A 72,089-nucleotide genomic window follows, 5' to 3' on the forward strand; every position below is an offset into this window, starting at 1 on the left:
TTATTTTATGTGCTTTGCACTCTCCTCATCAGAACAGCCTGTGATTCAAATCTCAGAATATGACAGCCTCACCCAGTTCAGACTTGATTAGGGGTTGAACACTGCTGAGTATAGAACTGTATATAATCTCAAAACTTTGCACTTCAGGACTAGTAAGACAAATCAATTTTTGTTATTACAGAAATAGCTTAAATGCCCAGAGCTCTATCATCTAGCTTTTAATGTTAGTCAAAATGAAACCACAACAAAACAAAACCAAAAATACTCCAGAAAAATCTATTATTATTATTATTGCTATCACGGCTGGACTGAGAAGACAATACATATCACTCTAATTTTTTTAAGCTGCAAAATTTCTTTATGCTTTAGAGTATGTACATGGTAAAGCCACTGCTTTTTTTCGGTGTCAACACCGAAATCAGATTGATTATATTCTTTGCAGCCAAAGATGGAGAGGCTCTATAGTCAACAAAAAAAAGACCAGGAGCTGACTGTGGCTCAGATCATGAACTCCTTATTACCAAATTCAGACTCAAATCGAAGAAAGTAGGGAAAACTGCTAGACCATTCAGGTATGACCTCAACCAAATTCCTTATGATTATACAGTGGAAGTGAGAAATAGATTTAAGGGCCTAGATCTGATAGATAAGAGTGCCTGATGAACTATGGAATGAGGTTCGTGACAGAAGACAGGGATCAAGACCATCCCCATGGAAAAGAAATGCAAAACAGCAAAATGGCTGTCTGGGGAAGCCTTACACATAGCTGTGAAAAGAAGAGAAGCGAAAAGCAACGGAGAAAAGGAAAGATATAAGCATCTGAATGCAGAATTCCAAATAATACAAGAAGAGATAAGAAAGCCTTCTTCAGTGATCAGTGCAAAGAAATAGGGGAAAAGAACAGAATGGGAAAGACTAGAGATCTCTTCAAGAAAATTAGAGATACCAAGGGAACATTTCATGCAAAGATGGGCTCGATAAAGGACAGAAATGGTATGGACCTAACAGAAGCAGAAGATATTAAGAAGAGGTGGCAAGATTACATGGAAGAACTGTACAAAAAAGATCTTCAAGACCCAGATAATCATGATGGTGTGATCACTAATCTAGAGCCAGACATTCTGGAATGTGAAGTCAAGTGGGCCTTGGAAAGCATCGCAACGAACAAAGCTAGTAGAGATGATGGAATTCCAGTTGAGCTGTTTCAAATCCTGAAAGATGATGCTGTGAGAGTGCTGCACTCAATATGCCAGCAAATTTGGAAAACTCAGCAGTGGCCACAGGACTGGAAAAAGGTCAGTTTTCATTCCAATCCCAAAGAAAGACAATGCCAAAGAATGCTAAAACTACCGAACAATTGCACTCATCTCACATGCTCATAAAGTAATGCTCAAAATTCTCCAAGCCAGGCTTCAGCACTACATGAACCGTGAACTTCCTGATGTTCAAGCTGGGTTTAGAAAAGGCAGAGAAACCAGAGATCAAATTGCCAACATCTGCTGGATCATGGAAAAAGCAAGAGAGTTCCAGAAAAACATCTATTTCTGCTTTCTTGACTATGCCAAAGTCTTTGACTGTGTGGATCACAATAAACTGGAAAATTCTGAAAGAGATGGGAATACCAGAGCACCTGACCTGCCTCTTGAGAAATCTGTATGCAGGTCAGGAAGCAGCAGTCAGAACTGTACATGGAACAACAGACTGGTTCCAAATAGGAAAAGGAGTACGTCAAGGCTGTATATTGTCACCCTGCTTATTTAACTTATATGCAGAGTACATCATGAGAAACGCTGGACTGGAAGAAACACAAGCTGGAATCAGGATTGCCGGGAGAAATATCAATAACCTCAGAAATGCAGATGACACCACCCTTATGGCAGAAAGTGAAGAGGAGCTAAAAAGCCTCTTGATGAAAGTGAAAGAGGAGAGCGAAAAAGTTGGCCTAAAGCTCAACATTCAGAAAACGAAGATCATGGCATGTGGTCCCATCACTTCATGGGAAATAGCTGGAGAAACAGTGGAAACAGTGTCAGACTTTATCTTTTTGTGCTCCAAGATCACTGCAGATGGTGATTGCAGCCATGAAATTAAAAGACACTTACTCCTTGGTAGAAAAGTTATGACCAACCTAGATAGTATATTCAAAAGCAGGGACATCACTTTGCCGACTAAGGTCCACCTAGTCAAGGCTATGGTTTTTCCAGTGGTCATGTATGGATGTGAGAGTTTGACTGTGAAAAAGGCTGAGTGTTGAAGAATTGATGCATTTGAACTGTGGTGTTGGAGAAGACTTTTGAGAGTCCCTTGGACTGCAAGGAGATCCAGCCAGTCCATTCTGAAGGAGATCAGCCCTGGGATTTCTTTGGTGGGAACGATGCTAAAGCTGAAACTCCAGTACTTTGGCACTTCATGGGAAGAGTTGCCTCATTGGAAAAGACTCTGTAGCTGAGAGGGATTGAGGGCAGGAGGAGAAGGGTACGACCGAGGATTAGATGGCTGGATGACATCACTGACTCGATGGACATGAGTCTGAGTGAACTCCGGGAGTTGGTGATGGACAAGGAGGCTTGGCGTGCTGCGATTCATGGGGTTGCAGAGAGTCGGACACAACTGAGCGACTGAACTGAACTGAACTGAAAGCCACTGCATTATTAGAAGGAAATTCTTGTAATACAGTCACTCTGCCAGACTCATGACATTTCTTCAAAACTGTACAAACAGTATATAGACACCCCTCTAAGGCAATGGCAACCCACTCCAGCCAGTACTCTTGCCTGGAAAATCCCATGGATGGAGGAGCCTGGTAGGCGGCAGTCCATAGTGTCGTTAAGAGTCACATACGACTGAACGCCTTCACTTTTACTTTTCACTTTCATGCATTGGAGAAGGAAATGGCAACCCATTCCAGTGTTCTTGCCTCGAGAATCCCAGGGACGTGGGAGCCTTGTGGGCTGCCATCTGTGGGGTCGCACAGAGTCAGACACAACTGAAGCAACTTAGCAGCAGCAGCAGTCCAGAGGAAGAGAGCAAGCACTAAACTAGAATTCATGTTTGCTTTTACTGCTTTTCTCTTGGGACTTGTGCAAGTGAGCTTTGTTTTATGCATCTCAGTTGGTTTGTGTGTAAGAGGTGAGGACAGTATCTGCCCAACCCAGTTTGCTACCCTGGGTGTCAGTGTGATGAATTATGATAGGCAGGCAATTATATCTTTCTTCACAAACCTATTTTGAGGATTATACCCCACGGCATCTGTACATGTGCTTAGCATATGGTAGGCAGTCAAAGGAATCAGTTGGAGTTCTTCCCATCATTCTCTTCCATCTTAGGGATCTTTTGGAACAGTCAAATGGCATAAGCTGTCATGTAGCATTTTAGGTTTTTGGATGCAATAAATGGGAGGGAGAGAGCTGAGGGTGGATAGACACTGAGATTGAGAAAGAGATGCCTCCTATTAATAGGTTATATTGAAAGACTACAGAGAAGTCTGGGCTAGAAGAGAGCTTAATAGCAGATACTGAATAGAGAAAAAAAAAAGCCAATTCTTCACCTCCAGAAACAGCATTATGGGGAGGAATTTCACATGTGAAAGGATCTCACAATATTTGAGACTGAGATAGCCACAGCTGGGATATACACGTCTTGTGCAAAACTATCTTTGGACACAACTACCAAAAATGAGAATAACAAAATACCAAAAACTTTGGACAAAACTATCAAAAACAGGAATAAAAGTGAAATTTAACTCTTTAATGTATCCATAACTCTGATTTTCTAATAAGTGTGGCTAAATTTTCCCTTCAGATAAGATTACAAGGGGACAGATCCATCAGATAATACTTTTTGGCCAAGCACTCTAGTACAATGACATTCAAATATTTTTGACTCTGAATCATGTATTTAACGGTGAAGGCAATGGCACCCCACTCCAGCACTCTTGCCTGGAAAATCCCATGGACGGAGGAGCCTGGTGGGCTGCAGTCCAGTTCAGTTCAGTTCAGTTCAGTTCAGTTCAGTTCAGTCGCTTAGTCGTGTCCGACTCTTTGCGACCCCATGAATCGCAGCATGCCAGGCTTCCCTGTCCATCACCATCTCCTGGAGTTCACTCAGACTCAGGTCCATCAAGTCGGTGATGCCATCCAGCCATCTCATCCTCTGTCGTCCCCTTCTCCTCCTGTCCCCAATCCCTCCCAGTATCAGAGTCTTTTCCAATGAGTCAACTTTTCGCATGAAGTGGCCAAAGTACTGGAGTTTCAGCTTTAGCATCATTCCTTCCAAAGAAATCCCAGGGTTGATCTCCTTCAGAATGGACTGGTTGGATCTCCTTGCAGTCCAAGGGACTCTCATGGGGTCGCTAAGAGTCAGACACAACTGAGCGACTTCACTTTCACTTTTCACTTTCATGCATTGGAGAAGGAAATGGCAACTCACTCCAGTGTTCTTGCCTGGAGAATCTCAGGGAGGGGGGAGCCTCATGGGCTGCCGTCTATGGGGTCGCACAGAGTCGGACACGACTGAAGCGACTTAGCAGCAGCAGCAGCAGCAGCATGTATTTAAAGAGCATAAAATAATATTTAGCCATTTTATGTACAGTACCTGCTGATATTTTCTATTCTAAATGGCTTTCTAAACCTGCTAATGAATCATGATCTGTACTATTAAAAAAAATAACAAAAACTCATTCCCTTTAGTAGTTACTTTTATAAATCAACACTAAATACATTAGTGTCAGAAATGAACCTTAGCTTTAAAAAAAAAATCTGTTAATAAATGAGTGATAGTCATTCAGCTGTCTGACTCTTTGCAACCCCATGGACTGCCAGATTCCTTTGTCCATGGAATTCTCCAGGCAAGAATACTGGAGTGGGTTGCCATTTCTTTCTCCAGGGTATCTTCCCATTAATAAATGGACATTTATAAATCAGGATCCATTTTAGATAGTCCTTTGTTATATATTTTATTCAAGTCATATAACTAGGTAAACATTTCTTGCTGAGACTCAATTGTTCCAATTAGTATGATCATCTTTCCTGCAGAAACCCAGATTCAACTTCCCACCAAGGTAGATCATTTGTTATGAAAAGTATCAGATGAGAGAGTGATGGGTATACATAAAAGATTACCTCTGCTCAGGAAAAACAAATAAGCAAACTCCAAAACCTCAAAATGTATGTATTCAGGTTTGGTTTATTACACAAAAAGAGGAATCATCATATGAAGCTCTAGTTCAGAGTTCCCTTGAACTCTAGTGCTCTATGAAAATTTTTTGATTTAGTTTGTAATAACCAATGGAAATATTGAAATGAATTAAAGTTGGAGGTGCTTTACTATAATCAGGGATTCATAGACATTTTGTAAAACTCTCGTTTGAAAGCTTTTGATCTAATCAATGGATCTTGATACTGATGGATGGAAGATGCAAACCACTAAACATAAATAAATAATAACAGTGAGTAATATTAATATAAGGAAAGTACATTCATCCTTCAGTATTCATGGATTTTGGTACCCACTGGGGTTCAGTTCCTTATAAAAAATGGCAGGATACAACAAATAGTCAGCCATGGATGTGAGACCCATGGATATGGCAGGCTGACTGCAGCACCATACAACCAAATGAGAGAATGCATTGTATTGTGTGCTCACATGGGATCGCAAAGAGTCGGACACGACTGAGCGACTGAACTGAACTGAAAGTAATTGGAATTATGGGCTGAATGACCACTATTATCAATATTTTATGCATTTATCAGATTATTTTCAAACTGTGTATCCTGAATTTTGATTCAAGAAGATTGGCATAATGTTTCCTAAAGGAAATCAGTCCTGAATATTCATTGGAAGGACTGATGCTAAAGCTGAAACTCCAATACTTTGGCCACTTGATGTGAAGAACTGACTCATTTGAAAAGACCGTGATGCTGGGAAAGATTGAAGGTAAGAGGAGAAGGGGACGACAGAGGATGAGATGGTTGGATGACATCATCTGCTCAATGGACATGAGTTTGAGTAAACTCCAGGAACTGGTGATGGATAGGGAGGCCTGGTGTGCTGCAGTCCATGGGTTCACAAAGAGTTGGACTCGACTGAGTGACTGAACTTGTGGGTTTACAGGGGAAGGAACATCTGCCCATTCTTTTCCATTTAATTAAGCTTGTAGAGTAGTTAGGGCAAAAAGTGCTACTAGATTTAAGAAAAGAGAAAGCTTGTAGTGCAGTTTTAGAGCCCTAATCAAAATGATGAGCTAGGGGAATTTTCTGTACCCCTTGCTATACTTATGGGTTTTCCAGGTGGTGATAGTGGTAAAAGAACCCACCAAAAGCCAATGTAGAAGATATAAGAGATGTGGGTTTGATCCCTGGGTTGGGAAGATCCCTTGGAGGAGGGCATGGCAATCCACTCCAGTGTTCTTGTCTGGGAAATCCCATGGACAGAGGAGCCTGGTGGGCTACAGCCCATAGGGTCACAAAGAGTGGGACATGATTGAAGAGACTTACCACACAGCATGCATGTTCAATTTATAGGGAAGTCTAAACTCCACCATCAATTTTTCTAAATTTTGTAAGTTTTCATTGAAAAGGAATATAGGTATGTACATACACATAACATATATGCATATTTATTATGCATGAAATCTCTGAGTGTAGATTTTCCATATTTTATAGATATATGTGTAATATATTAATATAGTATGTATAAATTGTATATAATCTTCTATATTGATAGACAAGTAATATTACCAGGTATATATAGATATAGAGTTGCCATATGAAATACAGTACACCCATGTATTAATATTTTGTACAAGTATGTCTTAATTGTTGCATGGGACATACATATTCTAAACAATTATTCATCATTTAACTAGGCAAATTTAACTAGGCATCGTGTATTTTCATTTGCTAAAACAGACAGCACCTCACCTAGCATGATTCATACCATCTCAGAGGAGCTGTAAATTATCTCCAGAGACAGAAATTTGTGGCAGAAGAAGAAAAGACTTTTTCAGATAAATCTGGGTTCAAATTCTGCTTCTACCAGGATTTTATTTTGGAAAGACTTTCATAAGATCTTAGTCTGACCTTCCCAAGGCAGTGTCATGTGCTCTGAATCTCTACATTCTCTTCACCATCATTATTACTCTGGTCTTAAATGGTCTTGCTTTGAAAATGAATGTTCATCTAGTCAAGGTTATGGTTTTTCCAGTGGTCATGTATGGATGTGAGAGTTGGACTATAAAGAAAGCTGAGTGCCGAAGAATTGATGTTTTTGAACTGTGGTGTTGGAGAAGACTCTTGAGAGTCTCTTGGACTGCAACGAGATCCAACTACTCCATCCTAAAGGAGATCAGTCCTGGGTGTTCATTGGAAGAACTGATGTTGAAGCTGAAACTCCAATACTTTGGCCACCTGATGTGAAGAGCTGACTCATTTGAAAAGACCCTGATGCTGAGAAAGATTGAGGGCAGGAGGAGAAGGGGATGACAGAGGATGAGATGGTTGGATGGCATCACCGACTCAATGGACATGGGTTTGGGTGCACTCCGGGAGTTGGTGATGGACAGGGAGGCCTGGCATGCTGCAGTTCATGGGGTCGCAAAGAGTCAGACATGACTGAGTGGCTGGACAGAACTGAATTGAACCTTATAACAAGAGATGCTAAGATTCCTGTATTTAAACTCTTTGAAAGGAAAGGCTTTTAACTCTCATCTTTTTTTGATAGCTTATGAACAATAATGACAAATTATCTACTTCACATATTGCCCCTGATAAATACACCTGGGAGAAGGCTTGTCTCCACAACAGCTGCATTTTTTTAACATGTGGGCACGGGAAAATCCCCTGGAATATTACTAATGGTGATGGCAAAATCCTGATAAACTATTATTAGAACAAACATGCCTACTATGTATATTATGCTGGGCTGGGTAGCAGAAATCTGAACATGAAGGAGATTTACGTAATAACACTTATTTATGATTTGGTCAATGATTTTGCACAGCATGTTCCTTGGGCAGTCAATATTAGCAATGCATAGATCTACATGCTGTGTGAAACTTCAGCAAAGCTACATCTTTTACACAGCATTTCCAACTTCAAGATAATAGTCTATGGCACTCTGTGATACATTATAGCTCAGATTTATTCTAAATAAATCTTACCTTTAGTATACCCCAGAAAAAGTACCCAAGGAGGTTAAAATCTTGTGAGTGTGTAATGGGTTCCACATGGCCACATGAGCAATGCAGGTTTGGAAATCCTCACCCACTTAGTCCCTCACCACTTTGACAGAATGAGGTGACGCAGCATCCTATGGAAACACTTCTAAGTGTCCTTCCCTTGGCTTGCCAAGCCTAGCATTAATTCACTGATTGATCACTTAATGTGTTGATTTTGTCTAGTAAACATTTATTTATGTTTCCAAACTTTATGATCAAGTTGTAGCTGACATCTGTTACTAATACATATAGTACATGCTTTGTTATTCAAGCTTTAATAATCCCACAAGATTTCACTACTATCTCCATTTTACAGATGAGAAAACAAAAGTAGAGATGTTATATAACCCAACCAGAATTGCACAGTTAGTAATGGATGGACCCAGTATTTCAACTCAGGCAAACTGAATTTAGAGTCCATATTCTTAACTCCTAAGCAATGCTACTAATTTTATAGTAATACTTAGTAGTAATGTAACCATTTCCTGGTGCAAGTATCACTTCTGGAATGAAGTCATGATATACAGAGTGGTATCTTTATTTGTAAGGGGATCTAAGTCAGATAATTTCATTTTTATAAATACTATTCTTCACCTCAGACTAAGAGTTAGCTGGCTGTCTTTTCCAAATGCCAGCAATTCAATTATATTCCAACTTAGATTTTATTCAGTGATTATTTTGGACTTGTATTCAAAGCTATACTTCTACTTGCGGATACTTATTTGTTGCTGTTGTTGTTGCTGTTACAAAGGGAGCAATACAGTGGATACTTCAATGTTAAAATCTTATTTAAGACTAAACACAGAAACTTTATTTGGAAGGCTGAGATAAAATGTCATCAGAAAGCTTTCATTATTTATAGATTTAAACCCTCAAATTCTCACTTCAATTTCTAAAAGGGAAATTGTTGACTAAGAAGGTTTAAGTGATTTTTAACTATGTTTTAAAAAATACTATGCTACTGAAAAGAAAAAGAATTGTTCTTTCGATTATATGTTACATGGCCAAAGGGCCAACTCCCTTAACTGACTGGAGGAAGTTAGCTGTTGGTTTCAAAATTACTCTTTCCAGAGAAGCAGGGTATGTGACTCAGATTTCCACACCAAGGTGGTCTTTGAGAGAAAACTTTAGATGTAGAAAAGGTTATGTAAAATTCTTTGGTATCACTTATTATTTCCCTTAGGTAAGCCACACAACAGAGAACCTCAATCTAAAAATGACACAAGTTACATGTGCGTCTTCCTCTAATTTTTTAAAAGGTTTTAATGTCTTTCAGTTTTCATGTGTGCTTTTGATTGGTATCTTTCTATAAATAAATGTACTTAGAATGAAAAAGTCATCCCAGTCCTCAGTTGAGAGATCTTTTCTATCCATCTCCTGGAAAGATGACATAAAATGTGATATGAAACTGAACATACACAAATTGGCATATAGATTTCCACACTTTTCAAAGGTCTTAAATGGTTGAAATGATGAGAAAAATGAGGGCGAGAGTTACCATTGTTTAAGAACTCAGTGTACCCTTCATACTATGGTGGATATTTTTCACACAGTATTCAATTTAGCCTTACTCCACTTTATTGATGAGGCATGTGAAGTGTGGAGATAAAAAGATAACTAAATTATGTGTATGATATAAGTACAGTAACCAGAGTTCAAAATTAAAACTAAGAACTCAGGATCTGTGATGTTTCCATGATTTCACTCTTAGGGATTTAGACTTAGTGTTGAATTCTAAATACTCTGAAGATGGCTAACAAAGTAGAGATTCCCCACCCCAAAATCTAAAAATTTAAATTAAAAAAATCTTAATTTCTAAAAATATTTTCCAAGTTAATGTTCCAATAGTAGTTTGGGATTCATGAAAGATAAATTTATTCAATAAGTAGTGCTGGAAAAAATGGACAGCTACATGTAAAAGAGTGAAATTAGAACACTCCCTAACACCACATACAAAAACAAATTCAAAATGGTTTAAAGATACTAAGTGTAAGCCTGGATACTTTAACACTCCTGGAGAAAAACATAGGCAGAAAACTCTTTGACGAAATCATAGTAATATCTTTCTGGATCTCTTTCCTAGAGCAATGGAAATAGAAACAAAAATAAATAAATGGGACCTAATTAAACAAAAACTTATGCACAGTAAAGGAAACCATAAACAAAATACAAAGACAACCTTCAGAACAGTAGAAAATATTTGCAAATGAAGCACCTGACAAGGGATTAATCTCCGAAATATAAAAATAGCTCATGCAGCTTAATATTAAAAAAACAAACAATCCAATCAATAAATGAGTGGAAGATCTAATAGAGAGTTCTCTCAAAAAGACATACAGATAGCCAAAACACACATGAAAAGATGTTCAACATCACTATTAGACAAATGCAAATCAAAACTACAATGAGGTATCATTATATGACAGTGAGAATGCCCATCATCAAAAAATCTACCAAAAATAAATGCCAGAGGGTATGGAGAAAAAAGAACCTTCTTGCACTATTAGTGGGAATGTAAATCGATACAGCTGCTATAGAAAACAATATGGAGGTTCCCTAAAAAACTAAAAATAGAACTATAATATGACCCAGCAATTCTACTCCTGGGCATGTATCTGGAGAAAATCATAATTCAAAAAGACATGTGCATCTCAATGTTCATCTCAGCACGACTTACAACAGCCAGGACATGGAAGCAACCTAATGTCCATCCACAGAGGACTGGATAGAGAAGAAGTGCTGCATATATGCAGTGAAATATTATTCAACCACAAAAAGAACAAAACAATTCCATTTGTAGCAACATGGCTGTACCCAAAGATTTTCATACTGAGTATAGTCAGACAGAGAAAGATGAATATTATATGATATTGTTTATATATGGAATCTAAAAAAAAGGTAGAAATGAACTTATTTAAAAAAGAGAAACAGTCACAGATGTAGAAAACAAATTTATGGTTTTCAGGGGGTAAGTTGGGAGGGAGATTGGGAGTGACATATACATACTACTATATATAAAACTGATAACTAATCATAAGGACCTACTGTGGGTTTCCCAGGTGGCACAGTGGTAAAGAGCCCACCTGCCAATGCAGGAGATGCAGAGGACACAGGTGCTATCCCTGGGTCAGGAATGTCCCCTCGAGGAGGAAGTGGCAACCCATTCCAGGATTCTTACCTGGAGAATCCCACAGGCGGAGGAGGGCTGGAGCAGCACAGTCCATAGCATTGCAAAGAGCTGGACATGGCTGAAGCGACAGCACGCACGCATGCAAGGACATAGTGTATAGCAGAGGGAACCCTACTCAACACTCTAGAATGGCCTATCTGGGAAAATAACTCTTAAATGTGTGGCTATATGTATATGTATAACTGATCCACTTTGCTGTGAAAATTAACATAACATTGTAAATCAACCATACTTCAATAAAAAGCTTTTTGAAAAGACAAATTAATTGGGAAAGTACATAGTTGACCTTTGATACATGAGATTCCTGAGCAATTTCACACATATTTAGGGTTAAGTGTTAAGTACTTTTTTTTTTTTTTCAAATATAAGATGTATGTTTAGAAATTAGTTTGGCTAACCTTGGAATTTAGATGATATTATCTCAGAGTCTTTTGGCCTTGGTATTTAGATTATATTACTTCAGAGTCTTTTGGATTGTAACCCATCTGGCATTTTGCCATCTTTCATGATTGTGTTTTTTTCCTTCACAAGAACCACAGTTTCCTATTAAGCAGGAAATGAGAGATTACTGCAATCCATGTAGTAGCTGCCTGTCTGTATGATACTTTTTCATTAACATTTATAGAAACTTAGGTGTGCCCTAATTGTGGGATTTCTTTTTAATGCTTCATATATGTACAGATTGAGCCTTTTGATTCATTGATTCATTCAATTAATATTTACTATACTGAGTGCTTTATAGAGATCTAGTCTTGTACAAGGCACCAAAGATACAATGGCAAACAAACACTGTCTAGTGGAGGGGTTATTAATCAAGTAGTCAGTAGCAGCTGTAAAAGTGCAATTGTGATATATGCTAGGATCTATGCTGCTCTGAGATAGAGTAGTCAGGAAGTTAACCTATGCAGAAAGAGTTTGAAACATTTCCCTAGGGGAGTGACAGTTAACCTGAAACCTGAAGGGCAAATAGAAGCAAATTAGGACTGAGAAGAGGAAAGAAGAATCCTATGTATCCTGATTGGAGGTGGGGTGGTATTGAGTGAGAAACCTAAGGGGCACACGGGACTGGGGCTCAGTAAGTAAAGGAAGGCAATGCAGAAAAATAGGGAGGGAGAGTGAGGGCTATTCTGAAGACTGAGTGGGAGATGAAAGGATTAAAGGCTGAGAAGAGAGGGGATTCAGGAAGGAGTGAACAACTCAGATTTGTGTTGAAATGATTGCACAGGTCTCTTTAGATGCAATGGGGAAATGCATGAAAGGGGTAAGAATGGATGTCAGTAGACATGTTTGCAGCAATCATGTCTGGAGGTGTGGCAGTGAGAATGGAGATATAGATAGAGAACAGATGTGTCTAGATTATCTATGAACAGACTCTGGTGATGAATTAGGTATAGAATCATAGGTGGTGAAAAAGAAGACTTGTTTTAAATGACTTGGGTTCTATATGCTCCCCATTCATTCAAAATGGATCAAACTGGGATGAGAATAAGGAAAGGTGCTGAACAGTTTTTAAGATTGACATTAGGATATTTTACGGGTTTGTGCAAGCTGTTTCTTTGTAATTGAATTTGTATGTTATCAAATACTTTATATGCTATTTATATACTATATAATTATATTCCTAATTAACTTAGCAAAATAGCTATACCTTTAGTTTGGGTGGCTTAAACCTTATACTTCTTCAATGAAGGCATTACTTCTTAAATGCTTACCCCAAAACAATTTAACTTAAGAAAATGAGTAAATTGAATTATTAAGAAATACAGATCACAGGTGACAGAGAGAAAACTGTTCAGAGTTCTCAAAGCTATGAAACTTTGGAATGTTAATTAGAGAGCAAATCACAGATTCTCTTTAATTAGGATGTGTCTGTATTGTGATGAGGGGAAGTCACCACAGATTCACGTATCTGTTTCCCTTGTGTATTTCTCCTCTATGTTATTTTATGGGGGGGGGGGCACGATAACACAATTCTGTAGCACTTTCACTTTTGTAGGCTTTGCTTCACAAAGCCAGATGAGTTTTGTTGCTGTGAACTCTATTCAATGAGCAGTCACTTGCCATTGGGTATAGTGGAGGCAGAGAGACTTAACAATCTCTCCTTTTGCCTTGGATAGTTAAAAGAAGCTTCATCTTTTCCAAGCCTTAGTGCCTGGATGCATCTTCCTCCCCTGATTTTAAGGTTCAGAGTTGGTGTTTCTTCCCTATGTATCTAGAAGTATATCACTGAACTAACTTGGTCCTTCTACTTATGAACCATGGTAGAAAAATACAAAAATAAGAAAAATTAATAATTTAGCTGGAGCAACTATTGTGGGAAATCTCAAGTAATCACAACTGCCATACCACCCCCCCCCCCCAAAAAACAAAAGTATATTTGTTTAGATGAATCCAGGAGTATCTAACTGCATTTAGGCAATTCTACAGATACTACTATTCTACTTTGCAGAAAGAAAGCAAAAATTCAGGAATGAGGAATATTTAGGCTGCAAATGGAAGGAAGTAGTAAAATTTTTATTTACCAGAAGATTAAAAGAAAATAACAAAAATAGACTTTCATGATCAGGAGGAAAGTTTAAAGCACGGTATAGATCAAATTTGAGATTTGTGAACACATCTTGTTAGATTTCATGTTTGAATTTCCTTGAAATCTATTAATACAAATGTAGTCAAATCTGTATTTCTTTATAATATATTCAAATATACTCAGCTTTTAAACAGTGCCTCATTAATAATGCAATGAATAACACTTTCAGCCTCAAAATGGTATTGTCAATAAGGTTAAAAACCTATAAAGTTAAGATGATAACATGAAAGATGGATTTTTTTCACATTTAAAGAAATGCCAATGACTGCCAAGGGCCCCATTCCCAGTGATTTGGTTTGGTTATTTAGGGATGGGGCCTGGTAATCAGTATTTTTAATGCTCTCAGGTGATTGTGATATGTAGTCTAGCTTGAGAATCACCAATGTGATAGTTATAGTAGTTATAAACTGTAAAATGAATCAAATATTCCAGTATGGCCATAAATCTGTTGCTAAAGTTTCCTGGATATGGTACAGCTATACAGATTCTTTTTTGATGAAAATGGATAGCATATTTGAAACTGGATTTGACAAAAAAGTTTTTTTTGTTTTAAATTTCAACTATTATAATAACATTAAAAATAAACCTGTGGCACTGATAGTATTAGCCCTACTCTAGAGATAACAGGCAAAGGATAAAAAATAGAGATAGGGCAAAAGAGCCTATCTGATTACCAGAGTCACATACCTCTTAGTGGGTTTGGAACTAAATCCAATTCTCTGTGGCTGAAGACCAGACATGTATGCTTTCTGATAAGGTTAGATTGTCTGCTCTCTTCTCAAAATAACAGTGCTCTTCTAGAGACAAACAAATCCAAATCAAGAGAAAAGCAAAGATTGGGAAGGTTCAGATACTGATATATTTTTCTAGGGTTTCACATTTCCAAAGCATTTCTTTTGTAATCGCTATGAGAGAAGGGAAATTGAGATTGCAAAATTCAGACTTAAATGGAAGAACATAGGGAAAACCACTAGACCACTCAGTTCACCCAGTGTCTACTGTTTGTGACCCCATGGACTGCAGCATGCCAGGCTTCCTTCTCCATTCAGGTACGATTTAAATCAAATCCCTGATGATTATACAGTGGAAGTGAAAAATAGATTCAAAGGATTAGATCTGATAGAGTGCCTGAGGAACTATGGATGGAGGTTCATAACATTGTACAGGAGGCAGTGATCAGAACAATCCCCCCCCAAAAAAGATGTGCAAAAAGGCAAAATGGTTGTCTGAGGAGGCCTTACAAATAGTTGAGAGAGGAAGAGAAGCAAAAGGCAAAGGAGAAAAGGAAAGATATATGCATCTGAATGCAGTGTTCCAAAGAACAGCAGGGGGAGATAAGAAAGCCTTTCTAAGTGATCTGTGCAAAGAAATAGATGAAAATAATAGAATGAGAAAGACTAGAGATCTCTTCAAGAAAATTAGAGATACCAAGGGAACATTTCATGCAAAGATGGGCACAATAAAGGACAGAAGTGGTATGGACCTAACAGAAGCAGAAAATGTTAAGAAGAGGTGGCAAGAATACACAAAAGAACTGTACAAAAATCATCTTCATGACCCAGATGACCACAATGGTGTGATCACTCACCTAGAGCCAGACATCTTGGAATGAGAAGTCAAGTGGCCCATAGGAAACATCACTACAAACAAAGCTAGTGGAGGTGATGATGGAATTCCAGTTGAGCTATTTCAAATCCTGAAAGATGATGCTGTAAAAGTGCTGGATTCAATATGCCACCAAATTTGGAAAACTCAGCAGAGGCCACAGGACTGGAAAAGTCAGTCTTCATTCCAATCCCAAAGAAAGGCAATGCCAAACAATGTTCAAACCACTACAAAATTGCACTCATTTCACATCTTAGCTAAGCAATGCTCAAAATCCTCCAAGCTGGGCTTCGACTGTATGGGAACTGTGAACTTCCAGATGTTCAAGCAGAATTTGGAAAAGGCAGTGGAATCAGAGATCAAATTGCCAACATCTGCTGGATCATCAAAAAAGTAGGAAAATTCCAGAAAAACATCTACTTCTGCTTTATTGACTACGTCAAAGCCTTTGACTATATGTATCCCAACAAACTGCAGAAAATTCCTAAAAAGATGGGAATACTAGACCACCTTACCTGCCTCCTGAGAAATCTGTATGCAAGTTAAGAGGCAACAGAACCAGACATGGAACAATGGACTGGTTCCAAATTGGTAAAGGAGTAAGTAAAGGCTGTACATTATCACCCTGCTTATTTAACTTAAATGCAGAGTACATCATGCAAAGTGCCAGGCTGGATGAAGTACAAGCTGGAATCAAGATTGTTGGGAGAAATATCAATAACCTCAGACCTGCAGATGACACCACCCGTATGGCAGAAAGTGAAGAAAAACTAAAGACCCTCTTGATGAAGGTGAAAGAGGAGAGTGAAAAAGGTGGCTTAAAGCTCAACATTCAAAAAACGAAGATCATGGCATCCGGTCCCCTCATTTCTTGGAAAATAGATGGAGAAACAAGGGAAACAGTGAGAGACTTTATTTTCTTGGTCTCTAAAATCTCTGCAACTGTGACTGCAACCATGAAATTAAAAGGTGCTTGCTCTTTGGAAGAAACACTATGACCAACCTAGACAGCATATTAAAAAGCAGAGACATTAATTTGCCAACAAAGGTCCATCTAGTCAAAACTATGGTTTTTCCAGTAGTCAGTATGAATGTGAGATTTGGACCATAAAGAAAGCTGATGGCCAAAGAATTGATACTTTTGATCTGTGGTGGAAAAGCCTCTTGAGAGTCCCTTAGACTGCAAGAAAATCAAACCAGTCAATCCTAAAGGAAATTAGTCTTGAATATTCACTGGAAGGACTGATGCTGAAGCTAATATAAAGCTCTAATACTTTGGTCACCTGATGAGAAGAACTGACTCATTGGAAAAGACTCTGATGCTGGGAAAGATTGAAGGCAGCAGGATAAGGGGATGACAGATGATGAGATGGCTGAATGGCATCACCAACTCAATGAACATGAGTTTGAGCAAGCTCCAGGATTTGTTGATGGACCTGGAAGCCTGGCTTCTGCAATCCATGGGGTTGCACAGAGTTGGACACAACTGAAGAACTGAACTGAAGAGAGAGGGCAACTACTATTTACTTCTATAAAGTCCAAGGATAGTCTTCGGATAAGAACATTATGTGAAACTGTAAGAAGATATAGATTTGAAGGCCTCTTCCATGTGGTTTCTTTTATTCAACATGTAAACTTTTTAACTTAAATAGGAAGCACATAAAATATCTGATATTCTCACTTAAGGACTAGAATCTGGACTTGGATTTTGGTATTAGAAGAATTCAGCTGCCTTCTGGCTTGTAATCCTATCCATTAAAACTAAGCCTCAAGTCCCTCCTATAATAAGATTCAAAGACTGAGATGAATTAGTTCACAACTACATTTAAAACCTTGAAAAATGCTGCTTATGGATTATATCATCATTAATTGTTGTATTATAGTACCCAGCACAGTGATATGTCCACATAGGTAATCATAAATGTTAGTAGAAAGTTTGTGACTTTATGCAAAAATTGGTTTTTATTGCCTGGAAATTATGGGGAATATAAGATTCTGCAAATAAAAGGCACATCTTCTTACTCTTCTAAAGTGTTTTAACTTTCATAGAACATGGTTTGTTTCCCTTTTAACCTTTTCAAATTATGTAGAATCTAAAAACAGGCTAAAATTATAGTCATATTCAATTCCAAGTGGAATAAGAAACAATACTCAGAGCATCACAATTGCTGAAACTTATTCATAACATAAAATGCCATAGGATGTAGTTCATCTAATTATGTGGGTTTTCTTAAAGGTCATGATTACTCATGAGGTAGGTACAACTATCACTGACACATATCCATTGAGGAAATGGAAGCTTAGAGAGACATGTTCAGAGTCAGGGTCACACCTCTAGTTAAATGGCAGGATTAGAATTCAAATATAAGACTATCTAAATCTGAATTTCTGGAGGCCTAAAGTTAGGGGAGTTAGCATTGAACCAACCTAGGAAATTTGCAGTATTTTTGCTAGGTCATACACTGCCTGTAGCTTCTATAGGCTATTTGGAAACACATGTAAATACACATGGTTTCTTATGTCTATTCTTTGGTTAATTAGAGGTTTTGGTAGCTCTTAACTGCTTACACAGAAGATGGAGAGAGAGAATTACAGGGAGGGTTTAAAATAACTCCAGGTTTTTCCTACTCATTGACCATGCAGAATCCAAATCCTTACTGTGCATAATGGAGCTTTTATTTCACTCAGCTTTATCATTTCTCCTAAAATGCACACAAATAAACTATTAGCTTATTCAACTATTAGCTTTGGATAGAAATAGCAACTGAAGTATAAATCTTACAACCAAGCCTGAAAATTATCTGTATTAGAGGCTTTACTGCCTTATTGCTATCTTATTTTGATTGTATCAGCCAGTTGGAACCAATAGGTCAAGGAAGACCTGTGAATTAATGTATACTTGTACACATGCTTTCTAGCTGAAAGTGGCAATGTGATTATTAGAAGTGATACTGTCATTAAGTGATAAAAGAACCTAAAATGTTTTGAATACTCCCTAAGTACTGAGCACCAGTTTATGTGCTCCGTGTGGATTTTCTCACAGCAACCCTTTGGGAAGGGGCAGGTACTGACCTTTCTTTACAGGTGAAATAATATAACTTGCCCAGCAGTGCACAGCTAACAACAGGCATTCTTATTTCAGAGCTCATTCTGAACTTCTAAATGATCTTGGTATGAATTTTTTTTTTATTATTAGAAGTCAAATAGAGTGATTACCTTACAAGCAATATGATTTAACTAATTTAAAACTAGGAAGTCCTGAGTTCTACTCTCTTGCCACCATTTATCAATTGGTGTCCTTAGGCCAATTAATTACCTCATTTGTTAACTAAAGATAATAGATTGCTATTATCTTACCTCACAGGTTGTTATGAGGTTTCAGTTCAGTAAGGTTCAGTTCAGTCACTCAGTCATGTCCGACTCTTTGTGACCCCATGTACCGCAGCACACCAGGCCTCCCTGTCCATCAACAACTTCTGGAGTCTACCCAAACCCATGTCCATTGAGTTGGTGATACCATCCAACCATCTCATCCTCTGTCATCCCCTGCTCTTCCTGCCTTCAATCTTTCCCAGCATCAGGGTCTTTTCAAATGAGTCAGCTCTTCGCATCAGGTGGCCAAAGTATTGGAATTTCGGCTTCAACATCAGTCCTTCCAATGAACACCCAGGACTGGTCTCCTCTAGGATGGACTGGTTGGATCTCCTTGCAGTCCAAGGGACTCTCAACAGTCTTCTCCAACACCACAGTTCAAAAACATCAATTCTTTGGTGCTTAGCTTTCTTCAGAGTCCAACTTTCATATCCATACATGACCACTGGAAAAACCATACCCTTGACTAGATGAACCTTTGTTCATCTAGATAAAACCTCTGCTTTTTAATATGCTGTTTAGGTTGGTCATAACTTTTCTTCCAAGGAGTAAGCATCTTTTAATTTCATGGCTGCAATCATCATCTGCAGTGATTTTGAAGCCCAGAAAAATGAAATCAGTCACTGTTTCCATTGTTTCCCCATCTATTTGCCATGAAGTGATGAAGTTATGAGGTTTAGATAAACTAATACATATAACTCACTTACCATAGTGACTGGGAAATAGTAAGGAATTATTATTTTTTAACTTATCTGACTTCTGGTTCAATGAGTTGATTCAAGCTCTGAAAATATACAACAAATGCCTTGGGCATTATGACTGCTTTCTTTAACTCTTGACTTGCAAGCTTTATATTATTCGACAATTTAGTGCAATTTGGCATTTGCAGAATTCTTTACCCACAAGGACAACTGATCTTACTAATTATTAGTCAACTTGTAATCTTGCACAGCATTAGAAAAACTACAGTTTTCACAGGAGGAAATAGGCAGGGAAGTGAGAAGTCTTGCTGTAGGACACACTAAATTCAAGAAAGGTTGAAAATTAGCACTGAGGCATATCACCTCATTCTACCAGAGGTACTACTCTGAGAATTCCTGACAACATGATGACTCAAGGAAGCAAAGAAAAGACCTCTGAGAAAGGAAACATGGCTAGTCATAGAGCCTGACACAGACACTTGTTCAGTGTTCGGTACTTCGTAACCACATTAAAGAGCTCTACGCTAGATTTGCTCAGTTATCTTGGCAAACTCTGCCTTGGATAAGATAAACTGTGCCCAATGAAAAAGGAAAACAGCAAGATCACTGTAACCAATTGTATATTATCAACCCTGAAACTCTATATAGAAAATAAGTTTTTATTGGCTTGTGTGGAGATCTAACAAATTTTAGAAGGGACTCTTTTTTTCACTGACTTTTTTTTTTTTTTTTACCAAGTATTATAGTATGTACTGGTAGCTATATTTACATAAAAATAAACCCATGTATGCATTTCTTTGGAGCAGAGGCCTCACTTCAAGATGCTTTGTTTGGTTACTAAAAATGCATCAAATTGGGTGTGGCCTCCACCCACCTCCTGTTTCTACCCTCTCCCTCACGCTCTAAAAATACTTGTTCATATCACTTCACTGGGAATTAAAACAGAATGATTTCCATTTCAAAAGGTAATTGAGATAAAGTGAAATTCTTTTTATATAATTCAAATATATATATATATGTATATATGTACACACATGAAAGTATATATTCTTTCATATATTTTGGAGGAAATTAGAAAGTAGTAAATATATAAACTTGGTAGTTTGATTTCACTGAAAAAAATAAAAAGAAGACTGAAAGCCAATTGCAGTAATTCAAGAGATTCATGGAGGTTAGGTCCTGGGCATAGATACACTACGTGTTTCAGTTGGGATTTCAGACACACTAGTTCAACTATAAGATTTGTTAATCTTCGAGGTAGAGTGTTCTTTCCAAAGGACATGGAGTAGATAAACTCTTAGTAAAAACATTCTATTAAAATTATAAATGGATATGTTTTGGACTGAAAGTTTGTGTCCCTCCAAAATACATATTTTGATGCCATAAACCCTAAGGTGATAGTATTGGAGGTGGGGCATTTGAAATATAATTAGGATTAGATTAAGTCTTGCGGGCGGAGTCCTCATTATGAGATTAGTGTCATTAAGAAAAGAATGAGAGGCAGGAAATCTCTCTGTCTCTCAAGTGAACATGAGGACATAATGAAAAGATGGCCATCTGCAAACAAATCTGGCAGTTCCTTGATCCTGGACTTACCTTTTAGAACTGTGAGAAACAAATATTTGTTGTTTAAGCCCCCTAGTCTATTTTAAGCCACCCAGTCTATGGTATTTTGTTATAGCAGTTTGAACAGTCTAAGGTAACGTAATAAGTGAGGCAAAGTTCCTTTTTGCCAGGTACCCATATACTTTTGTCAGGACAGCTGCTCCCCTTTGATATTTCCTCTGCCTTCCTACCATCCTAGATTCTTGTCAAAGGATAATTAAGAGATAAAATGTTAGGCAGGACAAATTTAAGGCCTTTGTCTTTCAAAGGAGACTTCTTCAAATTTATAAAATAAAAAGATTTTCAGGGGGGACCATTAAGATATGAAAATACATAAACTCAGGGGTCTGTAGTTTAGGTTTTAATGTAAAATCATGTTTAAATCCCAGTTTTGATACTTCATAGTTTTATGAACATGGGTAGATGACTTTAACCTCTTTTGTGTTTAATTTCCTCACTGCCCCCCACCCCACCCCGATAGCAATAGTTGTTACCTGAAGTTGGAAATTAAGTGAGAATACCAGGAAGCACTGAGGCATAATGTCTAGCTCATAACAAGAAGTTAACAGTCAACAAGTTTGATATTTTGCAGAAAAGGAATCTAACTAGTATCCCTTTGAATAATAATACTTATGACTAGAAACGCAACTTACCAGTGGGACAGGTTGCCATTACTAGTCACACATTTTCAGAACTTGATGGAAACTCAGATATTGTCCACTTCAAGCCACGTGGGGAAAGAAATTCAGGAGGATGTCTCACTTTGCCTTGGTTGTGTAAGAGGTAAGAGACAGGGTCAGGTCTCCTCAGGGGCTTTTTACTGCAGTTCTACTTCTGTCCCCCTTACAGTAGTTTTCACCTCGCTGAGAATTCTTAAGCTCCAGGGAGCTGAAGATAAAAATTTTCATTTTGAAGTAAAATATGCATGATCATTAAATGTGTTTTTTTTTTTTTTTGTCTAAGATTGAAAATTGATTTAAATTTTCAATTTCCTTTCAGCATTTATTTATATAGTATTCATTAAGCAATATCTTGGCTAATATCAAAATATTAACATCCATGATAAATAAAATGAGTTTATGAGAGGATTCTCTGCCTTCTTTAAGCCTGAAATCTGGTGAAGAATGAAAATGAGATTATATTTTATAGACACATGCATGTATACATACTCATACTATAACACACAAATATCCCAATGCCAAAAATCATGCCAAGTTTTACTTAAGTTCAGGAAAAGAGAGATTAATGTAAGTTTTTGTGTTTTTTACTGTTTTTAAACATTCTGAAGTGCATTCTGAATTCCAAAGAGAAAACTTCATTTGAGTGTATCCAATCTCAAAAGGCTGGCAAACTTTTTCTATAAAGGAACATATATAAATAGTTTAGAGTTTGTGAACCAAGCCTTCAATTTAATCCCTTTTCTTTTAGAATATACAGTCATTATTACCCAAACCTTTGCCTTCAATCCAGGAATAAAAATGACTTCTCAACTAAAAAACATAATAAAGTTTCTTGAAGTGAATGCTGCAAAGTCAAGCTGGAAAAAGAACATCATCTGAGTTTAATATTTAGGGATGGAGTAGATTTGTAAGAAAATGTTACTGTATTTGAACTTCATGTGGAAATTTAGGTATGAAGGGGATTTGAATATGCTATCCTAAAAGATACAATTTTATCATAAGGATTATTTTGAGCGAAAGGCAATTGAGAACAAACACAGGAAGAGATCTCTGTCCTCCCCATCTGCCTAAGAGCAGCTACTAAATTCCACTCTTGAAGGTGTGAAAAGAAACTGCACAAAAATAGGAAAACAACACATCATCAGAGTTGGAGATGAAACCAAGATGAGTATGAATAAAAAACTTTACTAAGTAACCGTAATCTACCATTAGCTTTCCCCATATATTTACTTTCTTTCAATTTACCAGTTTTACAAGCCCAAAACCTCTTTCCCTTTGATCACTTTCCACAATTTATTGTCCTTTGTTAAATAAAATAGTATGTAAGTTCCCCAATCTAACCACATTTTGGGACTTTCTTTTTTTTTTTCCTGTGCAATTATTGTACATATAACATTTAAAATAAAGTATGTCTCTTTCATTCTGTTAAACTATCATTTCTCAGCTTACTTTGGTTCAGAACTTAAGAGAGAAGAGGAAAAGATTTTCTTTCAGTAAATATACTTGTAAGTAATACACAAATATAGCAGAATCAAAGATAATGCATATGAAAAACCTCTTTCACTATTGGAATGTGAGAGCTGAGGGCAAGGAGCAATCATTGTGGGATAAAGTCATAATCTCTAGGAAAGTATGAAACACCTTGATTTTTCCAAATAATGAAACTTCTAACCTCTTTCCTAGCTTTATTTTCTATCTACTGTTTTTTGTTCATTTAAGTAACTAAAATATTTTTTGTGACTCCCTATTCTAAAAATTTGGGCTTCCCCAGTGGCTCAGTGGTAAAGAATCCATGTGCAATGCAGGATTTGGGGAAGATGCAATTTTGAACCCTGGGCTGGGAACAGCCCTTGGAGAAGGAAATGGCAATCCACTCCAGTATTCTTGCTTGGGAAATCCCATGGACAGAGGACCCTGGTGGGTAAAAGTCCATGAGGTGGTCAAGAGTTGGACACAACTGAGTATGCAGCACACATACACTAAAATTTTAAGCAAATTCTTTGCAACCATAGTCTCATTAAGATAAAAGTTTCTCAAACATATATACATCGTATTTTTCACTTTTAAAACTTATTGCAAACAGTGAGTTTTACTTCTTCTTTTCCAGTCTGGATTCCTTTTATTTCTTTTTCTTCTCTGACTGCTAAGGCCAAAACTTCCAGTACTATGTTGAATAGTAGTGGTGAAAGTGGGCACCCTTGTCTTGTTCCTGACTTTAGGAGAAATGCTTTCAATTTTTCACCATTGAGGATAATGTTTGCTGTTGCTTTGTCAAATATAGCTTTTATTATGTTGAGGTATGTTCCTTCTATTCCTGCTTTCTGGAGAGTTTTTATCATAAATGGATGTTGAATTTTGTCAAAGGCCTTCTCTGCATCTATTGAGATAATCACATGGCTTTTATTTTTCAAGTTGTTAATGTGGTGAATTACATTGATTGATTTGCAGATATTGAAGAATCCTTGCATCCCTGGGATAAAGCCCACTTGGTCATGGTGTATGATCTTTTTCATGTGTTGTTGGATTCTGATTGCTAGGATTTTGTTAAGGATTTTTGCATCTATGTTCATCAGTGATATTGGCCTGGAGTTTTCTTTTTTTGTGGCATCTTTGTCAGGTTTTGGTATTAGGGTGATGGTAGCCTCATAGAATGAGTTTGGAAGTTTACCTTCCTCTGCAATTTTCTGAAAGAGTTTGAGTAGGATAGGTGTTAGCTCTTCTCAAAATTTTTGGTAGAATTCAGCTGTGATGCCGTCTGGACCTGGGCTTTTGTTTGCTGGAAGATTTCTGATTACAGTTTCAATTTCCGTGCTTGTGATGGGTCTGTTAAGATTTTCTATTTCTTCCTGGTTTAGTTTTGGAAAGTTATACTTTTCTAAGAATTTGCCCATTTCTTCCACGTTGTCCATTTTATGGGCATATATTGCTGATAGTAGTCTCTTATGATCCTTTGTATTTCTGTGTTGCCTGTTGTGATCACTCCATTTTCATTTCTGATTTTATAGGTTTGATTTTTCTCCCTTTGTTTCTTGATGAGTCTGGCTAATGGTTTGTCAGTTTTATTAATCCATTCAAAGAACCAGCTTTTGGCTTTGCTGATTTTTGCTATGGTCTCTTTTGTTTCTTTTGCATTTATTTCTGCCTTAATTTTTAAGATTTCTTTCCTTCTAATTCTCTACATAGAAAACCCTAAAGATTCCACCAGAAAATTACTAGAGCTAATCAATGAATACAGTAAAGTTGCAGGATATAAAATCAACACACAGAAATCCTGTGCATTCTTATACACTAATAATGAGAAAATAGAAAGAGAAATTAAGGAAACAATTCCATTCACCATTGCAACAAAAAGAATAAAATACTTAGGAATATATCTACCTAAAGAAACTAAAGACCTATATATAGAAAACTATAAAACACTGGTGAAAGAAATCAAAGAGGATGCTAATAGATGGAGAAATATACCATGTTCATGGATCAGAAGAATCAATATAGTGAAAATGAGTATACTACCCAAAGCAATCTTCAGATTCAATGCAATCCCTATCAAGCTACCAGTGGTATTTTTCACAGAGCTAGAACAAATAATTTCACAATTTGTATGGAAATACAAAAAAACTCAAATAGCCAAAGCAATCTTGAGAAAGAAGAATGGAACTGGAGGAATCAGCCTGCCTGACTTCAGGCTCTACTACAAAGCCACAGTCATCAAGACAGTATGGTACTGGCACAAAGACAGAAATATAGATCAATGGAACAAAATAGAAAGACCAGAGATAAATCCACACACATATGGACACCTTATCTTTGACAAAGGAGGCAAGAATATACAATGGAGTAAAGACAATCTCTTTAACAAGTGGTGCTGGGAAAACTGGTCAACCACTTGTAAAAGAATGAAAGTAGATCACTTTCTAACACCATACACAAAAATAAACTCAAAATGGATTAAAGATCTAAATGTAAGGCCAGAAAATATAGAATTCCTAGAGGAGAACAGGCAAAACACTCTCCGACATAAATCACAGCAGGTTCCTCTATGAACCATCTCCCAGAATACTGGAAATAAAAGCAAAAATAAATAAACGGGACCTAATTAAAATTAAAAGCTTCTGCACAACAATGGAGACTATAAGCAAGGTGAAAAGACAGCGTTCAGAATGGGAGAAAATAATAGCAAATGAAGCAACTGACAAACAACTCAACTCAAAAATATACAAGCAACTCCTATAGCTCAATTCCAGAAAAATAAATCACCCAATCAAAAAACGGGCCAAAGAACTAAATAGACATTTCTCCAAAGAAGACATACAGATGGCTACCAAACACATGAAAGATGCTCAACATCACTCATTATCAGAGAAATGCAAATCAAGACCACAATGAGGTACCATTTCACACCAGTCAGAATGGCTGCGATCCAAAAGTCTACAAGCAATAAATGCTGGAGGGGGTGTGGAGAAAAGGGAACCCTTTTGCACTGTTGGTGGGAATATAAACTAGTACAGCCACTATGGAGAACAGTGTGGAGATTCCTTAAAAAACTGGAAATAGAACTGCCTTATGACCCAGCAATCCCACTGCTGGGCATACACACCGAGGAAACCAGAATTGAAAGAGACACGTGTACCCCAGTGTTCATCGCAGCACTGTTTATAATAGCCAGGACATGAAAGTAACCTATATGTCCATCAGGAGATGAATGGCTAAAAAGCTGTGGTACATATACACAATGGAGTATCACTCAGCCATTAAAAAGAATATATTTGAATCAGTTCTAATGAGGTGCATGAAACGAGCCTATTATACAGAGTGAAGTAAGCCACAAAGAAAAACACCAATACAGTATCAGCTCAGTCCCGTTCAGTCACTCAGTCGTGTCCGACTCTCTGCAACCCCATGAATTGCAGCACGCCAGGCCTCCCTGTTCATCACCAACTCCCGGAGTTCACTCAGACTCATGTCCATCGAGTCAGTGATGCCATCCAGCCATCTCATCCTTGGTCCTCCCCTTCTCCTCCTGCCCCCAATCCTTCCCAGCTTCAGAGTCTTTCCCAATGAGTCAACTCTTCACATGAGGTGACCAAAGTACTGGAGTTTCAGTGTTAGCATTATTCCCACCAAAGAAATCCCAGGGCTGAATTCCTTCAGAATGGACTGGTTGGATCTCCTTGCAGTCCAAGGGACTCTCAAGAGTCTTCTCCAACACCACAGTTCAAAAGCATCAATTCTTTGGTGCTCAGCCTTCTTCACAGTCCAAATCTTACATCCATACATGACCACAGGAAAAACCATAGCCTTGACTGGACGGACCTTAGTCAGCAAAGTAATGTCTCTGCTTTTGAATATACTATCTAGGTTGGTCATAACTTTTCTTCCAAGGAGTAAGCGTCTTTTAATTTCATGGCTGCAATCACCATCTACAATGATTTTGGAGACCCCCAAAATAAAGTCTAACACTGTTTCTACTGTTTCCACATCTATTTCCCATGAATGATGGGACTGGATGCCATGATCTTCGTTTTCTGAATGTTGAGATTTAAGCCAAGTTTTTCACTCTCCTCTTTCACTTTCATCAAGAGGATTTTTAGCTCCTCTTCACTTTCTGCCATAAGGGTGGTGTCATCTGCATATCTGAGGTTATTGATATTTCTCCTGGCAATCTTGATTCCAGCTTGTGTTTCTTCCAGTCCAGCCTTTCTCATGATGTACTCTGCATATAAGTTAAATAAGCAGGGTGAGAATATACAGCCTTGATGTACTCCTTTTCCTATTTGGAACCAGTCTGTTGTTCCATGCCCAGTTCTAATTGTTGCTTCCTGACCTGCATACAGATTTCTCAAGAGGCAGGTCAGGTGGTCTGGTAGTCCCATCTCTTTCAGAATTTTCCACAGTTTATTGTGATTCACACAGTCAAAGGCTTTGGCATAGTCAATAAAGCACAAATAGATATTTTTCTGGAACTCTCTTGCTTTTTCGATGATCCAGCGGATGTTGGCAATTTGATCTCTGGTTCCTCTGCCTTTTCTAAAACCAACTTGAACATCAAGAAGTTCATGATTCACATATTGTTGAAGCCTGGCTTGGAGAATTTTGAGAGTTACTTTACTAGCATGTGAGATGAGTGCGATTGTTCGGTAGTTTTAGCATTCTTTGGCATTGCCTTTCTTTGGGATTGGAATGAAAACTGACCTTTTCCAGGCCTGTGGCCACTGCTGAGTTTTCCAAATTTGCTGGCATATTGAGTGCAGCACTTTCACAGCATCATCTTTCAGGATTTGAAATAGCTCCACTGGAATTCCATCACCTCTACTAGCTTTGTTCATAGTGATGCTTTTTAAGGCCCACTTGACTTCACAATCCAGGATGTCTAGCTCTAGATGAGTGATCACACCATCGTGATTATCCGGGTCATGAAGATCTTTTTTGTACAGTTCTTCTGTGTATTCTTGCCACCTCTTCTTAATATCTTCTGCTTCTGTTAGGTCCATACCATTTCTGTCCTTTATTGAGCCCATCTTTGCATGAAATGTTCCCTTGGTATCTCTAATATTCTTGAAGAGATCTCTAGTCTTTCCCATTCTGTTGTTTTCCTTTATTTCTTTGCATTGATCACTGAAGAAGGCTTTCTTATCTCTTCTTGCTATTCTCTGGAACTCTGCATTCAGATGCTTATATCTTTCCTTTTCTCCTTTGCCTTTTCCTTCTCTTCTTTTCACAGCCATTTGTAAGGCTTCCCCAGACAGCCATTTTGCTTTTTTGCATTTCTTTTCCATGGGGATGGTCTTGATCCCTGTCTCCTGTACAATGTCACGAACCTCATTCCATAGTTCATCAGGCACTCTATCTATCAGATCTAGGCCCTTAAATCTATTTCTCACTTCCACTGCATAATCATAAGGGATTTGATTTAGGTCATACCTGAATGGTTTAGTGGTTTTCCCTATTTTCTTCAATTTAAGTCTGAATTTGGCAATAAGGAGATCATGATCTGAGCCACATTCAGCTCCTGGTCTTGTTTTTGCTGACTGTATAGAGGTTCCCCATCTTTGGCTGCAAAGAATATAATCAATCTGAATACTAATGCATATATATGGAATTTAGAAAGATGGTAATGATAACCCTGTATGAGAGACAGCAAAAGAGGCACAGATGTACAGAACAGTATTTTGGACTCTGTGGGAGAGGGAGAGGGAGAGGGAGAGGGTGGGCTGATTTGGGTGAATGGCATTGAAACATGTATAATATCATATATAAAACAAATTGCCAGTCTAGGTTCGATGCAAGATACAGGATGTTTGGGGCTCATGCACTGGGATAACCCAGAGGGATGGTATGGGGAGGGAGATGGGAGGGGGGTTCAGGATTGGAAACACGTGTACAGCCGTGGTGGATTCATGTTGTTGTATGGGAAAACCAATACAATATTGTAAAGTTAAAAAAAAAAACTTATTGTAATGTAATGAAAGGATTTAGATCTTTTTCCAAGTAAAGCTGGTTGTGAATTTTGGATCCATCACTAAACTTTTGAGTTTCCTTCAACAAGTTTTTCCATTTCTTTCTGATTAAAAAAAAAAAACAACAACTAATGTCAGGTCTTAACTCTTAGGGTTATTATAATTCAAAAAGATTAATGTGTGCAACATATGATAAAATCATATTTGTAAGGAAATTAAGATGAAAATGTAACCTTTCATTTTCTAAAATGCATTATTTTACATAAATTATAATATTTTTAAAAAACACATCCAAAAATCAAATATTAAAAACTAGAGTCCTTATGATAGAGGATTACAGGAGTCATTTGCTCAAGAATATCCTAGGTGTTAATTTACTTTTCCATTGAGTCTGCTACATAGGAAATGCTGACAAGTCCAAGAGACTCTCTGTAAAATCTATTATTTCCTAAAGAAAAAATTGCTTATATTAGATGGACTGTATATTGCTTATGTTAAAGGGAAAAGCCATAAAGTGAAATATATTCTCACTAATTTTACTATTTAATTAATTACACAATGCAATGATATAATTATGAGAAAGAAAACAAAGCTGGAGGTATCACCCTCACTAACTTCAAATTATATTACAAAGCTATAGTAATCAAAACAGTATTTGACATAAAAACATACAACAAGATCAAGGAAACAGAACACAGGTCCCAGAAATAAACCCATGCATACATAGTCAACTAATTTATGACAACAGAGCCAAGAATATACATTGAGAAAAGGATAGTCTCTTTAGTAAATGGTGGTGGAAAAACTGGAAAGCCACATGCAAAGAATGATACTGGACCTCTATTTTACACCATACACAAAAATCAACTCAAAAAGAACTGAAGACTTGAATAATAAGGCCTAAACAATAAAAATCCTAGAATAAAACAGAGGGTAAACTCCTTGGCAATGATTTTTTTTTTTTTTTTGGCATTTGATTCCAAAAGTAAGGCAATAAAAGCAAAATAAACAAGTGGTACTACATTGATCTGAAAAGCTTCTGCACAGCAGAAGAAACTACTAATAAAAGGAAAAGGTGGCTTACAGAAATGGGAACATATCTACAAATTATATATTTGATAAGGGGTTAACATCCAAAATATATACAGAACTCATACAACCCAACAAAAATTACCCAGGAAAAATCTGACCTAAAGATGGACAGAAGAACTAAACAGACATTTCTCCAAGAAGACATACAAATGGCCAACAGATACTAGAAAAGATGCTCAACATCACTAATCATCAGGGAAATGCAAATCAGTGAGATACTACTTCATATCTGTTAAACGATCACCATCAAAAAGATAACAGATAACATGTGTTGGCAAAGATGTAGGAAAACGGAAACCCTTGTGCACTGTTGGTGGGAGCCTAAATTGATGCAGCCAGTATGGAAGTTCCTTAAAATATTAAAAATAGAACTACCATAAGATTCTGCAATTCCGCTTCTCAGTTTGTGTGTGTGTGTGTGTGTGTGTGTGTGTATTAACGAAACAAAATCACTATCTTAAATATCTACACTCCCATGTTTATCACAGCGTTATGTACAATAGGCAAGGTATAGAAATATACAATGTTATCTGTCCAATAATTGATGAATGAAGAAGGAAAATGCAGAATATATGTATAATGGAATATTAGCCAGCCATACAAAAAGATGGAAATCCTGCCATTTGTGTCAAAATGAATGAATTTTGAGGGTATTATGCTAAGTTAAATAAGTCTAAAAGGAAAGACAATTACTGTGTCACTAAATTAAATACAGAATCTTAAAGTCATAGAAATGGAGAATGAATTGTAGGTTGCCAGGTGGGGGATGGGGGAGTGGGGGAAATGAGTGTAAGGTGGTCAAATGGTAGAATCCTCCAGTTAAAAGATGAATAATTTCTGGGAATGAAGAGCATGGTCACTCTAGTTAACAATGTGTGCTGTGTGCTCAGTTGCTGATTCATGTCCAATTCTTTGCACTCCACAGTTTCTAACTGCTGTACATTTGAAAGTTGCTAAGAGAATATATTTTTAAAATTTTCATCACATAAAAAAATTGTAATAATGTGCAGTGAAGGATAGTATCCAAACTTATGTGGTAGTCATTTCCCAATATATACATATATCAAATAATTATGCTGTGCACTCCAGTACTCTTGCCTGGAAAATCCCATGGACAAAGGAGCCTGGTAGGGTGCAGTCCATGGGGTCGCTAAGAGTAGGACACGACTGAGCGACCTCACTTTCACTTTTCGCTTTCATGCATTGGAGAAGGAAATGGCAACCCACTCCAATGTTCTTGCCTGGAGAATCCCAGGGATGGGGGAGCCTGTGGGCTGCCACGTATGGTGTCACACAGAGTCGGACACAACTGAAGCAACTTAGCAGCAGCAGCACCTCAAACTAACACAATGTTATACATTAATTGCATCTTAACAAAACTGGAAAGATGCAATATAATTAGTGAAGAAGGAAGAACAGTCTTTCAGGTGATTATTCTTAAACTATTAATCTAATTCGGTATATTGGTACTGATTTAAAATGTGGGAGTGAGAACAAAATAAATATAAGAAAATTTGTGGTAAATTTGAATATCCAATTCTGTTTTCCATTTTCATGCCACAATTAAATTGAGAAAATATTGACCATATTCTAACATCTCTAGAAGTTTCGTGGGCTAGATCAGAGATATTATTAATATATAGATTCCATGCATCAACATTATAAAAGATAGAATTCTCTTCTCTTCCATTCAACCACCCATTTAAAAATATTAAAAGCCTTTCTTCCCTTGCTAACTACCAAGTTCATTTCAAGTTATTTAGCAGTTTATATTATGCACTATTTCTTTACTTGGTATTTTCTCTTATTTCAACATAACAAAGTTTTATTTCCTCCAGGCACTATTAAAATTTTGCCCAGTTTCTCAGATTTTTTTTTTCTGCAAACCTTTGAATTCATTTAGGTGGGGTGATCTTTCTATGAGCTTTAGTAAAAAAAAAAACAAAAACAGAAAACGCACACACACACCAAAAAACCTTGCCCTACATATCTAGCAGTGTTAGCAGGGATTGGTAAAACTAAAGGAGAAAATTGACTGTAGTGTTTTCAGTTGCCACAAGAGCAGGTACACAAGATCAAGAGAAGTGTGCACTGAAGGGGTCCTGGCTGTGGTGGATTTGGGGGCAGTGATCAAGAAATAAACTTTTTTAAGATTAAAAATTTTTCAGATATAAATCAAAGAAATTTTTTTCATGTTAAAAAATTAATTTTACTGAAATATAGTTGATTTACAATGTCAACTTTTACTGTACAGAAAAGTGATTCAGTTATACATATATATATGCATTCCTATTCTTTTCCATTATGGTTTATCACAGAATATTGACTATAGTCTCCTATACGGGCAGGTATTTTTAAGAATAATTTTTATTGTAATATAATTGACTTAAATGTGTTAATTTCAGGTGTACAGTAAAGTGGATCAGTTATACATATACATATGCCCACTCTTTTTAGATTCTTTTCCCATATATGCTATTAGAGAATATTGAGTTGAGTTCCCTGTGTTATACAGCAGGTCCTTATTAGTTACCTATTTTATATACAGTAGTGTGTATATGTTAAAGGATTTTTTAAGGCAGAATTATCTGTAAATTTTAGGTTCAAATCAATGTATTTTTCTCTGTGTGTTGCCTGAGTCCCTGAAAATAACTTGAAGTTAAGATAATATGAAAGGTATAATATAATAGTGAGGGAAGTTCTTATCCTTAGTGAATAGACTATGTAGTTTTAAAATATTAGAGTTCCTTTTACTCTGGACCTTTGCTCACATGGTCTTTTCTGATCAGGACATTTCACCTCACCTTTCTCTCAACATTGCTTATATAGAACAAGGAAAAGGCTAATCAGGCAAAATTCTGGAAAGCTTTCTCAGGCTGCTGCTTCTACCAGTACATCTAACCTTTATCTCTATTTCTGTCTTGCCTTTATGAATACCTTCTCTATTTCTGCAGGTGTCTGTGTAATTGACTGCTTCATATAAGCTCATAGAATCAGACGTTTTTTCATTAAAAAATAGTTGTTAAATGCTTTCTAGAACAAATAGTCAGCAGAACCTGGGTATTCCAACAATATTAAATATGTGTTTCTTTAGGAACAACAGGCCACTCTCTATGGCACCCGCACTTGGGGTTGTCATCATGGGTATGATTGAGATTTGTGCGGAACCATCAGATACTTTTGCCCCACCATTTCATGCTTGTAAGATGACATGTTGGAGTTAGAGGAAGTTCTGTGAAATGTTTTTTATCCATTGTGCAAAACTTAGTGATCCATGCAAATAGTTAATCAGAAACTTTCAATGCATTACCAGGGGAATCTAATCAATTGATTCAACAGGCACAGATAGTTTTATATTATTAATCTATCACTCTAAAGCACTCAGCTTCATTTAGACCATCTATCATCTATTCTCTTACTCCTCTGCCTATCCGCTTCTTCAAATATGCCTACGTGAAAAAGGGTTTATAGTCCTTGGGATGTGGCTTTGGTCCTGACAGAATTTCTCCCCTGTGAGCCAATAATTCTCACATAGTGAGCTGATATAATTTCAAGGACACTGTCTATAACAATAGAAATTCTTCAACTATGGAAATAATGATTTAAGTTAATGCTCTGGAGAATTCAAGATTTTGGATTAACAAATAGGGAAGTCATTCCATCACTACCAAAAATCCAGGGCATAAAGTGGAAGCAACAAGAGTTTTAACAATATAATACTAACAGATCAAGGAATTTATGAGTGGAAAAACTGCTTTATAATCACCCAAATTCTTTTTTTTTAAAAGAAACCATGGGTGAGAGAATCCTCCAAAATGAGTAAAAAATTGCTCAAATATTTTAAAATTTCATAGACATTTTTGCACTTCAGAGGCTAAGCTTAACAGAATAATTGTGGTATGCATTATAATCTGTTATCATAATTTTATTCAGTTCTTTTCATGAGGAAAAATGTGAACTGCTAAAAGCCAGCTTCAGTAACTAACATGCATGTTTCTGCTGAATTACCACACTTAAGCACATTTTATTGGGTGCACTTATTCCCCAACTATTGTAACAGGAAAGCTAAAAATTTACCAGAAAGAAAACAGGAAAAGAAATGATATTTTACTTATCCCACTGGAACAAGGAACAATTTAAATGTACAAATGTAAAGTATTGCTTCACAGCTAGCTATCAGTAATTGCTCCTGTCTTTAAGCAATGGACTATTTAAAGTGCAGCAGTCATACACTCACCGGTCTAATTTGTGCTGCAAGATATTATAAGTACATTAGTTTCCTGGAGTATAAAATTCACAAACAGCATGCTCTGAAGTTCTAATGGAGAAAGAGAGAAGAGAAGTTATAGTGACAATTGCCCACGGTGGAGGTGCACACTCATCTCCCACAGTTGCTTTCATGGATTGAGGTTCAAGGCGGTAATAAAATGAAAGAGGGTCGGAAACATGTTTGCTAAGAGTTTAGGAGAAATTTACAGACATCATACATCCACAACCTCAACCACAAGCACAGACAAGGGAGTAGACAAGAACCTGAGAAATTAATTTGAAAAACTAAAATTCGCCTTGATAGAAGGACTACAGAAATCCTTTGGTGGGACTGGGGGGAAACACCTCTTAGATACCCCCAGCATAGAAAAAGCAAGTGGATGGTTACAAGTTAGACTGACTTTCATGCTGCTGAAAATGTATATACTCCAAATCTGTTTTGAGCTTTTTAAGTTAAAGAAAAAGTAATAACTAAAGAAAAAGTGATAATTGAATAAAGAACCCAGGCAATTAAGGAAAGCAGAAAGAACTGCTTTGTTGTTAGTGATTCTCTTCATCTGCAAGGTGTAGACAGCTTCAGTTACCTCAGAAAGCAGAGTTTTATGGCAAAAACCAGAAAAAATAGAGGAAACAAATCTGTCAGAAGTTGGAGAGATTTGGGCATGGTTCATGCCTGGTGGCTCAGACAGTAAAGAATCTGCCTGTAATGCAGAAGACCCAGGTTTGATCCCTGGGTCAGGAAGATCCTCTGGAGAAGGGAATGGCTACTCACTCCAGTATTCTTGACTGGAGAATTCCATGGATAAAGGAGCCTAGTGGGCTATACAGTCCATGGGGTTGCAAAGAGTTGGACATGACTGAGCGACTAACACTTTCGCTTTCATGCTCTCTTAGCTACTCTACTATAAGCAACTTGGGAGTTCAGCATCTTCTAGTTTCAGATTTCTATTGTCTCTGCTTCTCCCCGCTCTGCTTATTTTTCAGCTTTTCGCTCCTCCACAGCTTGGCTTCTACTTTAACACTAGTGCTGCTTCCTCCTGGCCTCTGCGGGCTCCCTCTCAACCACCCAACTCTTTAATCAGTCTTTGTGTGTGCCATGGCCAGACTCTCCCTTAGAAGATCTGATTGGGTAGGTCCCATCCTAGTATGGAACACCTCCATTCGTCAGAATTATCCCACAAAGACACGGTGGTTTCTTTGGCTCAGATAGCAATTCCTGAGCCCATCATTTTGACGGAGATGGCAGTGTGGCACTGTACAAAGCACCATTACCTCAATGTAGGGCCTCCTTGCTTCACGAGTCACTTTGCTTAGAGAGCTTTCCAAGATACACATATGGCTCATTCCCTCACCTCCTTTACATCTATGTTCAAATATCCTTTTCTCAGAGACATCTTCTCTACTCACTGAATTTAAAATTTATCTGGCTACCTTTCTAACACTTCCCGATGCACAGGTAATCCTTATCCTTCTTATCCTTCTACTTCTTTATTTTCCTTAAAAATATCTATCAACATCAGACAAGCTATTTAGTCTTCTCATTTACTTTTATATTTTTCATCTCCCTCTAAAAGAATGTAAGTTCTACAAGTACAGGAATCTTTACTTTCATTTTCCACTACTGGATACCAAGAGCTTAGGACAGTACCTGGTCACATGGTAGCAACCAAAAAATACTTATAGACTGAAGATATCTAGATTGAAGAGGGAGTGTAGCAAAAGTTAAAGATGGAATTGACGTAGAAAAATAGTGAACACAAGCCTAGTTTGCGGCAGCAAGCCTAGCAATTGCCTAGTCCAAATAGGAGCAGGAAGTAGCGGTCCCGAGGAAGATCTCTGAAATCAAAACCCCCAATAAAATTTGATTGGACATCACATTTTGGGGAGAAGAATAAATATAATACACACAAAAGGAGAAAAGAATGATAAACTTTGGAAAAAATTATAAAACAAAAGGACATAATCAAGTTAGTAGATGCTGCAGAGAACAAAATTATATACCATAGCTTGTGGTGGAAAAACTTGAAGAGACTCCAAAATTATCTTTGCCTTCTGGTACTCACAGTCTTGTGTAAAACTATCCCCTTGAATCAAGTAATGTGACTTGCTTCTAACTAATAACAAAGGGGCAAAAGTAACAGGATGTCATTCCCATGGTTGCATTATAGAACATTGTAAGGTATGTCTCGCTAACCTCCTCTCTCTCATCCTGGCTTTGATGATGTAAGCTGCTCTACAGAGAGGCTTCTACCATGAGCAACTAAGGGTAGTCTTTGGTCAAACCCTAGCAAGAAACTGAGACTCTCAGCCCTAAAACCTGCAAGGAAGAGAATTCTACCAACAACTGTGTAAACTTGGAAGCTAGATCTCCAGAATCTTGGCTAATAACTTGACTAGCCATGTGAGAGACTGCATTCTAGAACCCAGATAACCTGTGCCCAAACTCCTGACCCACAGAAACTGTGCGACAATACTGTGTTATTTTAGTCATTAGGTTTGTGATAATTTGTTACACAGCAATAGACAACTAATACATAGCTTTAAGAACTTTGACATTTTTCATTAGTTTCTGTATTTGAATCAGCCTATAGACAAAGCATTAGACTTCCCTGGTGGCTCAGATGGTAAAGCATCTGCCTACAATGTGAGAGACCTGGGTTCAGTCCCTAGGTTGGGAAGATCTCCTGGAGAAGGAAATGGCGACCCACTCTAGTACTCTTGCCTGAAGAATCCCGTAGATGGAGGATCCTGGTGGGCTACAGTTTATGGGGTTACAAAGAGTCAGACATGACTGAGGGACTTCACTTTCACTTTCTTTCATAGACAAAGCATAAGAAAGAATTGATGTGATTTACAATGCATTTAAATCTTTTGAAACTTGACATTGTAAAATTTAGAGATTGGGAGATGGAGTAGATGTGGGAAATAGAACAAAGGATAGGTAACAGTATTAATAATTTCATCCTATAATGTGAGACACCCTGTTTATGTAACAAGGAAAAAAGGTTTAAACAAGTTACTTAAATCTAAAAAAAAAAAAAAACCAAATAAGGTAAATGAAAAATAGTATAATAATACTGGCCAGATGAGAAAGAGAATGTGGGATGCTTTGACAGAATCAAATTCCAACTTATCATGGGATGATGTCCAGATGATACATCAGTTCAGTTCAGTTCAGTCGCTCAGTCGTGTCCGACTCTTTGCGACCCCATGAATCACAGCACACCAGGCCTCCCTGTCCATCACCATCTCCTGGAGTTCACTCAGACTCATGTCCATAGAGTCTGTGATGCCAGCTAGCCATCTCAACCTCTGTCATCCCCTTCTCCTCCTGCCCTCAATCCCTCCCAGCATCAGAGTCTTTTCCAATGAGTCAACTCTTCGCATGAGGCGGCCAAAGTACTGGAGTTTCAGCTTTAGCATCATTCCTTCCAAAGAAATCCCAGGGCTGATCTCCTTCAGAATGGACTGGCTGGATCTCCTTGCAGTCCAAGGGACTCTCAAGAGTCTTCTCCAACACCACAGTTCAAAAGCACAACTCTTCTGTGCTCAGCCTTCTTCACAGTCCAACTCTCACATCCATACATGACCACTGGAAAAACCATAGCCTTGACTAGACGGACCTTAGTCAGCAAAGTAATGTCTCTGGATAATAAAAACATATTATTTAGAGATCTGAAGGTAACAAACAATAGAAACATGTAAAAGAGTATAAAGTAGTTGCCTCTTGTCATGAGAGTGAAGCACTATAATGTTGATTTTCGTTTTCCTTCCAAACTATTTCATTTTATGTTTTACTTTGAAAAAATATACGATAAAAGAAAATACATATAATGAGTGACTTTCTTTAAAAAACAAAAATGAGTATTTAATTATTAATTTCTAAATATCAACTCTTGCTCACTAAACACTTTATAAATCTATAGTGAAAGTGAAAGTGAAGTCGCTCAGTCGTGTCTGACTCTTTGTGACCCCATGGACTGTAGCCTACCAGGCTCCTCCGTCCATGGGATTTTCCAGGCAATAGTCCTGGAGTGGATTGCCATTTCCTTCTCCAGGGAATCTTCCCAACCCAGGGACTGAACCCGGGTCTCCTGCCTTGTAGACAGATGCTTTACCATCTGAGCCACCAGGGAAGTCCATAGTTCTTTCTAAAATTTTGTTTTGCTTTCTCATCCTGTTTTGCTGATCTTAAATAAATTACCCATCTTAAATAAACTGAATAAGTATAAAAGTATTAACATTATAACAAATGGAGAATCTGAAATTCTACCACGCTGAGATAACTACCATTGGTATTTTGATGAATTGTTTCTTACCTCTTTCTGCACTATCAAAACACACATACCTACCTACCTACCTCCCCCAACCCATAACCTTAACATTTCATAAATGGGATTATATCATAAACTTGCTTTTACTATTGGATAGGATATTCTTCCATGCTCCACATTTTTTCATCTCTAATTGCATTTTTATTTTGTTTTGTTGAGAAAACTAGGCATAGATATAATATATGTGTGTTTTTCTGTTAAACGTTTCATGTCTTCTTGAATTTGAACTGAGATAATATATGAAGATAGTTTAGTCTAATAGATGTGAAAGAAGCATATTAAAGAAGTGAATTAAATTAAATGTATAACGTATATATCCACATATAATTTCAAGTAAAGAAAATTTATAATTAATAAAAATGATTCAATATATGTATGTGAATTAACATACAGGCTCACCCACGTATATATGCCATCCAGCAATCTCAGCAATCTGAAAGATAGCAAACAATCAAGAAGGAAGCAATTATGATTCCTCATCTATCCCAATAAATGTCATAAAATCCATGCACTTTTTCTAGAGTCCATTAAGTTGTACTTTATCTACATTTTTTTTAGTCAATAATTCTAATAAACTTGGTTATCTGATTTTAAGCAGATTAAAAGAAAAATATTAGGAGTGGTCAAGACAGAACACTAAGGCTGCTAAGATATGTAAATTAGTATAGAAATTTGGTTCTAAATAGTATAGTGCTCAGTCACTCAATCCTGTCCAACTCTGTGGCCCCATGGACTGTAGGCCTTCAGGCTTCTCTGTCCATGAAATTTTTCAGGCAAGAATACTGGAGTGGGTTGCCATGTCCTATTCCAGGGGATCTTCCCAACCCAGGGATTGAACCCACATTTCTTACATCTCTGCATTGGCAGATGGGTTCTTTATCACTAGTATCACCTAATTAGTATTAGGGCTTAAACATTTTACCTTTGAAAATACAATAGCCCATTAAAAAGAAATAGCAATCAAGTGGTGATCTTGAGTCATCAATGAGAAGTTAAATAATTTTCAGTTTTCTTTCTTTAAAAACATTTCATGAACTGTCTAAAAAGTTTTCAGAAAGATTTTAACTCAAAGGATTAGCACTTTAACCAAAAAGTTCTTGTTGCTTTTATGCATAACTATCTGGTCAGTAGAAATAAAGTCAGCACTGCCACCATCAATTGCCATCAACAACATACTCATTCTACCATTGATTAAACTTTTATTTACAAGCCACATGGATGCTACTTCATCAGTTGAGTTCAGTTGCTCAGTCGTGTCTGACTCTTTGCGACCCCATGAACTGCAGCACACCAGGCCTCCCTGTCCATCACCAACTCCTGGAGTCTACCCAAACCCATGTCCATTGAGTCAGTGATGTCATCCAACCATCTCATCCTCTGTCATCCCCTTCTCCTCCTGCCCTCAAGCTTTCCTGGCATCAGGGTCTTTTCGAATGAGTCAGCTCTTTGCATCAGGTGGCCAAAGTATTGGACTTTCAGCTTCAACATTAGTCCTTCCAATGAAGGACTGATCTGCTTTAGGATGGATTGGTTGGATCTCCTTGCAGTCCAAGGGACTCTCGAGAGTCTTCTCCAACACCACAGTTCAAAAGCATCAATTCTTCGGTGCTCAGCTCTCTTTATAGTCCAACTCTCACATCCATACATGACCACAGGAAAAACCATAGCCTTGACTAGACGGACCTTTGTTGACAAAGTAATGTCTCTGCTTTTTAATATGCTGTCTCAGTTGGTTATAACTTTTCTTCCAAGGAGTAAGCATCTTTTAATTTCATGGCTGCAATCACCATCTGCAGTGATTTTGGAAAACTAAGATCATGGCATCTGGTCCCATCACTTCATGCTACTTCATATGCTGACTTAATTAATCTAAAAACAATCTTAGAAAGATACTCATTTTCAGGTAAGGAAAAAAAAGTTCAAAAAAGAATAGAAAGGAAAAAGAAAGAAAGAAGTGATTTGCCCAAGTATCTATGGTAAGTTTTGAAGGTATATTTACTTCTATGCCTGTCTTTGCTCCTCTTCTCATTCTCTAACTAAATTTCTCTTGCAACTCTGGGTTCAGTGAACATTTTATGCAGATAACTATATTTATATTTCTATAAAAATGCATTTATATTTCTATAAAAATCTATTCCTCTAAACTCTAGAGTCATATACCTAATGCTTATTGAGATCTCTTGAGTGTTCCTTTAATGCATCTCAAAATCAATGTATCCCAAACCGAATTTACCTACTTATCCCTGATCCTCTTCTAGTATTCCTTTCCTCAGTGATTGGCTTCACCATCCACCCTTTTCCAGAAGCCAGAAGACTCAGAGTCAGTCTAACAGTCCTGACAGGTGCCTGTCCCTCAAGTTTCTCATTCAACCCATCACCAAGTTACATCAACATATTCTCTCCATTTCTACCACCACCAGTCATTTAATACACTGTAATGAATTCCTTGCTCAATTACAATCACCATTTAACTAGTATACCTTTTACTATTCTAGATACTCTATAATTAACTCGATGATTTTACCAGATTTTTTAAAAAGCACGTTTAATATCATATCTCTGAAAAAGCAAGCCTTTCCATTGCTCTTACTGCTGCTGCTAAGTCGCTTCAGTCATGTCCGACTCTGTGCGACGCCATAGACAGCAGCCCACCAGGCTCCCCCGTCCCTGGGATTCTCCAGGCAAGAACACTGGAGTAGGTTGCCATCGCCTTCTCCAATGCATGAAAGTGAAAGTGAAGTCGCTCAGCCGTGTCCGACTCTTTGTGACCCCATGGACTGTAGCTTACCAGGCTCCTCCATCCATGGGATTTTCCAGGCAAGAGTACTGGAGTGCGTTGCCATTGCCTTCTCCAAGTTCCACTGCTCTTAGGATAAAGTCAAAACTTCTCACAGCCCACCAGGCCCTGCATGGTACTGGCCTGCCTACCCTCTCTAGTCTTTATCTCACACCACAGTCTGCCTCTATCTTTGTTCTCCAGGCATGTGGGACTTTCTGCCCCTTCTCTTTGTCTTGTTCTCTGTCACCACAGGATTTTTTTTTTCTTCATTGTAGCAAGGATCTGTCTTCCCTATTTATCTATTTAACCCTTCTCCATTTTCAATTTCTTCAGCACAATAATCTTTTCTTCATGGAAGCCTTCCCTGATCTTTCTAAAAAGGCCAAATTACTCTTTTATAGAAATTTCCACATAACACTTCTTTTTTCACTTGCTCTATTTACATGTTTACATTCACTTGTGTTGTTATTGTATTAGTTCATCATTCCCTCTATGTTGTAAAATCTATAAAAGAGGAATATTCTGGTTTTAGTCACCATTTGCTATGGGATGAATATTTATATATGTTAGAATACTTGAATATTTATATGCTGAAATTTTAATGTACTGTGTGAAAGTATTGGGAACTAGAGCCTTTGAGAGGTGATTAGGGTAGAGTCTTCATGAATTTAATAAATGACATTTTACAAAAGCTCCAGAGATCTAGCTCATCCTTTCACAGAGAAGGCACAGAGAGAAGTCAGCAGTCTATAACTTGAAAATGGTCTTCACCAGACACTGAATCCTCCAGCAACATAATCTTGGAGTTTCCAGTTTTCAAGACTATGAGAAATAAATTTGTGTTGTTTATAAGCCACCAAGTCTGTAGGGTTTTATTATAAGCAGCTTAAATACACTAGTAAGACACCGTTATATTCCCAGTGTCTTTTTGACAGTCCATAGCACAAACAAGGTGCTCAATAATGATTTAAATGTTGAAAGAATCAAACTTTGACAATGTTACACTGCTTATTTTAACTTTATTCTTGAAATACTCATGGAACAAATACAGATTAAATGAATGTGTACACCTGACTATAATTTCAGGTGATATGGATGAATTATTCACAAGGATTATTCATGTCAAAGAGATACTGAAAAAAATTAGCCAAAAAGAAGGCAAGATAATGAGAATCTCATCTTTTAGGATTATACATGTCCCACTTTTGTTCCTCTTTTACCAAATTCTTAGTCTATTCTTAAGATCATTTTCTAAGTCAGCTACCCAGAAGAACATGTGCCTTATTTGGCTGCTTCCTCAAAACATCATGTTTCAGTTGGGAATCAGAAGGAAATTAAAGTCATCTGAAACTTCATCTCTGGTTTTGATTTAATTATTCCAAACTGTTCTATAAATAGTTGTGTAAAATCATAACAAGCAAACATTAAATGAATAAAAATAAAAAATAAACCTTTAGAAACAATGCTTGATTATCCAAACTAAGTTGGTTAAAGAAAAAAAATTACCACTACAATATTGTAAAGTAATTAGCCTCCAATTAAAATAAATTAATTTAATAAAAAAATAAAATAACCCTTAAAAAAAATAACAAGAATTTGACTCAACCTCTACATAGTTCTTATAAGAGCATGTGAGAGTTATTTTTTTTTTGTCCCAGGACATAAAACTATCTACTCTGATTTAAAATGAAGTTCATGACCAGTCTGTCTTTTCTTATATTTGCTCTCAAATGCTACAAATATTGTCAATTCATGAGCTCTGACTTGAGTGAATGGTAAGCGAGGCCATGTCAAATGGATTGGCCTGTTTAATATAGTTAAAGTGGAAAAAAAATCAGAGCAGTTTAATTTGCCTTAATTTACTAAAACAAAATTGCTTTAATTCAGTAAAAACAAAAACAAACCTCTTTTTTTGAGAAGACATCGTATTGTTGTACACACTCCTTTAGACAGTGGCTAGGCAGATCCCTGGAACAACTGAATCTCCAACTTGTGAACTGGAAAAGTAAGAAAAAAGAGTACATTTATTATAGCGTGAATAAGCAGTTAAATAGTAAATTACTTTGAGAAAATATTTGGCATGTATTAGCAATTCAATGAAAATTTCTTTCTTTGTTATTAGTCTTAGTCTCAGATGATTGTATTCGAACAAGGGTTAGATAATAGCTTCTTTCGTGTATGATCATGAGTCAGAATTAAAAGCAACACTTCATAGGAGTCAAACAAAAGACATTTTCCAAATAAATATATACAAACAATTGTTATCAGTGTAATCAATTCCTGTTACACAAAGGAAAATGCTATTCATTGTTAAAGCATAATACAGAGTTAAATTAGAACAATCATCCCTATCTGGATTCATTTTTCTTGCAGCAAAACCAGTGGTTCTCCCAGAGATTAAGAAAAAAAAAATATTATATTAGTAGGCATAAAGGAAGGAAGGAAGAAAGGAAGGAAAGAGATATGAAGTGTTAAGCGATTTTATTCCTGGCTCATCCACTCCTTTTCTTAGTGACCTCACAGCACTCATTTCTGCATTTTGACAGTGACATCCTGTATTTCATAACATGTGTGAGGTAAAAAAGGAAACATAAAATTATTTCTACAGTATTAAAGATGTTTGAAAATGAAAAGACCATCACTACATTCTCCTTTCTGCTTATTATATTTCAAAGCAAAGCAATCATTGTTATCTGGTTTTCTGTGACCCTTTGCTTTAAATCCTCAAGTTGAATATACATGTACATGTGAGAATAAGTTCCAAACTTCTCTCTCAGTATAAGTTAGTGTCAATGCTATTACTTTCTACTATGTGGATGTCAAAGTCAAGAAGTAAACATAACGTTCTGTTTAGTATTTCTCTCTAATTCTGTATTTTACCTGCTTTTTTTTTTTTTTTAAAAAAAAGGACAACAAAGAGATAAAGATGGGGGGGAAAGGAGAAAAAAATTTATAAATACATTAAACCAGAGGTTGAGATATTTATTAGAATCTGATTATCAATAATGAGAGTGAAAGAACCTTAAATACAGAAACAGAGAAAATCTCAAGAGACATGAAGACAGAAATCAAAACCCCTGCACCAAAATTAGCACATTAACTACACCTGTATACTGAGAAAATGGCTTCCTTGGTGGCTCAGTGGTAAAGGACCAGCCTGCCAATGCAGCAGTTGTGAGTTTGATCCCTGGGTTGGGAAGATCCTTTAGAGAAGCAAATGGCAACCCACTCCAATATTCTTTCCTGGGAAATCCCATGGACTGAAGAGCCTGGAGCGGTATAATGCATGGATTGCAAGAGAGTCGGACATTACTTAGCAACTAAACAACAACAACAAAATACTGAGGAAAGAACATTTGTCAAAAAACAAAAGTTCAGGAGCATACATTTGCACCTAGCTAGAGACAGTATGTGGCTCTTCCCTGGTAGCTTAGAGAGTAAAGAATCTGCCCGCCATGCAGGAGACCAGGTTCAGTCCCTGGGTTAGGAAGACCCCCTGGAGAAGGAAATGGCAACCTATTCCAGGCTTCTTGCCTGGAGAATTCCTGGCGGGCTATAGTCTGTAGGCTCACAGAGTCGGATATGACTGAGTGACCAACACTTTCAACTTTCAGGGACAATATGATATTATGAACTTTTAGAACACAACTCATAGCTTAAAATTGCAATTCTACAAATAGAGGCATACCTTCTTTTGTACTTTTTTGTTTTGATGTCAAAAGAATTTAATCGAGGGTCAAATCTACCTTGTAAGTCCCAACATTTCCAACTCAAGTCTACAAGTAAGTGCAGTCTTATATCTAAATACCAGTATTAAAAATGGACTTTTGTTGAATTTTAGCATAGGAATGCATTTTTTTAAAATAAAATGAAATCATATATACTCATGTGTTTCTTCATCATATTAGGGAAGTTACATGGCTTATTTTCTGACCATTAGTATCTCTTATTAGTTGTATATCTCTACAGTTAAATTAATTGAATGCTCTTGGATTTCAAGAAATAGCTTCTTCCTAAGGTGATGATATGAATTGGTTTATCAGTTACTCAGGGACATTTCTTATCTCAGCACTTAAGTCATCCAGTTCCAGAGAAAAATGTAATCTTATTCTGGACACAATAATAACCCTACTGATCCAATAGTCTCTGTAGAATTTTGCCATTCTGGACACTTTGCTTTTCTGTCTTTGCTTCTCTCTGTGTTTATATCTATTTTGCTTCCATACTGTGGTTCCTGTTTCATCATGGCTTTTACTCCTTTGTTGCATCTGCTTACTGTCCCTGTCTTAAGTATTTTTCAGTTTCTATGATATCCATGGGGTTCTGTGTGTGTGTGTGCACATGTGTGTGTGCATAATTTACAAAATTATAAGGTAAAAAATAAATTTTTTTAAATCAATTAATCATTATCTTTATAGGACTTCCACCAGCACCTAAAAATAGCTGCCTGTAGTCAGGCACTGTTTTCAATTCCATTTAATTGAGACCATGGTGACTGTATTACATGGTATAAGGCATGGAGACCTATGTGGAAACAATGGCCTGCAACTGTTTTAGCAGAATGAAACTAAAAGTATGGTTAGTGCTCATGCTATGGCCTGTTTAATATGGTAGTATTTATGTATTTCATGAGTTCTAAACATTTTGTAAGCTGATGTGACCATGCTATGTGAATGACATATTTTATGAAAAATTCTGCTTTATCTCCTAAATGTCCTTGAAGTTAAAAGCACTTAGGAAAAAACTGTAGTGAGTGCATTGTATAGCATTACCCTAAGTGGTAAGCTATTACATATCTACTGATCCCATTTATGTGAGTTCATGCTGCTTTCACTGGAAGCTGAGTTCCTGATTGAGTTCATTGCACTTGACATCATACTACACTGCTTTTGATTGTTTTATTTAAGTATGGAATTAATAAGCTGAGACCACTTGTGGTTTATGGAAGAAATGATAATAAATTACATTGTGGTTAGTTCATTTATATATTGAGGGGGAAAAGTTAAACAAGTTATCATTTAAACAAAACACAATTATGAAGCTTTAGTGAGCCCATACTTGTAACTCTATATTTACTTGTGACTACAAATCTACAAAAATGACTTAAAGGTTTTAAAAAAGTCCAGTAGCAAAGAAAACAAACTGCTACAGGAGAAATACTGAATGCATTTGTTTGTCCTGGAAAAGAAAAGGTTAAGTTCATAAGAATAAAGCAAGGCAAACATAATGAATATGGACTTATTTGACAAATTACAGCAGTAGAACTTGTTCAAATGATGCTACTTTAATAGATACAGATATGTAAACAAAAGGTTCAGAGATGATGTTAGATGATCTAAATGCTAGATGATGTTTATATATATGAAATACATTACTAATTTTGATTGAAGGGTTTTTTCCTAACTATAAAAATAGTACATTACATTGCAAGAAATGCAGGAAACGAATAGAAAAGAAAGAAAAGTGAAAACAATCTACTTTCATACACACCATACACACATGCAATATGCATGCGTATTCCAATGACCAATGCTTAGGCAAGGGGAAAAATCGACTTCTTGGCCTCACTGCTGGCCTCAGTCTGTTCTGCAGTCATCAAAACCTTTAGTGTCAATTCCTTCCCAGGTCATTTTAGCAGATGCTGTTGGTGCCTTTTCCATATTTCCATATTTCTCTGGAGCGGCTATCTGCCGTGGCTTTTTATGTCTCTCTCTGTGAGGGCTTTCTCTCTCTCCTGAGCCTGCTTAGTCAGTATGAAGCAGTGTGGCCCCAGATCCATTAGTGGCTCATGAGCAACCCTCAGCCAACAAGAGACAAGAGCTTGTGTGTAGTTTCAGTTTCCCTTAGTGAGACAATTCTTTTTTTGCTTTATGTATTCTCTCAGAAGATTCCCCTATGGGGATCCACATGTAGACCACGAATAATCCCATTCTTTAATGCTCTCTTTATTGGTCCTCTTCTTGTCTCCGCTCATTGCTGTACCTTCTCACTGTAGGAGTCTGTTTTTACAAAAACCAAATTATTATGGTCATTGCAAAAGGTAGACCGTGGGTTTTTAGATTAGGTCTTCATAGAGAATAGGAAGTTTTAGACTACCAAATTTAATGCAAAAAAAACCCAAAAAACTATATGTAACTTTATTATTATTTGGTCACAACTGTTTTTACTTTTTTTTTTCTTTTTTGCTGTTCATCTCTCCTTTGGTTCTAATGTAGTGAGGCAGCCTGTTGTTCTGGAAAGAGCCTCAGAAGAGAAATATACAGATATATACTCGTGCCTGGGTCACCATTAGTCAGTCATCTAACCTCTCAGAGACTCCGTTTCTTCATCTATAAAATAGCGGTAAAATACCTGCATGTCCAACCTTACAGGTTTTTTTATAAGCCTTAGATGAGAAACTTGGTGGCAGTATTTTCTATGCAATAGTTTAGGAGATAACAGGAACTGGTATCAAATTTATACCAGGGCTTTGATCTCCACCTCTCACTTCCTTTGTGTTATATGTTCATGTCTTTGGTAACTTTGCCTAACTTTCTTTAGAGCTCCATGTGCTGGCTTCATGACTTGAACTTCGTGTTATTCATTCATCCATGAATACACAAAGACTGACAGTTAACAATCATTTGTGGTGCTGAGAGAAAAAATACATAGTATTTTTCTCACGGAGGTTTTTGCATCAGCAAGAGCCCAACTACAGTGCTCCCACAAAGGAATCTACCTAACACCAGAAGTTTTCTTGATCAATCAAGAAGTTTAAAGCATATGGTTCTCCCACTTAAGAGCAGTTGGGGGGAGGTTTCTGTTACCACATCATTTTGGAGTCAGAAATTCTTGCTTCCTCTAGAAGCAGCCATCTGGAATCACTATTAGTAAAACAGAGAGATCCAATTACAAGCATCTATTTGTAGCGGAAGCTCCTTTTAGCTTTTAAAGGAAAATCTTATACGAAGCCAATGCCTGGCTGGTTTACTTATGGGAAATAAACTCAGGTGCAAAGATGGACTCTATCAGAGAAAAATATGAAAAGGAAGATATGAAAATATGAATAGAAACAAATTAGACCTTACGTTTTTTTCATGATTCAAGTCACTTAAAATAAGATTTGATTTTAAACTTTTTTTTTTTTTTTTAAGATTACAGATATGGTTTTCTGCCACAGTAGAGAGGGAGCAATCAAGCTCCGGTTACAGAGCTAGGAAAAAGATGAAAGTTTAGAAAGCCTTAGAACTTTGCTGACTTACAGGCAGAAGGACGGGGAAAGGCTGAAAGGCAGGAAATAATGATTACTATTTATGCTCCACTTCATAGTTTCCACTTTGGTTAAACTAACTGGAAGGAAACAAATGATTAGGTTACTTGTGTCATCACTTACATCAGTAGTTTTATTTTTGAAAGAAAACATCATTACCCTTTCTTATTCAAGGAGAATGAAAATAATTGCCCAATCTTATTCTAATGTATCAATCTAAATGTTTTTATTGCAAAGATAAGGAAATAGTGAAATCTGCATTGGTGTATACAGTGGCTTGATCACAGAGGTAGCTGAAAATTTAGTATTAGAGACGAGACCAGAGATTACAGATCACAGTAAACAAAATGTCACCTGTGGAGCTCTGTCTTCATGCTGGGGTTTATTCACCTCTGTTCTCCTACATGAATTTTCACAGTATCAGAGAAGAATATCTTTGCAAATGCAAAATCTTTCATATAGAATTTTCCTTTTTTGCTTATATGAATTTATTTACCCCTTTAAAAAATTCCCTGATCAGGTTTCTTTTTTAAAACAATAAAACAAAAATAGTGGTGAGCACCTACTGTATGCTAACATTGGACAGGAGGTCATACATTCGAACTCACATTCCTGTGAAGTAGAGGCATTACCTGGTTATGCAGATAAAGAATGTTTCCGCCTGAATTCCTCCACCACTTAGAATTGGCAGTAAAAATAGTTGTCACTTGCCCATGGCCTCTTATTGTTTCCAGTGGATTTATTTTAACCCCAAACAGGGTTTTCACATCTTGTGAAGACTGAGAATTGTAGAATATTAAGTAGATGCTTAATAAATGCTTCTTGATGGTTACATCTTAGGTTTATTACCTAATTTAATATGACTTCTGTCTACTCTTAATATCCAAGAAGTTTGATTTTAAGTGACCAGGAAATGGAAAAGTCACAGGCTAATATAAAACCTCATTGTTAGCTGTATGACTTCAGTGTAAAATATGATCTACTTACCTGTTCAATATTAGACCAACAGAAGGGAAAGGTTGTGGTATCCAAAAGAAAGAAATTCTGCATCATAGTCATAGCTGTAAAGATGAAAGATCTGGAATCACTCTAAAGATATCTATGTAAGGTATAAGCTGGTGTCTCTCAGACCATCTGGAGTAAAAGACTAGTTTCAACCCCTTCTCCTACTTATCTGTTCTGGATTAATAATTTTGTAAAATACAAAATTAAATTACTAAAACGAATTACTGAAAAAAAGAAATACAAAATAATGCTCTGGTTTTAACTCTCAGATTCAGAAGACAGAAATTACCGTGCCAAATTGCCATGAATATTTACTGTAAATTTTTAAATGATTTTGTCACTGATCAGTCACACATAGTTTATGAACCAACCACAGTCTGCAGATCCATGCTTGGAGAAGGATTGGTGTAAATTGTAATCCAATCTAAAGATCAAGTTGCTTAATAAATGCAAAGAATTAAAAAAATCTCAAAACAACAAAGAAACAAGAACTACATTAGTTTTTAGTTGGGAAACTTTCCTGCTGGCCAGAGAAATAGACTTTGAGTAGCATGCCAGTGCAAAGACTTGAGCAGCTGTTACTCTCTGCTCTTCCTTTTTGTTTTTTCTTGACTTTTATTTGGTGTAATATAAATAATCCTCTTTTCCTTATATTCCACTTTTTCAATGATATTCTAGACATTAATATAAATATCACAGGGAATTTTTCTTGTTTCCCTATTTATGATATTCTTAAGCAATCTCTAAATAGCACCTATGGTTTGATTTTATTAAATATTATAAAACTGTAGGTAAATCCTATTTTATATTCAGCATTTCATAATGCTTTTAAGAGTTAGTTTAAAAGATGCTTTTCTGACTATCAGTAACAATGAAATTAAGTGATTTCCTTAGTATGACAGCAATCACTTTCTTTGAAGTTAATGTCAAACTTATTTTTAAAATGATGTAAACATGTGTGAATTCAACAGAGGGTGGATTGGAATTAATTTTATTAAGAAATATTCAAGTTTATTCAGAAATCATTTTCCCTATAAATACATGTCTATAATTGGTCAAGTTACAACTTAAATATTTTTAACAAACTGGCGGGGGGGGTGGTGTTGCACATCACACAGTATGTAAGATCTTAACACGCTGACTAGAGATCAGACCTGCACCCCTGGAGTGGAAGAACACAGCTTTAACCCTGAACCTCCAGGGAAGTCCCTGTTCTAACAACTTAGATCCTAACATTTCCATCTGGTGGAAAGGTCAGTGCAATGAGTGATACGTACATGCTAGAGGTAATAAAGAAGAATATGTTTTACATAATTGTTTTTCACTATATAATTCCTAGTTCAGTCAACTCATTTCTCTTTCAAATAAATCTGAACTAAAGGAGAAGAAAAATAAGAAAAATTTATTCAATTATTTCTAGGTACTGAAGACATTTATATATAGTCACTCCACCTTGGCTTTATTCTTTGAGACTGATACAGAATTTGTCTTCATGCATTATTTAACAGGGACTAAGTTCAGATAGGTTACCTTAGTTTCTTAGGTGCTATAGGAGGATGTGAACAGTGGAAAAAATAGCCAAGATTTGTCCTTGTACATGCTTGTACTAGCTTATTACTACTCATATATATTAAAAGTTAAGAATTTATGATTTTGACTTTAATATTTCCTGTCCAGTGTTAGCTGCCTAAGTAGAATGTAGAACATATAATTTGGAACAATAAGCAATTAGAATTGTAAAGACAGTTGTTTCACTAGTTTTAGATAATAAGAAAAGTCATACTTTTGAATTTTATTGTATTTGAAAACATTCAATATTTCAGTAGCCATTAAGCAAATTATTGAAATAAGCGCATAATGAATGAATTGTATTAAGACAGATTTCAGAGATCATTGAAAAGATTTATATATGAAACAAAGAAACTGGGGATATGGCAAATCTAACAACATTAATAATATTCCTGAGTTCATGTCCTTAGAATTAAATGTGAACATTCAACTCTTTATCCTACTGAGTATTAAGCCTTACATAAATCCTGTTATACAGTGATCAAAACCACATGTCATTTAGTTAGAAAGTTAGCAAGCAGGAACAAGATCTCTAGAAAGAAGTGAATATGTTCTGTTGGGTAGAAAGGCAAGAAGAATTGCTATTTATTTTCTTCTCATGTTTTGAGTGTGAGGAGGAACAAAGCCTTTCAATGACTGATAAATATCAGTTGGTCAATAGGGGATGAATAGAAACAAGAACACAAAAGTAAATTATAACAAGCAACATGAATTTCACATAAGTCTCTGGTGAGAAAATTAAACATATTGCAAATATATTGGGGATTTCCAATTTGCTAATATTTTCCCTAGTTTAACCATTTTTTTCTATAGTACCACATCAATAGGAATTTCAGTGTTGATTAACAAAGGGAGCCAAAGTGTACAATTCAGGGGTAAGCACAACTGACATTTACCTTCTCATGAGAGATATGATGAGAATTTTCTTGTGATAAAAGAGTCATCTTTGTGCTCTTTATATTAAGATTAAGAATACATCAGAGGGTGGAAAGTAGGTATTTTCCTTTCTACTAATATTTTTTGTAGTCTTTTACTGAAAGATTTTTTTGGAAAATAGGCTACTGTTGTTACTGGTTACAGATCTTCAGTTCTGAAGACCATCTTCTCACCACTTTGGAACACAACAGTTGTTTCAGTAGAACTTTTCAGGATTTTTCTAACTTTGATTCTAAACATAATGGCTATAAATTAGCTTTTTTAAAACAAACACTCAAACAAATATAAATACAAATCACAATCCGAATGCTTTATTCGATCTCCAAATATGACTCATTACAATATCTAGTTGCTGAAGGTATTTGCATAATCAAATATTCTAAAAAATAAAGAAACTTTTTTACAAAGGAAAAACAATGTAGATGTCTGCTTTATATAGGTAAATGGTTAACAATTGTTTTGCTTTGAGTGAAATGTACTATTTATAATGATAAATTTACTACTTCCTACATGATATATGACATTCTAACTAGTATCATATAAATATAAAGTTGTGGGGAGGAAAAGAAAAAAATAATATATATATTTTTATCTATCAAAATTGATACTAGAGGGTAGGTGAATATAGATGATAAAGTCACACGTGGGTTTTTTTAACTGTGTGAGGTTGTTACCCCTAGCCCCCTCATGGTTCAAAGGTCAATTGTATTGTTTCTCTAACTAGAATGCTCTCTTTTTTTGAGCTAGTATTTGGAATTTGTTGTTGTTATTCAGTCGTTGAGTTTTGTATGACTCTCTGTGACCCCATGGGCTGCAACATGCCAGGCTTTCCTTTCCTTCCTCATCTCCTGGAGTTTGCTCAAAATTGTGTCCATTGAGTTGGTGAGGCCATCCAACCATCTCATCCTCTGTTGCCACTTCTCCTCTTGCCCTCAATCTTTCCTTGCATCAGAGTCTTCTCCAGTGAGTCTGTTCTTTGCATCAGGTGGCCAAAGTATCAGAGCTTCAGCTTCAGGATCTGTCCTTCCAATGAATATTCAGGGTTGATTTCTTTAGGATTGACTGGTTTGATCTCCTTGCTGTCCAAGGGACTCTAAAGAGTCCTCTCCGACACCACAGTTAGAAAGCACCAGTTTTTCAACATTTAGCCTTCTTTATGGTCTAACTCTCACATCCATACATGACTACTGAAAAAAACCATAGTTTTAACTACATAGGTCTTTGTGGGCAAAGTAATGTCTCTGCTTTTTAATATGCCTTCTAGATTTATTATGGCTTTTCTTCTAAGGAGCAAGGTCTTTTGATTTTATGCCTACAGTCACTGTCCACAGTGATTTTGGAGCCCAAGAAAATAAAATCTGAAACTATTTCCACTTTCCCTCATCTATTTGCCATGAAGTGATGGGATTAGATGCCATGATCTTCTTTTCTTGAACGTTGAGTGTTAAGCCAGCTTTTGCACTCTTTCACTTTCATCAAGAGACTCTTAGTTCCTCTTTGCTTTCTGCCATTAGAGTTGCATCATTAGCGTATCTGAGGTTATTGATATTTCTCCCAGCAATCTTGATTCCAGCTTGTGACATTTTGCATAGTGTACTTTCCATATAAGTTAAATAAGCAGAGTGACAATAGATATTTGGGATACATATACATTTTCACTTCCATCTTACCTGTCTCCTGCAAATCCTGTATGCAGGTCAAGAAGCAACAGTTAGAACTGGACATGAAACAATGGACTGATTCAAAATTGGGAAAGGAATAAGCCAAGGTTTTATATTGTAACCCTGCTTATTTAACTTATATGTAGAATACATCATGCAAAATGCCAGGCTGGATGAAGCACAAGCTGGAATCAAGATTCCCGGGAGAAATATCAATAACCTCAGATATGCTGATGACACCACCATTATGGCAGAAAGCGAAGAACTATAGCCTCTTGATGAAAGTGAAAGAGGAGAGTGAAAAGCTAACTTAAAACTCAATATTAAAAAAAAACTAAGATCATGGCATCTGGTCCCATCACATCTTGGCAAACAGATGGGGAAACAATGGAAATAGTGACAGACTTTACTCTCTTCGGCTCTAAAGTCACTGTGGGTGGTAATTGCAGCCATGAAGTTAAAAGACGCCTGCTCCTTGGAAGAAAGCCATGAGAAACGCAGATAGCATTTTAAAAAGCAGACACATTACTTTGCTGACAAAGGTCCATTTATTCAAAACTATGGTTTTTCCAGTAGTTATGTATGGATGTGAGAGCTGCACCATAAAGAAGGCTGAGCAGTGAAAAATTGATGCTTTTGAACTGTGGTGTTTGAAAAAACTCTTGGACTGCAAGGAGATCAATCCCATCAATCCTAAATAGTCACTGAAAGGACTGTTGTTGAAACTGAAGATCTAATACTTTGGCCATCTGATGTGAACAGCCATCTCATTGGAAAACACCTGATGCTTCAGAAAGATTGAAGGCAGGAGGAGAAGGGGATGGCAGAGGAAGAGAGGGTTGAATGGCATCAGTAACTCAATGGACATGAGTTTGAGCAAACTCTGGGGGACAGTGAAGGACAGGGAAGCCTGGCACACTCCTGTCCATGTGGTTGCAAAGAGTCAGACATGACTGAGTGACTGAATAACAACAAATACCTCTCAGAGTTAATGCCTGATATCTGTCTTTCATTCCTGTGTCTATTCAAGAGGGTATAGCATCATTGATTCAATGGACATTAATCTGAGCAAATTCCAGGAGATAGTGAAGGGCAGGGAAGCCTGGTGTGCTCTAGTACATGGGGTTGCAAAGAGTAGAAAGGACTTAGTGACTGAACAACAACAAGAATATTAAACTTAAGTAGGAGAAATATTTCATATCCTCTTCAGCAAAATGGAAGTGCCTATATATATAAAAGATCTATTAACCACTGCTTTATATGTCTCTTAAGAATTAGGACTAGTAGTAATAAATCCAATTATTTTTTCCTAGATGAAGAAGAAAAGAAAGAACCAAACATAGTAGTAAAATAGGAGATGAAGAAATAGAACTGAAGTACAATTTCCTCATTCCCCTGTCTAGGAGAAAGCCTTCTAGAATTCACAGAAATATCTCCTTTTGTTGAGAAACCAAAGGGATTTTTTTTTTTTTTGCAATTTATGAGCCAATCGACTTTAAGTATACCTAATAGCCCCTTGTAAAATCTAAGCAGTTTAAACAGCAGGCCCTGTACTGATGTGATGGTTTTCTGAGTCATTGCTTCTTTAAAAGGTTGAATTGATCTTTTCTATCTTGACTCTGGTAGAAATCTGAGGGGTTTTTGGTCAAATAACAAGTACTCTGCCTATTAAACTATTTTCTTTGATTTTTGAGGACAGAGTGGGTTTTCCCTCTGTCTTTTAGAAAGAAGTCTGAAAAATAAATTGAAATATTTTTTCAAGAATGACTCATACCAAAACCTTTAAAAGGTATCCATTAAATTTTATTGTACTAGTAGTCCTGCCATAAAATGAATTTGAATTTGATTCTTCTCTACCTTCATGTTAATACACAGTATTAAGCCTGAGGCACTCAGAAAAAGAATTTATAAGTGAGATCATGAAACTGCTTGACCAATTTTCAGCTTTAAAGTTTACTTATTTCTAGTGGATTTTATATTTTTAATGGATGATTGGCTGGATGAGGAAGTATTTCTGCATAAGAAGTATATAATATTTGGGACTCAAAGGGAAATAACAGCAATAGTTTGTTTTATGTTTTTCTGACTACCAAAGTAATGATCCTAATAAAGAGAGTTTCTTAGTAGTATGTACTATTGCTCTCAAACTACTTCTATGAACAAAATATTTAGTTTCTGATTTATTTCTTGCCTGTTTAAGGGAAGGCTTTCACAGAACAAATAACAAAATAATATTTATTAAACTCTAAACAAAGTCAGCAATTTAGTTGGGGAAGGTGCTGGGGAGGGTTAAGAAGAAGATAAAAATGGTTTTACATTTAATATATACTCAACAGCAATGCTATTCATTAATGCTAATCTAAAATCTGCAAGGTATTTATCTGTAGATTTCCCAATTATATAATAAAAGCTGAGAACCATGCCATTGCTATGGCTAATATGCCTGCTCTCTTGTTTTATGCTTATTTTTAGCAATTGTCCTGGGGATGCGTGAAGATAGTGATTGTACTTTTTAAATTGCACTTACAGTTGTTGGTGGCATAGTAACTTTAAGGTGAATTCTAACCAGATATGTGTGCATGTGCCAGTGTCTTCTTTTTTTAAAAAAAAAAATTTCCTCTGCTTTGTCCTTCAGTTTAATGAAATTTTAATTATAGTCACTATGTCTGAAAGAATGGAATGTAGCAAGCCTTCACAAAAAGAAGGTTGGAAGAGTTTCAAGTAGGGTGAGGAATTAAAATGATTATTACTGCAGAAAAATGCAGCCTTCATATTTGTTCATCTTCATTGTTAGTGAAGCAGAGGTCTTTTTGATAAAAAGATAATAAGATTATACTACGAGAGGTGTTAAACTGATGGAACAAGGAGGCCATTAGACTAAGGGGACTCTAATACCAAGACAGTCTATGTAAGCAAACTGAAATTCAAGACTGTAGGCATTTTAAGTTTACAAAATAAAAACCACTAAGGAAAACCAATCACAAACAGCCAACTAGGCTTTAAACTATAACCAAATAATTTCTCTTTTTTGCTTTGGGCTTTTTCTGTCTTTTCCCTGGCTTCTCACCACTTTACATTTTGTTCTTCTCATTTTCAATGGAAGGCTTTCCAGATGGCCCAGTGGTAAAGAATCCATCTACCAATGCAGGAGATGTGAGTTTGATCCCTGGGTTGAGAAGATCCCCTGGAGAAGGATATGACAACTCACTCTAGTATTCTTTTTTTTTTTTATTTTAGTTTTTTTATTTTTTAAATTTTAAAATCTTTAATTCTTACATGCATTCCCAAACATGAACCCCCCTCCCACCTCCCTCCCCAGAACATCTTTCTGGGTCATCCCCATGCACCAGCCCCAAGCATGCTGCATCCTGCGTCAGACATAGACTGGCGATTCAATTCACATGATAGTATACATGTTAGAATGTCATTCTCCCAAATCATCCCACCCTCTCCCTCTCCCTCTGAGTCCAAAAGTCCGTTATACACATCTGTGTCTCTTTCCCTGTCTTGCATACAGGGTCGTCATTGCCATCTTCCTAAATTCCATATATATGTGTTAGTATACTGTATTGGTGTTTTTCTTTCTGGCTTACTTCACTCTGTATAATCGGCTCCAGTTTCATCCATCTCATCAGAACTGATTCAAATGAATTCTTTTTAACTGCTGAGTAATACTCCATTGTGTATATGTACCAAGGCTTTCTTATCCATTCATCTGCTGATGGACATCTAGGTTGTTTCCATGTCCTGGCTATTATAAACAGTGCTGCGATGAACATTGGGGTACATGTGTCTCTTTCAATTCTGGTTTCCTCGGTGTGTATGCCCAGAAGTGGGATTGCTGGGTCATAAGGTAGTTCTATTTGCAATTTTTTAAGGAATCTCCACACTGTTCTCCATAGTGGCTGTACTAGTTTGCATTCCCACCAACAGTGTAGGAGGGTTCCCTTTTCTCCACACCCCCTCCAGCATTTATTGCTTGCAGATTTTTGGATCGCAGCCATTCTGACTGGTGTGAAGTGGTACCTCATTGTGGTTTTGATTTGCATTTCTCTAATAATGAGTGATGTTGAGCATCTTTTCATGTGTTTGTTAGCCATCCGTATGTCTTCTTTGGAGAAATGTCTATTTAGTTCTTTGGCCCATTTTTTGATTGGGTTGTTTATTTTCCTGGAATTGAGCTGCATAAGTTGCTTGTATATTTTTGAGATTAGTTGTTTGTCAGTTGCTTCATTTGCTATTATTTTCTCCCATTCAGAAGGCTGTCTTTTCACCTTGCTTATATTTTCCTTTGTTGTGCAGATGCTTTTAATTTTAATTAGATCCCATTTATTTATTTTTGCTTTTATTTCCAGAATTCTGGGAGGTGGATCATAGAGGATCCTGCTGTGATTTATGTCTGAGAGTGTTTTGCCTATGTTCTCCTCTAGGAGTTTTATAGTTTCTGATCTTACATTTAGATCTTTAATCCATTTTGAGTTTATTTTTGTGTACGGTGTTAGAAAGTGATCTAGTTTCATTCTTTTACAAGTGGTTGACCAGTTTTCCCAGCACCACTTGTTAAAGAGGTTGTCCACTCTAGTATTCTTGCTTGGGAAATCCTATGGACAGAGGAGCCTTGATGGGCTACAGTCCATGGGGTTGCAAAAGAGTTGGACATGACTGACTGGTGGCCTAAACAGTGGGTCAATAACCAATCTCCTGGTAGATCAGTGGTAAAGAATCTGTCTGCCAATGCAGGAGATTCAGGAGACACGGGTTTGACCCCTGTCCAGGAAGATCAACTGGAGGACAAAATGGCAACCCACTGCAGTGTTCTTGCCTGGAAAAATCCCATGGGCAAAGAAACCTGGTGGGCTACATATAGCCCACGGGGTCACAAAAGAGACATACATGACTTAGTACTCAAAAATAACAATTTCAATGGATAAATGCTCAAATAAAGTCTTAAAGAATCTTATATGTCAATTTATCTTTTTTTTTCATTGTTATTAGTTTTTTATTTTTTAAATTTTAATGAAGGCAATCAATTTTAGAAACATTGAGCTTTATCTTATATGTGCTCAACATTGAAGAATGGTGCCCTTCTAAAATAGACTGAGAGTCTGATGGTCTCAAGACTCATGCAAATATGTTAAGAGATTCCACAGCATGGAATATTAGAGGCTGAACCAAGACAAAGTGTGGAAGCTGCCCAGAAAGTAGGTAGAGTGGGAAGGAGGGAGGGAACCCAAATAAGAAAGAGCTTCTGGTTTTCCATTCAAGAGAATACTGAATAGACAGAAAATCAATGCAAAGAAAAAGTAAAAAACAAACAAACAAACAAAAAAACAGAAAACCCAACTCATTCTCTGGATTCTCTGAATCCAGTCTTTGGATTCTAAGTGCATTCGTGATCACCAATCACTACCCTTGAATGTTCTGCAGAATTTTCATTTTGTAAGTACTATTTTTCATTGATATTATGTGCAGCCTTCTGTACTAAGGCCCAGAATTTGACCTATCATGAGGCAAATATACAATAAACTCAATGACTAGCACTTTGTATTTGTAAGCTATGGCCTGAGCGGAACTCTGTTGATCTCTGTGTTTTCTTTTTTTTTCTATTGGACTTGTGCTGTATTCTCTTATGTTCTGATTCTCCGATGTCCCATCTGCTCCAACACATCTTTACCTGGTACACAGGTAAGCTCTTTCCTTGGCCATCTAGGCTCAATCCCATGGTTCAGAGTTTGTATCTTCCTTGCTGGTAGAGCATTTGCTACCCTGAAATCTTTGGTTTCTCTTCAGGGATCATGTTTGTGGACCACCCCTGTGGTGATGACCCAGGTCCTGTTGTGCCCATGTCTCAGAGAAAAGGTTCTTTGAAGCCATATGCCTAAAACGATTGTTAATGAGGAAGGTATCTGAATAACAACAAGCTGGATAAATCAAAAAAGGAGATTATATAAAAGCTCTATCATTCAGCCTCTTTCAACTTGTCCAGAGAAGGGGAATACCCAATGAATTCAATAAGTTGGATTCTGATCTCTCAGAATCAGCATTAATAAGTTGGTTCCCAAGAAAAGCACAATTTCTAAACCACTCATCTTACTGAGTCTGAGTCGCAAAACTTTCATAGGCAAATTCTTTCAAATCCTCAAAGATCCAATATTAGCTGTGTTTCTAGAACACTGAGAACAAAATAAAGATCTGACTTATTTTCATGACTATGGAATTGTCCTGCATCCTGAATCCTTGAGAAATTATAGAAAAATAAATTATAGAATAAAGGTGTATAGGAACTAAAAAACAAATTTCCAAACTTAATCTTACAGAATATTGATAGAATAATAGTAAATAGGATTTATTTGGAAATGTAGACAAGGATAAGCAAACAATCAACTAAAATAATATAACAAAGTAATTTTCACCAAAAGAAGAAAATCAAAGGATTTTACAATAACTGCCATAAAGCACTGGATAAAATTCAATATGCATTTTTCTAGTTTTATAATCTTAGTAAAACAGAGGAAAAGAGCATCCTTTCACAAGACAAATATACATTTTAAATTAGCAGTCATGATATAAAATCTTTCCATCACTCCAGAAAATCCCCCCAGTCCTTTTTATAAACAAATATAAATCCATTTCTAGCTCCCGGCAATGAATGGTCTATTTTTCTGTGAATAGAATTCATGCAAATGGAATCATACAATGTTACTCTTTTGTGTCTGTCTTGTTTTATTTAGTATAATGCCTTTGAGATTTGCTAATTTGTTCCATGTATCAATTATTAATTTTTTTTTTTTTGCTAACTGGTCATATTACATTGAATGGATGTATTCTTTATTCTTTGTATTTGTTTTTCATTGCAGATGGATATTTGTTTTTTTTTTTTTTTTTCCAATTTGGGGCTATTTTATGTACAACTGCTTATGAACATTTATGTAAAGTTTTATGTGGATGTGTTTTCAATTATCTTGAGCATAGTACAATTTTGATGCTTACTATACAGAGTCAGGTAGTAAGCTTCACAGGTTAAAGGTACAGTCTTCACAAGACTGCCCTCAGCCAGCAGTAAATTGAGGGTTCCCATGCCACAAACACTTTTGAACAATTGCCCACAAACTTAGGGTTCCCACTGTTCTAGAGAGTAATTTTCTAGAACACCTCATAGAAATCAGGAAAATGCTATAAATGCAATTACAGTTTTATGGCCGCAAAAGGATACAAGTCAAAATTAGCCAAAAGAAGAGGCATGCAGGGAGAGGGGTGGGAGAATCTCAATGCTTTCATGTCCTTGAGATGTGTCAGCTTTCCAGTATATGGATATATTTCACTAATCAGAGAAACTTACCTGAGTTTCAGGTACTCAAAGTTGGTGCTGGAGTTTCATTATGTAAGAATGATTCTTGAATCACTGTTTACATGATTAAGCTTAATCTTCATCTTCTCTCCACTCCCTGGAGGCTGAGGGTTTGGGTTGATATCACGTGGCTCTAGAAACCTCAATCCTCAAATCACAAGGTTGGCAAAATTAGCCTCCATCCTGAAATCGTCCAGGAGCCCACAGTGAGTCACTTTATTAACATAACCTCAGAAGGTATGATCAGAGCCCATCATGGATAACAAAGACACTACTAACCAGGGAAATCCAATATTTAGAGAATAGTAATTTCTTTATTATGCTAAAAATTTCTTTATTATGCATCATTAGATGATAAATAAAAGAACTATATTTTCTACTTTATAGGAAACTGATAAATATTTTTCCAAAGTGGCTCTAAAATTTTTCTTCTGATAAGCAGTACATGAAACTTCTCATTGCTCTTTATTTTTTGCTATTACTTAGTATAGCCAGTCTTTTACATTAAAAAAATTTAAGTTGGTGTACTGTAGTATCACATAATGACTTTAACTTAAATTTCCTTAATGATTAATGACGTTTCAGTTCAGTTTAGTCACTCAGTCATATCAGACTGTTTGTGACCCAATGGACCACAGACACCAGGCTTCCCTACCTATCACCAACTCCCAGAGCTTTCTCAAACTCATGTCCATTGAGTTGGTGATACCATCCAACCATCTCATTGTTTGTCTTCCCCTTCTCCCACCTTCAATCTTTCCCAGCATCAGGGTCTTTTCAAATGAGTCAGCTCTTCACATCAGTTGGCCAAAGTAATGGAGTTTCAGCTTCAGTATCAGTCCTTCCGATGAATATTCAAGACTGATTTCCCTTAGAATTGACTGGTTTGATCTTGCAGTTCAAGGGACTCTCAAGAGTCTTCTCCAACACCACAGTTCAAAATCATCAATTCTTTGGCACTCAACTTTCTCTATAGTCCAACTCTCACATCCGTGCATGACTACTGGAAAAACCATAGCTTTGACTAGATGGACCTTTGTTGGCAAAGTAATGTCTCTGCTTTTTAATATACTTTCTATGTTGATCAAAGCTTTTCTTCTGAGGAGCAAGCATTCTTTTATTTAATGGCTGCAGTCACCATCTGCAGTTATTTTGGAGCCCAAGAACATAAAGTCTCACAGTGTATGAGGGTTCCATTTTTTCACATCCTCACCAACACTTGCTATTATCTGTATTTTGATTATAGTTATCCTATTGGATGTGAAATAATATCCCTTTGTAACTTGCATTGCCCTGAGGCCTATTAATGTTGACTGCCACTTCATGTATTTATTGGGCATTTATAAACTGTTATTGAAGAAATGTCTATTGTACAGTAAATTGCCTTTTTTATCTCTGCTGAAAATTTGGTGACAGCATATAAGTAGGGTTATTTCTGAACTGTCTTTTATTCCACTAACATATTTGTGTATCTCAATGCAATAACTACACTGCCTTTCATTTTGTCTGGAAACAAAGTTTTCTATAATATAGTTTAAATTAAGCAAAATCCAAAATACATATATAGTATGACAAGTATAGTACAGTATGACATACAATATGTGCTGTTCAGTCGTTCGGCTGAGTCTGACTCTTTGCAGTCCCATGGACTGCAGCACGCCAGGCCTCTCTGTCTCTCATCATTTCCCTGAGTTTGCCCAAGTTCACATTCATTGCATCAGTGATGCTGTCCAGCCATCTCATCCTCTGATGACCTCTTCTCCTTCTGCCCTTAATCTTCCCCAGCATATGGGACTTTTCCAATGAGTTATCTGTTCACATCAGATGAACAAAATACTGGAGTTTCAGCTTCAGCATCAGACCATCCAGTGAATATTCAGGCTAATTTCCCTTAAGATTGGCTGGTTTGATCTTGCTGTCCAAGGGACTTTTAAGAGTCTTCTCCAGCACCAATGTGTACATGTAGAGAAAAAAGCTTAAAAGATGAGCACCAAAATATTTATGATATGTATTTTCAAGTATTTATATTGTCGAATTTTTTTCTTTTCTAAACTTTTCCACAGAGACGATATACTGATTCTATAATAAAAATCTACCATCGATGCTCTAACAATAGTAAAACAGTACTAAATTAGGGGCCTAAAAATGAATACAACTTCAAATGTGAATTTTTCAGTGAAGAATACTGTAGCTCCCCTGCCCCGTTTATTCATCATATTTCTATGAATGCAAGCCTGAGATCACATTTGTTTTGTCATAACAACAATATCTCATGATTGACTTACTTTGAGTTTGTAGTCAACGAAAACTCCCAGATCTTTTCTAAGGAATTGCTTTCAAGCCCAAATTTTCTGCCTCCATTTCTTTTAATTTTTGGAGAAAAATTTAAACACCTTCTGTATGTGCATGCATGTGTGCTAAGTCACTTCAGTTGTGTCCAACTTTTTGTGACCCCATAATTATCTGGAGAAGACTCTTGAGAGTGCAAGAAGATCAAACCAGTGAATCCTAAAGGAAACCAATTCTGAATATTTACTGGAAGGAAGGATGCTGAAGCTGAAGCTCCAATACTTTGGCCACATGATGTGAAGACCTGACTCAATAGAAAAGACCCTGAAGCTGGGAAAGATTGAAGACAGGATGAGAAGGGGACAACAGAGGACAAGATGGTTGGATGGCATCACCAACTCAATGGACGTAAGTTTAAACAAGGTCTGGGAGATAGTGAAGGACAGGGAGGCCTGGTGTGCTGCAGTCCATGGGGTCACAAAGAGTCGTACATGACTGAGAGACTGAAAAACAAATTATCTGTTAAAAATAAAATCCAATTAAAATAAATAATGTTATGCCTCCACATAGTTAAAGAGTTAACTACAAAATAAATTACCCACACCCCATGTGCTACTCTATAGTGGTATGCCATGCTGTGCTGCTAAGCTCAGTCGCTCAGTTGTGTCTGACCCTTTGCAACTCCATGGACTGTAGTCCACCAGGCTTCTCTGTCTCCTGAGTTTTTCAGTCAAGAATACTGGTGTGTGTTGCCATTTCTTACTCCAGGGGATTTTCCAGACCCAGGGATTGAACCCATATCTCTTGCATCTCCTACAATTTAACCATTTATATATGTTTTAGCTGATTCTTTAGATTCTGTCTCCGTATTAAAACACACACTCACACATTCACACATTTATAATGCTATTTCTTGATTTTTTAGTTTTAGGGCTTATCTACAATGAAAGGTAAGATTCTAATATGGTAACCATGATTTCTGTCTCTTGACAGTCACACCTTTGTGAGATCCACATCAGTTCCTCTTGAGTTTAAGAGGGCTGTACAACTTGCTCTAACCAATAGAAAATGGCAAAGCTTAAAGAATATCACTCTTGCAATTATGTTACATTATATGGCAAGAATATAGGAATTTTTGTGTGGCTGTATGTAACTAAGACCCTTAATCAGCTGAGTTATTAAAAAAGGAAATTATTCTGTGTAAGCCTGATCTAATCAGGAAAGCCTTTTAAAAGATGGTCTAGAGGTATGTGATTGGAAGCGTTTCTCCTGCCACCACTCCCAGTTGTATGTGTGTGTGTATGTGTGTTGATAGATTTGAAGAATGAAGCTGCCATGAATTCAGCAGTACAAGAATGAATTCTGGTAAGATATTGAGGGAATTAAGATATGACTCTTTTGATAGTTGAGCCTCTAGGTGAGAATACAGCATAGCCAACAACTTGACTTCAGCTTCGGGAGACCCTGAGCAGAGGACCCAGACAAGGGGTACCTTGGCTTGTGACCCTCAGAAGCTATATAATAATAAACAAGGATTGTGGCAATTTGGGGTGCAGAAATTAAGTAAGTTATGCAGAATTGGTAAGTTTGGAAATTTCATACACAGTAACAGAAATGAATATATCTACTTCCTGTTAGGAAATGGCTATCTTTCAGCATTCATTTTCCCAACCACCAGTCTTTGCTCCCACCACCACTTACATGCACAGGTCTAATCTTTGTATCCTCTGAATATAAATGCATAAAAATTTTTTGAAAAGGTCATTATATAGTGTTTATATAATATAGATTATACTATGCACAACTGAGCCATGAAACATACTATGTATCTTTTAACTGTTGTCACTTTTTTGTTGTTGTTGTTCTTTTGTGGTCTTCAAAACTTTGAATATTGCTTTTTTTTTAATTGTGTTCATAGGCTGATTTTGCTGAAGTTCCAAAAATCCAACCATGTATCCCTGAAAGATTAATTATCTTACTCTATCCATTCCCTGTATTTAGGATGGTATTCTAATAGAATGAGGATAATCAGCAAACCTGCTGGCAATGAGGGGGACCAAAGCTTAATTCTTTACTTTCATGACTTGCTTACAGGATAGATGACCTAGTACAAATTATTTTCAAAATAGGAAAATCTATTCTACTATTCCAACTAATTTTTCCTGAGAGTACATCTCTCCCCCCAGTTAGTGAATCTTTGTTTATTTCTAGGTTTAATCCTCTTCAATGGACAATGTCCCTGGCAGTGCCAGCATGTCTTGTGTCTAAGTCTGGTTTTGTAAAGACTAGTGTCAAAATTGGATTTCTGTAGAACATTCAATGACTTTTCTTTAAAAAGAGAATTTTCATTGCTTCAGACTTTTTTGGATATGGCTGTGTCAGTGTGTTCACTTAAAATCTTAGTAATTTTAAGAGGTCTAAAATTAAAATCACAGTGAACTGAAAAAGGGGCAGATAATTGTCAAATTGTATTCTCTCACTCATTCATTTGGAAAAGGCTTCTTAAGGCAGACCACCTCTGAGGAGCCACACATTTGTAATTCCTTTGTTTCTTTTCATTCTGGCTAGTTAAGTTAGTATGCCTACTTATACACATGCACACAGTCTCTGGATCCCTTTTGTATGGAAGGCATGAAATTATCTTAACAATAAATTTAGGAGGATTGAGATTTGGAATCGAGACCCAAGATGAAGTGCCAAGATAGAAAAACATATATTCACCCATGCTGAAGGTCAGATGTTGAAGTAGATAAAAAATTAAATGGGTGCAGAGTTCATGTATATAAGATAGACTGTATTGCAGTTGAAAGTTATGGTAATTATAGTGCGAGAAGACTAGAACTGGTAGGAGGGATTTGGGGTATATTTTGCATTCCAGAATCTTAAAGTATCTTTATGAAAGCCTTTTTCTGAGTCAGGCTTGGACTGAATCATTGCTAATCAATGGGTTTTTATGTTAACAAGCTAGCTGATTATCACAGAGTCCACAGATACAATGTAAAGTTAGTATCAGTACATGGTTACCTGCACTGGTAGCAAACAGTTGAAAATCCAACCCAACTTTATCATCTCACACTTTTTCTTTTGATTAACTGAGTGTGCTCTTTATTAATAGCTTAAACTATCCATAGTCTCCCTGAAGAGAAATCTAATCTCTACAAAATTATTTAACTATTAGTTTTAAAGCAAAGTTTCTATTGCCTAAACATGAGATCTCAGCTAGAACTTTATTTCATAAATATATATATATATGCTAATTAAGAATCCTAAAATGTACTAATAGGTACTGCATTCATATAAATACAACAACTGCTCTTACTATCACTATTTCTGGCTAACATATATTGAGTTTTTATGTGCTATTTACTATTATCATTTTATAAATCATCTCATTTTTTATTCTTAACAAACCTCTCTGGTATCCTTACCCACACATTTCACAGAAAGAAGAAAGAAGCTAATGGAGGTGGCTTAACATCAATGATCAAATGACAGAGCTGAAATTTTGATTCAGTTTTGATTATGCTCTTCCAGCCTTTATACCAGGAAACAGGAAATCTTTCTAACTTTCATCCCCTATTCATGCTATCTGGCCAGCTGGCAGAGTGATATAGAGAAGTAAGATCTTCGACAAAATTGAGAAGATTGAGAGCAGATGTGTACAGGAGTTTTATACTATAGGACTAAGTCCTGGGGCATACTTATCAGTGATAGGGGAGACTAGATGAGAATCACCTTTAAATGAGGCAGACATGGGCATATGCCTGCCCATATGCATACACTGTCATGAAAAATATGGTAAGAAGACATATATATAGCAGAAGGAAAGACATTAGCAAATTAATGAAATGGAACTTAGCTCTCATTCTATTGGGAAGAACCATTATACGTTACCTAGTCTCGTGATCAAGGTCACTCAATTCTGTCTCCTCACGAGATCCCATTTCCTCTCAGATGAACGACACCTGGTTATTATCAGTGTTAAAATTTCAGTGGGTATCCCTCTACTAAAATTCTTCCTCATTCTTCACCCTTTCATCTGAATTATTTTCCTAGTCTATTAGAAAAACACCCAACCTCCTTTAGGAACTTCTCATCTTTTTTTTCTCATTACAAATCTTTGCCTTCATTCAACATTGTATCTGTATTTCCAGGGCTCAGAGGGGCAACTGTGGTCATTATAAGAACTTAGATTCAAGTCCTTGTCTACATTGTTAAAAATTGTCTCCCTAGCAGCAGCAGCAGAGGGTGTTATCAGCTTGGCTCTGGATTTGTGTATTTCATGGGTTATGACTATAACTTTAGATTTCCGAAATACTGAGAATGGCTTCACTACGCAGAATGATGGGGAGATTTTTATTAATATTAATGAACAAATACAGAGCAATGAAGGAATTAATTATATAGAGAACATGCAATCTTATTAGACTGAAGAACAGAAAAGTTCAGTAAATTTATTGTAAACTCTAAGATTAAAAAAAGCAATTTTCAAGGTCAAGAATTAAGTCACATTGTTTAGGATTCAGTCTTGCTCAGAAAATCAAGGAGATATTGCACTTTTTAAAATATACCCTTTATCATTAGTTTCAAGCAGAAGGAATGGATTTTTTTAAAAAAAGAGAGAGAGAGAAAGAAAGATCCACTGATTTAGGTGCATAAAAATAAAGAAATACTTGTAAAATAAGGTATAATTTATTTAAAGAATAGGCAAATTAGAAAGTTATGAAAGGAAAAAGAGATATACCCAAATTAGTCTGATGATTCTCCCTTTATTTCCCCCTCTCTTCTCTTTTCTTTTACTTTTTAATATTTAACTGTTCATTTTCATTTTATTTTGAAATACTTCAGAATTACAGAAAAGTTTCAGAAATAGAACAAACAATTCTTACATATTCATTACTCAGATTCCTCAAATGTTATTTTACTACATCAGTTTTCATTCTTTCTCTCTCAATGACTTAAGTTGCTAAAAAATAAAAGGAAAAAAAACCAATAAATTTCCTGATATAATGCTCTTTTAACCATAGATATTTTAGCATATATTTCTTCAAAACCAATATCTTTTCCACAGAAAAAGCACAACTATTAGAATCATGAAGATGATACTGATAAAAATTATTATGATTTAGTTATGTTATTCAGACATCATGAATTGTTCTACTAATGTTCTATAGAGCAAAAGAAGAAAAATTTTTCTGGTTTGTTATCATCTTTTTCGTGTACTTATATTATCCCTTTAATCTACTTTAATCCCAGCCTGTATTCCATGATTTTAACATTTGAAGAATATAAGCCTGTTATTTTCCAGAATATCCTCATCCCCTCTTAAACCCATCCTATTTGCTTTTGCCTCCACCACTCCACCTGCTCTTCTCAAGTGCACCAATGACCCCCATGCTATATCTTATGGTCTGTTCTTTGCTCTCATCTTGTGTAACCTAAGTCAACATTGTACTTAGTAGATCACTCACTGCTGCTGCTGCTGCTGCTGCTGCTGCTGCTAAGTCGCTTCAGTTGTGTCTGATTCTGTGCGACCCCATAGATGGCAGGCCACCAGGCTCTCCTGTCCTTGGGATTCTCCAGGCAAGAACACTGGAGTGGGTTGCCATTTCCTTCTCCAATGCATGAAAGTGAAAAGTGAAAGTGAAGCCGCTCATGCGTGTCCGACTCTTAGCGACCCCATGGACTGCAGCCTACCAGGCTCCTCCCATGGGATTCTCCTTGAAATTTTCTTCTCCTGGCTTCAATGACACCACATTCCCCTAGATTTCCTTCTCCATCACAGGTCATTTCTTCTTAGCTTCCTTTTCTGCTTCTTCCTACATCCCTGACCTTGGATGCTCCTCAGACCTACTCTTTTCTCTAACTCTACCTATTCTCTTGGTTTTAAACAGCCTGTATAATTTGCAACAACCAAATTTTTATCTTCCACTTGGACCTGTCATCTGAATCCCAGACCTGAATGTTCCCATCTGTGGCCAATTGTCATTTTAGACTTAAAATATTTGAAATCAACTTTGTGATGTTGCCCACCCTCCCTTATAAACCTGCTTTCTTCAGTCTTCCCAGTCTCTGTAAATAGCTCTTAATTTTTCCAGTAAACAGACTAGACACTTGAGTCACTTTTCTAATTAATCAAATCAAAAAACCTGAGTCATACTTCTCTCTTACTCTGATACTGTACCCCAAAACTGTCAAATATCTTATCTGCTTGACCATTAAAATATATGCATGACCTCAACTGAGGTTGTTACCTCAGTTCCAAGTATAATGTTCTCTTATTGGAGAAGATCCTGATACTGGGAAAGCCTCAAGACAAAAGGAGAAGGGGGCAACAGAGGATGAGATGATTAGATAGCATCACTGACTCAATGGACATGATTTTGAGCAAACTCCAAGAGATAGTGAAGACAGAGAAGCCACTTGTGCTGAAGTCCATGGAGTCTAAAGAAGCTGAATGACTTAGAGAATGAACAATAATAACAGCAGTCTGGATAACTGTAGTAATTTCTGAACCTTTCTCCCTGTTTCTACCACTGCCCCCTATTCTATTTTCAATAAGGCAACAAGATTTAGACTCAATAAGGCAACAAGAGTGCTCCCTTTAAAGGGTAAAGCAGATCATGTTATTTCTAATCAAATCCCTCCAAAATTTCCTCTTCTCCTTTAGAGTAAAAGCCAAAGAAGCTATGAGTGCTCTATTAAGACTCAGTTTCCTTCCTTCCCCTCACTTTTTCGCCTGTCCTCGCCTTCTACTCTTTTTGCCCTTCTGCTCTGTGGACACTGGCTTCTTTCTTTGTTGCTCCTTAACATACCAGTCACTCTATCATGAACAGTCTTAGCAACTTCTGTGTCCATCTACCTGGTAGGTTCCTCAGCAGATATCTACACAGTGTACCATTTCATCTCCTTCAGGCCTTTATTTAAATACCAATAGGAAATGGCAATTCACTCCAGTGTTCTTGCCTGGAGAATCCCAGGGACAGGGGAGCCTGGTGGGCTGCTGTCTATGGCGTCGCACAGAGTCGGACATGACTGAAGCAACTTAGCAGTAGCAGCAGCAGTGAGGCATCAAAATTAGCAATAAAGCTGCCCATTCAATTTAAAACTGCATATTAGATATCTGTACCTCCTCTTCATTTTATTCTACTGGATTTATTGCTACCTAACATACTATATGTTATACTTTTGTCTTTTACTGTTGGTTTTTTTCCACTAGGATTTCCATTAGGATGTAGGCTCCAATTTTTAATCTCTTATTTACTGCTATAATTCTGGATCTGATGAAACTTAGGTAGTCTATAAATATTTGAGGAAAGAAAGGATAGATAAAATATCTCTATTTCTTCTGGTCTCCTGGATTCTTCCCTCACCAATGGAATTTAGTTTTATCTTCATTTTGCAGCCAGCATAGTGACTTAAATTTCGTTTAAACTGAAGATCAGATCATTAAAAAGCAAATCAGATCAATTTCACTTTTCTCTCCAAAATTTTTCCTTTGGCTTCATTGCAAATTTCAAAGTTATCAAGATATATAAGGCTCAGCAGAATCTGCTCTTTCATCCTACTCCTCCACGCACACTCTTGCTATTCCTGGTGAACACTGCTGCTATGCTGCTAAGTCACTTCAGGCATGTCCGACTCTGCGTGACCCCATAGACGGAAGCCCACCAGGCTCCCCCGTCCCTGGGATTCTCCAGAAAAGAACACTGGAGTGGGTTGCCACTTCCTTCTCCAATGCATGACAGTGAAAAGTGAAAGTGAAGTCACTCAGTTGTATCCAACTCTTAGGGACCCCATGGACTGCAGCCTACCAGGCTTCTCTGTCCATGGGATTTTCCAGGCAAGAATACTGGAGTGGGGTGCCATCGCCTTCTAAGCAAATAAAAGGAGAGAAGCAAAAGTAAGTGAAGAAAGGAGGAAAAAAAGGAAGAAGGGAGGGAAGGAGAAAGGAAAGAAGAGACTTTTCAATGCTTGCACCTCCCCACTGTTACTCTGTCTTATTTCGGTTCTATTTTCACTTATCATCACTTAGCTCTATCTCTTTTTTATTGTTATTCAGTTGTCCAGTCATGTCTAATTATTTGTAACCCCATGGGCTGCAGGATGCTAGGCCTCCCTGTCCCTCACCATCTCCTGGAGTTTG

At 36.7% G+C, this 72,089-nt stretch overlaps 1 long non-coding RNA gene across 1 annotated transcript; it reads right to left on the minus strand.

Annotated features, from left to right (window-relative positions):
* Positions 1-37,254: 37,254 nt before the first annotated feature.
* Positions 37,255-47,729, minus strand: LOC138419522 (uncharacterized). Its single transcript, XR_011248997.1, has 4 exons — positions 47,377-47,729; positions 43,791-43,883; positions 39,507-39,540; positions 37,255-38,418 (listed from the first exon to the last, which is right to left on the minus strand). It is a non-coding gene; the product is annotated as an uncharacterized lncRNA (long non-coding RNA).
* Positions 47,730-72,089: the final 24,360 nt, after the last annotated feature.

Source organism: Ovis canadensis, chromosome 1, assembly GCF_042477335.2.
Source record: "Ovis canadensis isolate MfBH-ARS-UI-01 breed Bighorn chromosome 1, ARS-UI_OviCan_v2, whole genome shotgun sequence".
Lineage (NCBI taxonomy): Eukaryota > Metazoa > Chordata > Mammalia > Artiodactyla > Bovidae > Ovis > Ovis canadensis.